General features: G+C 49.0%; 1 protein-coding gene across 1 annotated transcript; it reads right to left on the minus strand.

Annotated features, from left to right (window-relative positions):
- Positions 1 to 1,770: 1,770 nt before the first annotated feature.
- Positions 1,771 to 53,064, minus strand: KCNK12 (potassium two pore domain channel subfamily K member 12; the record flags this gene model as incomplete). The annotated part of the gene is made up of 2 exons (XM_082671930.1): positions 1,771 to 2,672; positions 52,674 to 53,064. 2 exons carry the CDS (start codon positions 53,062 to 53,064, stop codon positions 1,771 to 1,773), a joined length of 1,293 nt encoding a protein of 430 aa, XP_082528056.1.
- Positions 53,065 to 71,918: the final 18,854 nt, after the last annotated feature.

Genomic DNA, 71,918 nt, shown 5'->3' on the forward strand with positions numbered 1-71,918 from the left:
TTACCCAAAGTAGCTGGAGAGTTACTCAGATCTTAACTTGTTTTTTCCTTCCTGCCATGAACTGGAAGGGGCGAGGGAAGGCTGACATTCAAGTGTGACTCTTAATGCTGCGTGTGTGTGTGTGTGCGTGTGCGTGTGTGTGTGTTTGAGTGTTCCAGGCACATATGCTTCCTTCACTGCCAGGGAGGGAGATTTTATGGCTTTTTGATGCCTCTCGGGCAGACGGTGTGAGATGTCCTGGTGCTTTCCTAAGACTTCCTGTCAGAAGCTGTATATATATTGGTGGGTCACACTGTGTCTGACTAGACTCTGGTATTTGTCCTTGGGATCGTCATCTTTTTGGATGAGAAAAAATGGGCCAAAAGAGTACTGTTCCTTTACAGTCCAAGACCCCCATCTCTTCAATGAAGGCTGGGTATCTGGCCTTCCTCCAGGTCAGTGACCTCCTAGGAGGTAGAGGGTGAGTCTGGGAGAAACTGTCCTTCACCTTGAGGATCATCCAGGGCAAAACTTTAATCCTAAAATTGCTTCCATCCACCAGCTCTCTCCCTCCTGCCTTCCTCCACCTCCAGGACAGACTGTGTGTGTGGAAAAAACACATTCACTTGAATATTAGTGGGGGCCAACCAGGGTGTAGAATGGGATGTGTCCCAAACACATGGCTCTGGAGTCAAATTCTCTGACACTGGCAGGATGACTGCTTTGGTTCCTGGTGCTGCAGGCCCTGGTGCCCACCAGTGTGGCTGGCAGAGCCCTGATGCAGAGGAGGGGCAGCTGGAGGGGGTACTGCGCTCTGCACCCCCGGGCTCTCTAAAAGGGAAAAAAAGATAAGAAAAAATCCACACCAACAAAGAAAAATCTTGTCTGAGAAGACTCAGACATTCCTGGTTAATAACGAAAAGCATTCCCGTGGACGATGCTGGTGAAAGGAAGGAGCGTTGAGGGGATTCAGAGATGTGCCCTGAGCCTCAGAGATCAGCCAGCTGAAGCAGAGCTGGGCTCCTGCAGCCTGAGTGCTCCCGGCCCTGCAGGCCACTCCAGGCTTTCCCTCTTTAAAAGGAGTTGCCCTGTGTGCTGTGCTGAGTGGACTAACTCCAGGCTGAGAAAGGCCTGCTAAGCCCCTTACCACTGCAATTCCCACATCTCTGGGAAATGCCACAGTCCGCAAGTTGGTGCTGTGTTTCATCCCATTGCATAATACTACGCCATTCTCTGTGTGTAGCGGCTGTACTATATATATACATCAGGAGGCAACATATGGCTCTCCCCATCCCCACCTGTCATAACTGTGACTATATCACTTCTGACGACCAGAAGGAAGCTGCTGGGCTGGGCCAGGATTCTAAATGCTGCGGAGGTAATTCAGAGCCATGAAAAGTTGCACCATATGCTTTGGGGTTGCCAGCTGCTTACGTGCATCGAGACGGGGTTTAGTGCCAGTCTGCAGAACCCAGGGGTGGCACTCTTCTCACTGCCGTGTGCACCGGGCGAGGGTCTGGGGTGCCACTTTTTCTCTCCCTGGAGGAGAATCTGCTGGGGACCACAGTTCTCCAAGAGGGAGCCCATAAGGAAAACAGGCTCCCCCAAAACCTGCCCTTGATAACATCAGGCCTGGCCAAATAGTATTTCTTTAAAAAAAAAAATTTTTTTTTTTGGTTTCATTTTATTGGATAAAGGTTAAGAAAGCGCCAGCGTCTGAGAGAAGGAAAGCAAACGCCGCCCGGCTGCACCCCAGCCTGGTGAGGGTCCGTGGCGCGGCGAGGCACGCGTCTACCTGGAGGCGCTCGTCTCGGCCAGGCGGTTGTTCATGATGCCCAGCGCGCCCACGCCGCCTGAGAAGCCGTTCTGGCGCGTGTTGACGCACACGCTGCGCGGGTAGCCGTTGGCCGTTTCGGACAGCTGCTTCTGCAGCAGCGCCAGCGACACCTTGTTGGAGGCCGTGAGGTCGCGCATGGAGATGAGCTCGCCCGACAGGCGACGGCCCTCTGCGTCGCTGTCGCGGGCCGCGGGGTCGGCGCCGAGCGCGGCCAGGCGGCGGCGCAGCCGGGAACCCGGGGTGATGGCGTTGCGCCGGGCCAGGGGCGCGCCGGGCGCCGGGCAGCAGCGCGTGCAGCAGCGGCAGCTCAGCTTGCGCAGCATCCAGTTGAGCACCTGCTTGATGAGGATGGAGATGACGTTGAAGAGCGAGTAGATGCAGCACACGCCGAGCAGGATGAAGAGGAAGTTGCCCAGGCGGTAGAGCCCCTGGTTCCGGTAGGCGGCGTGCTGGCTGCTCACCAGGTCCCCGAAGCCGATGGTGCTGAAGGTGACGAAGCAGAAGTAGAGCGAGTCCACGTAGTCCCAGCCCTCCACGCTGGTGTACATGGCCGAGGCGCAGCAAGACAGCAGCACGGCGAACAGACCCAGGATCAGCAGCACGTGGTACACCGAGGGCTTCCAGCCCGCCAGGCAGTCGGCTTCCGAGAGCGCCGAGCCGCGGCGGAAGGTGGCGGGCAGCAGGCCGCTGCGGCGCAGCTGGCGCTCCCGACAGGCGCGCATGATGAAGGCCAGCAGCGAGATGATGCGCTCCAGGAAGAGGTTGAAGAACAGGATGGTGCCGGCACAGCCGAACAGCCCGTAGGCGATGAGGAAGGCCTTCCCGCCCACCGTTGCGGGGGTGGTCATGCCGAAACCTGTGGAGACCAGAGCGGGGATCAGCGAGGTCCCGGCTGAGCGGGTGGTCCCCACCCTGTGCGGGGCAGGCATGTGCAGGTGCTGACATGGCTCCTATGCTGAGTGGCATCGCTCAAGTGGTATTTAGACATTTCTCTGCCTTGGTGGCACTAGATATGGTTCCTAATCTGGGCAACCCCTAAACTGATGGAGGAGACATGGCCCCTCGTCTGGGGTGGGGGATCTATAAATCAATACGGGTGAGGCAAGATGGTCACTAGGAGGGACCCATCAGGAAACACAAAACAGAAGCCACTGCACAGATGTGATGCCCACAAACTGAACAAGTGTCACCTGGTCTCCCATCCCTCAAATTGTTTTTTAATGTACCAGTGGCACACCTGGGCCTTGTTAGGACAGACTTCCATAAAGGCTTCATTTTATGGGATTGCTGGGGACCAGGTAGGGTGTGTTCAGTCCAGGTAGCTCTATTTGATGGTCTCTGAAAAGGGAGAGTTTTGTCAGTTCATGAAACCGACAAATGGATTGTTTGAGAATGAGTCCACAACCTTCAGAGAGTGAGCGTGGCTCTGCCATTGGACATCAGCTCCTTCTCACCCAAGGACCACCATCACCCTTGCTCACACTTGTAGCCAAGGGAAAGGTTTTGGCCCCGCTGGGTCCTGTGCTGCCGGGTGTCTGGAGTGGCTTTTATCCTGAGAGGTCTGCTCTGTGCCAGGGCAGCTGCTCAGTGCTCTGACTCTTGTAATTAAGTCTTAATTTACCCATTCGTTCAAAGCACCGTCTTTAAGGGAGCTTCTTTATCAACTGATCTCTGCAGAAGGCTTGGCTTCCCGCCAGGATGCTCGGCCCCTGTCATCCAGGGCAGTGCAGAGTGGCAGCTCTGCTCCTCCAGCCTGAGCTCTCAGCCAGCTGCCGGCTGTGATGTCCTTGTGGGACCCATGCTGCCTGCCTCTGGTTATGGGAGGGGATGTAATCCCTTAGCATGAAGATCCACTGCTGCCTGGAGTCTGAGCAGAAAATGCATCATCTGTCTGAGTGGCACAGTAGCACCTGTCAACACCTCTGTAGCAGAAGTTCAGGGGCATCCCTGTTTAATGCATGCCCGACGTCAGGAGATCTACCTGTGCACTGTTAAGTGGGGGTGGTGCCAGCTCTGGGAAAGGTGTGGCTTACCATTTCCCTAAAAAGGCCAGAGAAAGTTTTTTTCAGAATGATCCCTTAAACTTGTATGCTAATCATTTTCTGGATTCCTTGGAGGAAATGCCCAATTGCCTGACATTGTCTCCATCTTATGCTTAATGACTCAAGTTAGGAGAAAACCTTATCATGATACCTCTGTTGAGGAAGATGGATTATGTCCTTAGATTCAGAATTTGGCCGTAAGAGTGTGAAAAAAGCCAAACTAGCAGTATAACCAGGGACTCAATAGAGGGATTTTGCTACACTTTAAAGCCAAACTCAAGTTCTTGAATTCATGAAGAAATCAGCTCTGAATCGATATGACTATACGTGGAGTGGGAGTGTTTGTGTTTGTGTGTGTGTATTTACAGAAAGTCCTAGGTTGATGACCCAAGTGTCCAACAGCCTAATTCATGGTCTGTTCATACAAGGAAATACTATACAGCAAGGAAAAAGCACAAACCACTGCTACTTGCAACAGCATGAATGAATCTCACAAAAAGAATGTTAAACAAAAGAAACTGGACACAGAAGAAGTATTCCATTTGCATAAAATTCAAAACCAGGCAAACCCAAGCTACAGTGTCTTTTTAGGGATGCATACTTGGCTGGCAAAATTATAAGGGAAATCGAGGAAGTAATTTTGATAAAAGTCAGAATTGGGGTTTCCTCTGGGGATGGCAGGGTGTGGTGACTGGAAGGGGACCCAGGGGGACTCTGGGGTGCTGGAAATCTTCTGTTGACCTGGGTGGTGGTTACATGGGTGTTTATTGTATAATAACTTTCAAATTGTATGTTTTATGATTTTTTTGTACGGTCATGATAAGAAACACTTCAAAATGCCTAGACCGTTAGAACTGTGAACTTAATTCTGGTCTGCCCCTCGCTGTATAGGTGAGGGAGAAGGGGCAGAGGGGACACGACCTACAGCTTGTGGGGGACAGATGCCACACATGTGTCCTGGCTTCTAGCTTCGTGCTTAGACCATCATACACAGCACTGCTGCTACTCATGAAGGGAAAACAACACCTCTCGTAGGGGGATCACTTGGCTAAATTCCTAAAGAAATGAAAAATCCTGAGCCTGGAATATTAATACTATGCCTAAGAGGATATTGAATGGGATTTTCCTATTTTTGAGAATTTTCAGCTAAAGTCTTAAAGCTAAGAGTGACGTGTAATATGTTAGCCCTCATTCTGAAGAGAAGTTTTAGATACCTCTATGTCATATCGATTAAAATAGCAAAATGGGTCTGGTGACTAGTAACCCCTACTACCCACTTCCAGGCTGTACAGAAAGGTTAGAAATTATCCAGGGATAATGGGAGACGGTCCTGAAGTAGGAGGGGTGCTGTGGTACCCGCAGGTCTAGAGATGGCGGTGGTGGTGATGGTGAAGAGAACGTCAGGCTGCAGCAAGGGCAGCCTGGCAGCTCATTTCCCAGTGGATGCTGGCTGAGCTGCAGACACTTGAAAGCTTACCCAGGAGCACTGGAGTGGAGCATGGTGAGGGTTTCGGGAGAGCCAGAGGTGTCTCCTGGAGCCTGACGCTGTGCTCGATAGTTCTCTGGGTCAGAGGCTGACCGGAGCAGCCCACACAGGCAGGGACAGGAAGAGGGCATCAGTGGGAGCAGTCTGTACTCCCAGGGCACCTTGTGCCAAGGATGGGGGAGAGTGACATGGGTCAAGCAGACTCTGCAGACGGCAGCCACATCTGAAGAGACGCTGCCCGGGAGGGCTGCCTGCTGGATCAAGGGTGCCTGAGGGGCGGAGGGCGGGGGACAGCATGCGATGTAGTCACAGGAAGCACCACCCACTTAGGGAAAGGTGCAGGGCAGTGGTCCCTGTATTGGGGGGGAAGGGGGGAATCTCCAAAGACCCAATGGGCTCCATGGAAGGGTATGTCTGTCCTAGCCGTGGGCATTGTGATGCCACCAGCAAAAGCTAAGAAAGGATGATAGTGGCACCAGTGATGGAAGACTAGGAGGAAACAAACAGATGACCCCTCCCACACTGCAGGTCCCTGAGCTGGGGGCCAGGCCAGAGCTGGAGGGAGAGGCTGAGCTTTGATTAGAAGTGAATTTGAAGATGGGATTTAGATTGGGTTGGACATCTGAGAATGGGTCTCAATTTTAAAACTGGTAATACTTAAAAAAATATTATTTGGAAAACTCTAGCATCTATCCAAGACGTTGTTAAGGAATCCAAAGGAGAATTCTTCAAAACCATAGATGAAGACAAAGCCATTTCCCGTGCCAGCCCATTTAATAAACTGGTTCCAAAGGCCCACCACTCACAGTGCCAGCCCCGCAGGTCTCGTTTCGCTCCATCTCTACAACCTGTGAGGGAGGCACACCCCTGTTTAGCAGATGAGGAGACCTCGGGTCAAGGGGCTAAGTAGTTGCCATGGCCGCACAGCCCAGAAATGGTGGGGCTGAGCCTGAAACCCAGGTTGGCTGGTGTCTAACATCCACCTTCTCTCTGCCACCCTAGACTGTCTTCTGAGGGCACCGCAGGGCCTCCATGCCTCTTAGAAAACCAAGAGGGCTGGCAGCTGGGAGAGCACTTTCATGTGGGCAGGGTGGCTGACCCTCAGTCACAGCTCCTGTCCCCAAGAGTCCACTCTCCTCTTGTGGCTCTCTCTCCACTGACTGTTGCTGGGGAGGGGGGCCACTGCTCCCCCCTTAATGTCTTCACCAAGGTGGACTCATCCCCCTTCCCGTGGCACAGTTAAGACAGCGAGGCAATTCAGACCAGACTCAACCCAGGGCTTGGGGACAGCAGGAGGACTGAGGCACAGGAGGGACCGCTGCTTCTGGCCCGCAGTCCAGCCGGTTGCCCCCAGGCAGGGCACTCATCTGCCCGCTGGGCTCCTGACAGGACTGCCCCTGCCTGACCTACCCCCGAGTCAAAAGCCATCTCCACTCTCGAGGAGCATCTTCAGATTCCCCCAAACTCCTCCATGACTGGACTCCTGGCTCCTGCCCCAGCACCCCCTTTAGAGTCTGGGTTTCTTGCTGAGGATCTGCCTCTCCCCTGGATGACAGAACCCTGAATGAGACTTATTTTTCCACCCACGCTTCTCCTTCCCCGCAGGGCTGTGGCCTTTGCCAGGGCCTCTACACAACAGCACCACCAGATATGCACCTGCAGCACCGTCATCCACCCGCTCATTCCTTTTTCCAGCAAACACTTACTGAAGACCTGGTTTGGCAGGCCTCGGGCTGCGCTCAGGGCTGTGGTGGAAAACCAGGCAGACACCCGCACAGAGGATCCGGGCTGCCTTCTTAGAGGTTTTGCACAGCTCCCCACCCCTCTGCTGCCCCCATGCAGGGGCTGGGCCAGACCTGTCCTGAGGTGTCCTCATGGCTGTGACTCCAGGCCCAAAATGATGCCAAGTGCTTGGCTGGCTGTGGCACTCTCTGCCCAGAATGAAGGGGACAGGCAGGTCAGGAGGTTCTCTGTCCAGCACAGAGGGCACCCAACACAAGTGTCCCTCTCACTGCCCCGATTCCTGAGGTCCGGCTCCTGTGCCCACTTCACTTCCCTTTGCTTTCCTACAGACCCACGTCGGCTCAGCTCCAGAGGCAGGGCGGAGGGGGCACAGTCTACCCTCCTGCCGCACCAACGCCGAGAGGCTCAGAGCTCTGGGCTGCTGAGACCCCGGGGCCGGACCTCTTGCCGAGGGCAGTAGGGTCCGTGCCCGGTGCTGCTGCCTAGCCAGATGCTTCCCAGGATGGAAGAACAGTCCCCTAAGCTCTGGGAGCCAGGCTGGCTCTGGAGAGGGGCCTTGAAGCTTCAGCCAGAGAAAAGGCAAACCCTGCCACCCCGAAAATCCCCCTTTCCCCCACTCACACCCTGCGGGGGCGGGCGTGATCTGTCCCCGGGTTCGCACCAAGCCTCAATTTTGTTTGTGCCACAATTGATCTGCCATCCCAGTTTGCAAAGAGCAGACACTTGGGGGCTTTATTATGCCACTTTGACAAAAGCTGTGAAGCTCATTCCCACAGCCTGTCTGGTGCCGCCTTCGCAAGTGGGGCCCTGGTGACAGGGCCTCTGGAGTTCAGCTCCGAGAGCCTGGAAGTGAGATGGAGAGACCAGCACTGGTCTGAATCGGGCCCTGGGTGGCAGCCTCTGTGCTGGACACTGGACGCATGTCCCCTCATCCAGTCCCTCCAGCCACCCTGAGAGGGACGCATCATCAACCCCAACAATGCAGGCAAGGACGTGGGCCAAAGGAACCGAAGATACTCGGCTGAGTTTCCGTTTGTGAGTGGCTGAGCTGACCCTGAAGCCCTTTCCACTGCGCCAGATGGGAAGCCTGAGCTCATCACCTTGGGGACTTTTTCCCACTGGCTCTGCAGTATCAACTTGGTGGAGGGGAAATATAATTTATAATCCAACCTGGGATACTTTTGAGAGCAAATCATTAGCCCAGGACAGCAGGTGTAAACCAGAGTTGATCCAAGCAACTGGGATGCATGATTAAAATGCAGATTCCAAGGCAGGTCCCACTCCAGAGGCTTATTTAGAGGGACCCAGGAATCTGCATTTTAACAAATGTCCCCTGATGATTCTAATGTGAATGGGCTAAAGCCCTTCCTTTAAGAAACAATATTACGCTGTATCCCTGATGACCCTACTGGTTGGAATCTGCCCAATTTCAAATCTTTTGATTTAAATTTCTTTTAAAAAATTTTTTCAGCTTTATTGAGTTACAGTTGACATATAAAACTGTAAGATATTTAAAATATACATCATGATGATTTGTTGGTTTAAATTTCAAGCGACCTAACACCCTTGTTGTGGACATTGCAGCTATCTCCTTAACAACCATCGCCCCACCCCCCCAACCTAAAGTGTAGCAGCCAGGCCCCTTGGAGAACTGACCCAACTGCCAGGGGTGGGCTCCATTAGTCTAGGCCAATCAGGAAAATCCAGTCCCTTACCACGACTGGCTCAAGGATGGATAGGCCTAAGCCAATCAGTGCAGGCCATTTTCACGGCTACAGAGACTTGCTCAGGAATGGGCATGTGACCCCATTCAGGCCAATCAGATGAGAGGAGAGTTTCTCTGATAGTTTCTGGGTAAAATGCATCTCACTTTTTTAAAAAATACTTATTTATTTTATTTATTCATTTTATTTATTTTTGGCTGCATTGGGTCTTAGTTGCAGCGCGTGGGATGTTCATTGAGGCACGAGGGATCTTTCGTTGCGGCGCACGGGCTTCTCCCTCTCTAGTTGTGGCATGCAGGGTTTTCTTCTCTCTGTCTCTCTAGTTCAGGCCCATGGGCTTAGTTGCCCTGTGGTGTGTGGGATCTTGGTTCCCCGACCAGGGATCGAACCCATGTCCCCTGCATTGGAAGGCAGATTCTTTACCACTGGACCACCAGGGAAGTCCCTAAATGCTTCTCACCTTTAAGAGCTGCCCTGGGTGTGGAGGGAGCAGGAGGTGGCCCCAGGAGTGGTTGGCGGCCACCTGTGGCCATGAGGAGCGAGCCTTAGACGAAGCTGACACTGCAGAAAGCTGTCCGAGTATCCTGAAAACCTAATGAGCTGTCCAAACTGCAGGCTGCCTGACCTACCCTTGGACTTCCAGTTACATGAGCCCATAAATCTCTTTTCCTGCCTAAGCCTTCTGTGACAGGCGACCAAACACACTCCAGCTGGTGCCGATGGTTAAGGGCCTGGTTAGACATCCCAGGGTCAAGGAAATGGTATCAGACTTGAACTCAAAGCTTTGCCTGCTGTTGTAGCCTCTTATGAGCCAAGTGATCGAAGCAAGTCACTCTAACTCCTCTGAGCCTCTATTTCTTCACCTGTAGAACGTCGACCTCCCGATGCGAGCCCTCTCTGTGAACTGTAATACAACCTGCCAGTGGGTGTTCCTCAAGATGAGACAATAGACTTAATGCGAGGTGGAGAGAATGCCCATGATTAAGAAAAAGAAATTTTAAGTAAAGTGAAACGCGTTTATTTACTGCGGGACTTTTTAGAGCACTCACCGTGTTAATGTGATTTATGAAGCCACCAGGGCTATGCTAACACTATCCAGTGTTCCCCAAACAAAGTTGACCATCGAATGTATTTAGTCACCTCAGGTGACTCGAGTATTTCAAAGAGTAATATTTGGGAAATGCCATACTCTATCCTCATGAAGAATTAAGGATGAGGCATTTAAAAATATTCTCGAGGATTTCCCACGTTTTAAAAAGTCACTGCAACACTGCAATGCCTTTTCAGTGACTGGCATGTAGAAGGTGTTGGGCCACGTCAGCTGAGTGAATGAACAGACTGTCACTCTACTTGTCTGGAGCAGTGATTCTCAAACTCGATTATCTAGGACCCAGCTGGGGATCTTGTTAGCTTCTGGGGTGGGGCTCACAATTCAAAATTTCTAACCTGGTCCCGGGTGAGGCCCCTGCAGCTGGTCGGTGAACCTTATTTTGAGTACCAAGCACAGATGACTTATAGTATTAATTACCTTCAGGGGCCTGTCTCCTGAAGAGAGATTGGGAACCCCTTGGGAGTAGGGACCAAATTATATTGGCTATTTGGAACTATAGGTTATATGGGCTGCTCAGGTTTGAATCCTAGCTCCACTACTCCCTAGCTGCGTGTCTTTGAGCAAATTACTTGACCTTTCTGTGCCTCATTTTATCTGTAAAGTGGAGATGATAATATTTGTATTTTTGTACTCAACTGGGTCAATATGTGCAAAACACTTGGAATAGTGCCTAGCACATTAATAAGCCCTTAATAAAGTCGTCTTCATCTTTCTGTTCTCCACAGTGAGCAAGGGAATCATGTATAAATTAGGCACTGATAGTTATTTGTTGACTGAAAATAAAAGTTTCAAGAACATCTCAAGGGTGAGAGTTAAATGTCAGGGAGAGTGAGAAAGCTGAGGTGTGGGGTTGGTGGGCAGAGGAGGGGAAAGGACCCATTAGGACTCATCAGATAAAATACAGGACTCCCAAATAAATATGAATTTCAGATAAACAAATCACTTTTTAATGTAAGTACATCGCAAACATTGCACGGGCCATATTTACACTAAAAAATGCTGCGCTGTTTTTCTGAAATTCGTATTTGACTGGGAGTCCTGTATTTTTATCTGCTAAACCTGGCAGCCCTACCCATGGCCCTACTTGTCTGCTGGGCACACTACTTTGGGGAGCGTCTCCTAACATCCCCCTCTCCCGGCATCCTTCCTGACTGGCTGGAGGAGGGATAACAGGCTCACTTTAACAGTCAAGGAGCCTAAAGGTCACACAGAACCGGGCCTTGCCCACCCGAGGCCAGGCCAGCAGCCTGGTCTTCCAGCGCCTCTCCCTCTCCAAACAGGGAAGAGTGGGAGATGTGGAGTGGGCTGTGGTCAGAGGGTGGGACTGCCATCGGGCTGCTCTGTGGTTGGAGCTGAGACACAGACTCTTGGGGAGAAGGAGGGAAGCTCCTGGCCACGTTCCGTGGAGGAGGGCTGGATGCTTGAGAGGAGACACTTCCCTGGGACTGGAGCCCCAGGCCTGGAACCTCAAGGCTGCCCGTGTCATCCTTCTCCAAGTCCCTCCCCTGAGGAGGACAACTGAGTAGCCTGGCCAAACCTTTTGGGAGGGCTGGGAATGAAAGGAAGACTGGAAGAACTCTAGTGACGAATGGAAACGCGGAGGGGATAATAATAGCTGAAACGTGTTGCGCCCTCACTATTTCCGGGCACTGTGCCAAAGCTTCATGCGTATCAATGCACACAGCTCTGTGAGGCACTGGGTAGCGTTCATTCTAAGTCACGGCCTTTTTCCTGAAATTTTAACAGCCCTGAAATCAGGATGCATCTTACGGTCAATGACTCGACATCGTTTATTTGGCAGCATCCTAAATTCTCAATGGTACACGTTATTGGTACATTTATAATTGATGGTGTCTTAGATTTAATGAACTACAGTGGGAACTATTATCATTCCCATTTGTGAGATTAGTAAACTGAGTCACACTTAATAAAGACACTTAGGTTAAGTAACTTGCCCAGATCACAGAGCAAGCAAGTGGCAGAGCCCAGGTGTGAAACTAGAGGAGGGAGCTTGCGACGTGATAAGGGAGAAAGTTAAATGCACAAGAGTTCGGAGGAAAGAGACATAGGTTGCTTTTGGTTGGAGCAGCAGTTCTTAACTCTGGCTCCATAATGGAATCGCCTGGGAAATTTAAATTAGTCCCCAGACCAGCTTAGGTCAGAAGCAGGGCTGATGCTCTCCTGGTGCAGTGGCTGGGAGAGTCTTATGGAGGAAGAGGTATCTGTGTTCAGTCTTGTAGGGTGGATGGGATTTCGAGAGGGAGGAAGTAGAGGCCTGGGCTTGAGAAAGGTGTGCCCTGCTGGGAGAGCGCCGTGCACAGGGCCAGGGGAAGGGGCTGGGTTCAGCCTGGCTGGTTCCCACGTGCAGCTTGGCGTCTAGCCCACAGACGTTTAGTAACTCTTGCCGATGGAGTGGATGAACCTGTGGCAGAAGGAGAAGGACAAGGCTGGGAGACCCTCCTATCCACGTTGTACTCAGGCTGAACTTGCAGGAGCACTGCGGCTGTGAGAGTGTCACCTGACACCGCAAGAAGCTTCTTCATCATCTGGGCCTGGCATCCAGCAACCTGTCTGGCCTTGCAGAGACTTACAGACCCTGGAAGCATCAAGCTGCAGAAGATAAACTCAGGGAGTCTCCCCTCCTGCAGGCTCGGGAAGGGCCGGCAGCAGCTTTCTTGGAGAGTTGAGAGCAGAGGCTGTGGCGTCAGGCTCTGGCGCCTCCACTTGCTGATGGGCCAATGGGGACACGTTATTTCTCCCCCTAAAAGTGGCCTGATGACTGCCTACTTCGTAAGGTTGCTGCGAGGAGTAAACGAGGAGGTGGCTCCCTGGTGCGCTCAAGAAGCAGCAAGTGTAGCTGGGAAACGCCCCGGCGAGGCCCCAGCCCTCACAGTGCAGCTGAAGAGCCGAAGGTGGAGCAAGGAACGGGCGAACCACGGACTAGGAGTTTCGGCGGAAAGGACAACCCCCCTGTACACACACCTAAGACGACTCTACCGCTAACTTGCTGTCCCTGCGTCTCGCCGGGCCTCTGTGTCCTCGGCGGTCCCCGGTGAGTGGCAGCGTCCCCTCTGGGATGGCTTCAGGCTCTGGTCCCTGCACCGAGGGGGTGGGGTGGGGAGGCCCCACCTTTTCCAATCCTGAAATCAAAGGTGGCAATGGGGGAGGGGGACGCCGGAGAGTGGGCCTGTGGTGGGAAAGCTGAGACTGGACTGCGACGTTTGCTGCCGCTGGAGGGTTTGTCTAAATTGTAACCGAGATGGGCAGCTCCCTGAGGGCGCAGCGCTGGGTTCCTTCCCACCACGGCTAGGTGGGGGCTGGGCTCGTGCTGGATGCTCCCTGACTCAGGACAAAGAGGCAACAGAAAAACACAAGTCACGTGGAGGAAGCGGACCCTTCCATTCTCCTGTTCAATTTTGCTTGTTCTCTGGGGGCCTTTGGGATGATCTTTGTTTGCTGAGAGCAGGGGGTGTGTGGGGATGGCTGAGAGGGCAGAGGGGCTAGGAAAAGAAGGCTGAACCCCGCAGGCTGCAGGTCAGGGATTTTTAACATTAGGAAAGTTTCGGTAATTTAGGAGTGATGGGCAAGTGACCCCAAGAATCAACTTCGAACCTCGGCACTGTTTTCCTCGCCAGTGGGGCTGATTGAACCTGCCCCGCCGCGCGCTTCATCTGTGGGATTAAGGTTTTCTCTCCTCACCAGAAATCATTCAGCAAAATGAGTTATTAAAAGCCAGCTAACTACTCCTGCCTCCAGGAAGCTCCCGCTTACCAATCTCTCCCGGGGCCCGAGCTGGAGCAGCTGTCAAGCTCGGGCCCTCGGAGCTGGAGGGAAGATGACTCATTTACATAGAGCCTGTCCTCCGTCCTGCCCCCCAGATCTGTCCCTGTCTCTCTGATGACTAATCCTTTCCAGGGATGAGCTCACCGCCCCTCCTGCCCACCACGACAGGAGCAGAGCCGTAGCCTCAGCCCAGAATTTGGGGAGAAGACTGGCTCCAAGGCCAGGGGAGGCAGGGACGGTCCCTGATGGGACAAAAGTCTGGCCATCGAGAGCCCGCACTGGGGCAGTGAGATGAGGAAAGCCCTGAAGCCCGCCCAGCCCTGGCCTTTGCTCCCTCCACCTTAGGGTCCCACACGCACACAGGGCTGTGGTGAGGCACAGGCCATCTCTCAGAAGGGCAGACACACCTGCTGTGGGGAGAAAGCAGGTCCACCAACCCGGAGGTGTCAATATGATGTCAACTGAATCACATTTCATCTCAAATCCTAGATCAGAGAGGAGCAGATTTTGAAGAGGGAATCTGCGGTGGTTCCCGTCAAGCAAAGGCCCCTGCTCTCACGTGCTCAGTTCCAATTCCTCTCAGTTAATTCAGTTTGTATCCACCTGGCGAAGCACTGGCTCATCGCTGCCCATGCAGCTGTGAACCACGTTTGAAGGAGGGCCTCTGCGCCCAGGCTGAGGGGAGACGCGACGAAAGGGGCCAGTGCCCTGGAGGCTCGTGCCTCGGGGCCGCTCCTCAGGGCTCCGAGTCCATCCCGCTGACTCGGCCTTGGTGCCCGGCCGCCTCGCCATACCTCTTCTCACAGAGCCGGTTTGGCTGGCTGCTCAGAGGGGCAAGCAAGCCGAGAAGGCACGATGAAAACAAGCTGCACTTTAAGCTGCAGCCAGGGGAGCGCTGTGGAGGGTCCCGGGGAACCCTGGGCGTGGCCTGCTGACGGGGCCCCTAGCCCGAGAGGCTGGTAAGCCAGCACAAAGGGCTCCGTTAGGGCCTGGCTGGGTCAGCACGGCCTAGACTTGTGCCCCTGGACTGAGGCTAAGGGCTGAGGGCGCCTCCTTCTGCAAAGGGGGCGGCGGCTCTTCCTACCACACGGTCTGCTCCCAGCCCCCCTGCGGGGAAGGGAGGTTGGTCACTGGCTTACACGGAGGGAGGGGCGGAGGGGCTGGACGGCTAGAGCCTTCGGCTATGCGCCGCCCTCTGCTGGTGTGTTCACAGAGGGATCCCCGGAGCTGCTCCCGGAGGCTGCGGCAGTGTGTGGCTCCTGGTCACTATTGAGGAATGGAAACCGAGGCTCAGAGAAGTGAAATGACCAGTGAGAGAACACCACCAGCATTCAGGTCCCAAGCCCCACATTCATGGCTCTTTCCATTCCACGTCTTAAGGCCTGACTCAGCCTTTGGTTCAGAGATCGTGGCTGTGATTTTCTGGGTTTTGCTGTTTTTTTAAATTAATTATTTATGGTGGCGTTGGGTCTTCGTTGCTGCGCGCGGGCTTTCTCTAGTTGTGGCCAGCGGGGGCTACGCTTTTTTGTGGTGCGTGGGCTTCTCATTGCAGTGGCTTCTCTTGTTGCGGAGCACGGGCTCTAGGCGTGTGGGCTTCAGTAGTTGTGGCACACAGGCTCAGTAGTTGTGGTTCGCGGGCTCTAGAGCACAGGCTCAGTAGTTGTGGCGCACGGGCTTAGTCGCTCCACGGCATGTGGGATCCTCCCAGACCAGGGCTTGAAGCCGTGTCCCCTGCATTGGCAGGTGGATTCTCAACCACTGCGCCACCAGGGAAGACCCTGTGATTCTGTTTTGAAACATGCAAACAACTGTACCTTGCAGGAGGACTTGCTGTGGCCAAAATGCCTGCCCTGGGCCTATGGCATGAGTCTGTACCAGATCCCAAGCAACAGGAGGTGGAGGCTAGGGCTCAGAGGTGTTAAGGACCTTGTCCAAGGTCCCAGAAATTCCAACTCAGGTCTGCTGACTCCAAATCCCACATTCCTTCCACCTCATGGTGGTGACCTTGCCTTTAATCCCCTCCCCCCATTTGCACAGAAGCCCTGATGACTTGGGACCCAGATTCCTCGTTTTCTGAAAACATTCTTTCTCCTTCTGCACATTGTCCCAGATCGATTGCATTGAAGCACGGCTCTGCCCAGATCTCTCTCCTGCTCCCTCCACAATGAGCTCCCAAGTGACAGGAAGATCCAGAATTTCTTAGACTGGGATTCAAGGCCCCAACTTTTCTAGCATCATCTCCTCTCTTTGAACCTTCTTATTCAGGGCCACGAGTCCCCTCACTGATCCATACACACACATATTCATCCTCCACGTAGTTACTGAAAGCCTGTTCTGTGTCAGGCACTGTGGGGATATGAGGTGAGCAGGACGGGCAGAATCCCAGCCTGAAAGAACCTAGTGCCCTGCAAGCATACCACGAATATTCCCTCCTCCGTGCCTTTGCACCCGCCGTTCCCCATCTCTCAAAGTCTGCGACAACTTCTTTCCTTTTCTGTTCACATACCTGAATTGCATTTGTCACCTGACAGCACTTAGAGTTCATCAGGCATTTAATTATGTGCTGCTCACAATGGCCCCTGTACTACTGACTGTGGTCCCACAGGATTATTTAACCTTGTGTGTTTCTGTGTGCCTTGCCAATGAGGACATGACTCGTGTCTTAGGTTTCCTGTCACACTTTATAATGCAGGAGTTCAAGGAACAGCTGCTAACTTCCTGGCAGAACCAGCGGTTTGTCTAGTGACCACCAGCATGTTCCGTACCAGAAATGTGGTTTCCATCTTAGTTTTAGTTAATTTATCTAACATGTTTTTGAGAACTGCTGTGTGCCAGGCATGGGGGGGGAGGGAATACTCAGATGTACAATATTGTCCATACCCTGCTGCCAGAGGCCACCAGGTACACACCTGCAGGTGAAAAAAATTGAGTCTACTGACTCACTTTAACAAGGGAGACTGTCCACCATGGGGGGCATTGCCATCAGCAGGTATCAGAAAGGACTCATTCAGGATTTGGGCTTGAGTTAGGTGACTTGGGGGAGGGCTCAAGAAAGCAGGGCTTTGCTCTGAATTGGACGCTACCAAAGCAGGGAGCAGAGGTAATTCTAGGATTGGGTGTTTCAATAACTCTTACCTAGAAGGGGGAATGATGGGGCAAGGCCAAAGCTGGGATTGGTAAAGAAGCAGCAGTCGCTCATGTTAACCACATGGGGGTGTTTGGTCATTTTTGTGGTTTGGATGATGTTATTATTTGGTCTCCGTTCAGACATGATTACCGGTGAGTGGTTTGGTTTTTACTCTCACTCCACCCTGGTCCCAAGGTGGCCTCATGTGATGTAGATGTCCTGGGAAATTGCTTATGTTCAAGGTCAGAACCCCACCCCCACACTTCCTGTTGCCTAGCTGTGAGTGCTGGGCCAGCTCCTGGCTCTCAGAGGTTGCTTTTGTCTTTCTGAAGACAGTTCTGCACTTAGCGTTCCATAAGATGCTATTCACTATTTCTTTTTAAAGAAATTCCCTCCAAGTCTTCCAGTTTATTTGGCTATATATATGGGAGACATCATGGAATGCCAGGAAACAAGAGAAGAGGTCTGGGTGGACTTCCTAGAGGAGGTGCCGCTGGCTGAATAGTAAAGATGCCTTGCCCAAGCAGGTGCAGGCAGTGGGAGAGAGTCTTGGAGGTCTGGGCTGGAACTTGGGTTCAAGGGTCATGTGGATAAGACATCCCAGGAAGCATGTACAGTATGAGAATGGGGGTCCCTGGGGAACCCCAGCATTTAAAGAGCAGAAGAGGAGCCTGTGAAGGAGGCTTTCATTCACTCAACAAATAGTTACTGAGGGCCCACTATCTACCAGGCCCTTGGGAGTCATGAGTGATCAAGACAAAGCTCTCTCACGAGGCTTACATTTCAGCATGGGAGATGGATAATAAACTACAAACATAATGTGCAAGTAAACTACATGGCATATTGGAAAGTGGCAAGTGTTATGGAAGAAGAAGAAGGAAAAGAAGGGGAAGAAGGAGAGGAAGAGGAAGGAGAAGGAGAACAATAAGAGGAAGAGGAGGAAGAGGAAGAAGGAGAAGGAAGAGGAAGGAGGGGGTGGGGGGAGGAGGAGGAGGAGGAGGCTTCCCTGGTGGCTCAGTGGTTAAGAATCCGCCTGCCAATGCAGGGGACACGGGTTTGAGCCCTGGTCCAGGAAGATCCCACATGCTGCGGAGCAGCTAAGCCCTTGTGCCACAACTACTGAGCTTGCACTCTAGAACCCACGAGCCACAACTACTGAGCCTGTGAGCCACAACTTCTGAAGCCCAGGCGCCTAGAGCCCATGCTTCGCAACAAGAGAAGCCACTGCAATGAGAAGGCTGTGCACAGCAACAAAGAGTAGCCCCTGCTCGCCGCAACTAGAGAAAGCCCGCGCACAACAAAAAAGACCCAATGCAGTCAAAAATAAATAAACAAATAAAAATTTTTAAAGAAGAAGAAGAAGTAAAAAGAGTTGGCTGAGGGGGTGGGGAGAGCCTGGGGAAGGGAGGGGGCAAGTTGCAGTATTAAGTGGGTGGGTCAGGGCAGGCCTCATTGAGGAAGTAACATCTGATGAAGGACTGGAAGGAGGTGACATCTAGGGGAAGGGTATTCCAGGCCAATCAACAGCCAGAGCAAAGGCCCTGAGGCAGGGAGATGTAGGTGTGGGAGAAGAGAAGAGGGAAAAATAGAGGAAACACTGGACAAAGAGTTGGTCAGCAGATCTCTTATGGACACTCTCAGGGCAAAGTTTAAGTTACACAAATGCCCCAGAATATGAATAAAACCGAGGAAACTTCCACAAGCCTCTTAGATAGCCTCATCATGAGAGGGCAGACAGCAGAAGCAAGAAGAACTACAGTCCTGCAGCCTGTGGAACAAAAACCACATTCACAGAAAGATAGACAAGATGAAAAGGCAGAGGGCTATGTACCAGATGAAGGAACAAGATAAAACCCCAGAAAAACAACTAAATGAAATGGATAGGCAATTTTCCAGAAAAAGAATTCAGAATAATGATAGTGAACATGATCCAGGACCTCGGAAAAAGAATGGAGACAAAGATCAAGAAGATGCAAGAAATGTTTAACAAAGATCTAGAAGAATTAAAGAACAAACAAACAGAGATGAACAATACAATAACTGAAATGACAAATACACTAGAAGGAATCAATAGCAGAATAACTGAGGCAGAAGAACGGATAAGTGACCTGGAAGACAGAATGGTGGAATTCACTGCTGCGGAACAGAATAAAGAAAAAAGAATGAAAAGAAATGAAGACAGCCTAAGAGACCTCTGGGACAACATTAAACGCAACAACATTCGCATTAGAGGGGTCCCAGAAGGAGAAGAGAGAGAGAAAGGACCCAAGAAAATATTTGAAGAGATTATAGTCAAAAACTTCCCTAACATGGGCAAGGAAATAGCCACCCAAGTCCAGGAAGGCAGAGAGTCCCATACAGGATAAACCCAAGGAGAAACACGCCAAGACACATAGTAATCAAGTTGGCAAAAATTAAAGACAAAGAAAAATTATTGAAAGTAGCAAGAAAAACAACAAATAACATACAAGGGAACTCCCATAAGGTTAACAGCTGATTTCTCAGCAGAAACTCTACAAGCCAGAAGGGGGTGGCATGATATACTTAAAGTGATGAAAGGGAAGAAGCTACAACCAAGATTACTCTACCTGGCAAGAATCTCATTCAGATTCTATGGAGAAATCAAAAGCTTTACAGACAAGCAAAAGTGAAGAGAATTCAGCACCACCAAACCAGCTCTACAACAAATGCTAAAGGAACTTCTCTAAGTGGGAAACACAAGAGAAGAAAAGGACCTACAAAAACAAACCCATAACAATTAAGGAAATGGTAATAGGAACACCCATATAGATAATTACCTTAAATGTGAATGGATTAAATGCTCCAACCAAAAGACACAGGCTTGCTGAATGGATACAAAAACAAGACCCATATATATGCTGTCTACAAGAGACTTCAGACCTAGGGACACATACAGACTGAAAGTGAGGGGATGGAAAAAGATATTCCATGGAAATGGAAATCAAAAGAAAGCTGGAGTAGCAATACTCATATCAGATAAACTAGACTTTAAAATAAAGAATGTTACAAGAGACAAGGAAGAACACTACATAATGATCAAGGGATCAATTCAAGAAGAAGATATAACAATTATAAATATATATGGACCCAACATAGGAGCACCTCAATACATAAGGCAACTGCTAACAGCTCTAAAAGAGGAAATCGATAGTAACACAATAATAGTGGGGGACTTTAACACCTCACTTACACCAATGGACAGATCATCCAAACAGAAAATTAATAAGGAAACACAAGTTTTAAATGAAACAACAGACCAGATAGATTTAATTGATATTTATAGGACATTCCATCCAAAAACAGCAGATTACAGTTTCTTCTCAAGTGCGCATGGGACATTCTCCAGGATAGATCACATCTTGGGTCACAAATCAAGCCTCAGTAAATTTAAGAAAATTGAAATCATATCAAGCATCTTTTCTGACCACAATGCTATGAGATTAGAAATCAATTACAGAGAAAAAAACGTAAAAAATACAAACACGTGGAGGCTAAACAATACGTTACTAAATAACCAAGAGATCACTGAAGAAATCAAAGAGGAAATCAAAAAATACCTAGAGACAAGACAATGAAAACATGATGATCCAAAACCTACGGGATGCAGCAAAAGCAGATCTCAGAGGGAAGTTTATAGCCATACAAGCCTACCTCAAGAAACAAGAAAAATCTCAAATAAACAATCTAATGTTACACCTAAAGGAACTAGAGAAAGAAGAACAAACAAAACCCAAAATTAGCAGAAGGAAAGAAATCATGAAGATCAGAGCACAAATAAATGAACTAGAAACAAAGAAAACAATAGCAAAGATCAATAAAACTAAAAGCTGGTTCTTGGAGAAGATAAACCAAATTGATAAACCATTAACCAGACTCAACAAGAAAAAGAGGGCTAGGACTCAAATCAATAAAATTAGAAATGAAAAAGGAGAAGTTACAGCAGACACCACAGAAATACAAAGCATCCTAAGAGACTATGACAAGCAACTCTATGCCAATAAAATGGACAACCTGGAAGAAATGGACAAATTCTTAGAAAGGTATAACCTTCCAAGACTGAACCAGGAAGAAATAGAAAGTATGAACTCATCAATCGCAAGTAAAGAAATTGAAACTGTGATTAAAAATCTTCCAACAAACAAAAGTCCAGGACCAGATGGCTTCACAGGTGAATTCTATCAAACATTTAGAGAAGAGCTAACACCCATCCTTCTCAAACTCTTCCAAAAAATTGCAGAGGAAGGAACACTCCCAAACTCATTCTATGAGGCCACCATCACCCTGATACCAAAACCAGACAAAGATACTACAAAAAAAGAAAATTACAGACCAATATCACTGATGAATATAGATGCAAAAATCCTCAACAAAATACTAGCAAACAGAATCCAACAACACATTAAAAGGATCATACCCCATGATGCAAGGATTCTTCAATATATACAAATCAATCAATGTAATACACCATATTAACAAATTGAAGAATAAAAACCATATGATCATCTTAATAGATGCAGAAAAAGCTTTTGACAAAATTCAACACCCATTTATGATAAACCCACAGCAAACATCATTCTCAATGGTGAAAAACTGAAAGCATTTCCTCTAAGATCAGGAACAAGACAAGGGTGTCCACTCTTGCCACTATTATTCAACATAGTGTTGGAAGTCCTAGCCGTGGCAATCAGAGAAGAAAAAGAAATAAAAGGAATACAAATTGGAAAAGAAGAAGTAAAACTGTTACTGTTTGCAGATGACATGATACTATACATAGAGAATCTTAAAGATGCCATCAGAAAACTACTAGAGCTAATCAATGAATTTGGTAAAGTTGCAGGATACAAAATTAATTCACAGAAATCTCTTGCATTCATATACACTAGTGATTAAAAATCTGAAAGAGAAATTAAGGAAACATTCCATTTACCACTGCAACAAAAAGAATAAAATACCTAGGAATAAACCTACCTAGGGAGACAAAAGACCTGTATGCAGAAAACTATAAGACACTGATGAAAGAAATTAAAGATGATACCAACAGATGGAGAGCCATACCATGTTCTTGGATTGGAAGAATCAATATTGTGAAAATGACTATACTACCCAAAGCAATCTACAGATTCAATACAATCCCTATCAAATTACCAATGGCATTTTTTACAGAACTAGAACAAAAAATCTTAAAATATTTATGGAGACAAAAAAGACCCTGAATAGCCAAAGCAGTCTTGAGGGGAAAAAACGGAGCTGGAGGAATCAGACTGCCTGACTTCAGACTATACTACAAAGGTACAGTAATCAAGACAATATGGTACTGGCACAAAAACAGAAATATAGATCAATGTGACAGGTTAGAAAACCCAGAGATAAACCCACGCACCTATGGTCAACTAATCTATGACAAAGAAGGCAAGGATATACAATTGAGAAAAGACAGTCTCTTCACTAAGTGGTGCTGGGAAAACTGGACAGCTACATGTAAAAGAATGAAATTAGAACAGTCCCTAACACCGTACACAAAAATAAACTCAAAATGTATTAGAGACCTAAATGTAAGACCAGACACTATAAAACTCTTAGAGGAAAACATAGGAAGAACACTCTTTGACATAAATCACAGCAAGATTTTTTTTTTTTTTTAGCAAGATCTTTTTTGATCCACCTCCTAGAGTAACGGAAATAAAAACAAAAATAAACAAATGGGACCTAATGAAACTTCAAAGCTTTTGCACAGCAAAGGAAACCATGAACAAGATGAAAAGACAACCCTCAGAATGAGAGAAAACATTTGCAAATGAATCATCAGACAAAGGATTAATCTCCAAAATATATAAACAGCTCATGCAGCTCAATATTAAAAAAACAAACAACCCAATCCAAAAATGGGCAGAAGACCTAAATAGACATTTCTCCACAGAAGTCATACAGATGGCTAAGAAGCACATGAAAAGCTTCTCAACATCACTAATTATTAGAGAAATGCAAATCAAAACTACAATGAGGTATCACCTCACACCAGTTAGAATGGGCATCATCAGAAAATCTACAAACAACAAATGCTGGAGAGGGTGTGGAGAAAAGGGAACCCTCTTGCACTGCTGGTGGTTATGTAAATTGATACAGCCACTATGGAGAACAATATGGAGGTTCCTTAAAAAACTAAAAATAGCATTACCATATGACCCAGCAATCCCACTACTGGGCATATACCCAGAGGAAACTGTAATTCAAAAAGACACATGCACCCCAATGTTCACTGCAGCACTGTTTACAATAGCCAGGTCATGGACGCAACCTAAATGCCCATCAACCGACGAATGGGTAAAGATGTGGTACATATATACAATGGAATATTACTCAGCCATAAAAAGGAACGAAATTGGGTCATTTGTAGAGATGTGGATGCGTCTAGAGACTGCCATATAGAGTGAAGTCAGAAAGAGAAAAACAAATATTGTATATTAACGCATATATGTGGAACCTAGAAAATGGTACAGATGAACCGGTTTGCAGAGCAGAAATTGAGACACAGAAGTAGAGAAAAAAAGTATGAACACCAAGGGGGGAAAGTGGCGGGGGGTGGTGGTGGTGGTGGGATGAATTGGGAGATTGGGATTGATATGTGTACACTGATGTGTATAAAATGGATGACTAATAAGAAAAAAAATAATAATTAAAAAAAAAAAGAAAAGAAGAAAACCTAACACTCTCTTTTGATTTTAACATGAGGGACAAACAGATAAACAAGTGGTTTTATAAAAAGAGGAAGAAATATAATAAATATTCAAGTGGATTTCAAAGGACAGCTGAGATACTGAATATAGCTGTTTTTTTCCTCTATGAGCAGAATCTCCTGCCAGTTTAGAAGGTATTAAGATGATAAGAATAACCATCAACAGTTTTTAATATCTCTGGACAATGAATAGAGCAAACTTTTACATCTTATCTCATTTGATCATCACCATAACCCAGGAAAAAGAATGTCATCATTGTCCCATTTTATAGATGAAAATATTGAATCCATGGGAGATAATGTGACGTAAGTGGCATCTGACTTCCTCGAGTCTGAGCCCCTCTCCTCTCTCTCAACCTCATCTCTCAAGCCTATAATCTTTTTTTTTTTTTTTTTGCGGTACGTCGGCCTCTCACCGTTGTGGCCTCTCCCGTTGCGGAGCACAGGCTCCGGACGCGCAGGCTCAGCGGCCATGGCTCACGGGCCCAGCCGCTCCGCGGCATGTGGAATCTTCCCGGACCGGGGCACGGACTTGTGTCCCCTGCATCGGCAGGCGGATTCTCAACCACTGCGCCACCAGGGAAGCCCAAGCCTATAATATTTCAGTGATAACAAGGGAAATGTTTGAGGGCATATCAGTTTGTATTTTGTATACAGTGTTAATATACACTCAATCAATGTGTATCTACTAAAAATTTTACATGACAGTAATAAAAAAAAAAAAAGGCCAGTCTCTCTGGTTGCTGTGCTGAGGACACCTGAAGGGGTGGGTCAGGGAGTCTAATTCAGAGGCTGCGGCATCGAAGAGGTGGGGTTGCCCAGAGCAGGGCGTTAGCTGGAAGGGGACTGAGGAAGGGACACCAAAGGGAGGGCACAGACATAGGAGAGAATGAAGTCACTGACGCTAGAGGAGGAAGCAGGAACGAGGGGGGGATCAGAAACTTCTAGAAGGGTCTAGTAAGTTGGGACCCTAACTGTTCCCCTGGGATTTGTGGAGGAAGCTGGCTGTAGACGTAAGGGGAGGGAGCACAGCCTCATGGATGCCAGACTGCAGGAGGCTGCAGAGGTGCCGAAAGGGGAAGAAATGAATGGGTGTGGGGGACTGCCTTTGAAGCAGCTTATGGGGAAAGCTGGGACACCCCCACCTGGGAAGGCCAGAGCCAAGACAGGCACTTCACTTACTTTACCTCAGGGAGTATTATGGACTGAATGTGTCCCCCCAAAATTCAGAGCTCAAAATTCTAACCTCCAATGTGATGGTACTAGGAGGTACTAGTGAGAGGTGATTAGATGAGGGTGGAGCCCTCATGCATGGGATTAGTGCCCTCGTAAAAGCGGCCCAGAGAGCTCCCTTTCTCTCTTTCCACTATGTGAGGACACAGCGAGAAGGTGGCCATCTGGAAACCAGGAAGCGGGCCCTCACCAGACACCATATCTGCTAGCACCTTTATCTTGGACTTTCCAGCTTCCAGAACTGTGAGAAAGAAATAATGTTTAAACCACTTAGTCTGTGGCATATTTGTCATAGCAGCCTGAACAGACTAACACAGGAAGGTTGAGTCAATTGCTGGAGTATCAGAGTACAGTGGTTAAAATCCCTGGCCCTGGAGTCAGAGATTTGGGTTGCATTCAGCCCCCAGCACTCACTCAGAGCTACTGGCCAAGGCTTCATGTCCTCATCTATCAAATGGAGACAGTATTACCTCCCAGGATGGCTGCAAGGGTTACATGGGGCGGCTCCTGTGCTTGGCACAGAGTGGACACTCAGTAAACATGCTCCTCACTCAGGTTACACACCTTGCAGAGGTCAGAGAAGGGAGAATGCCTAGCTGGGCAGACCTCTGTCTTGGAGAAAATACCTAACGTTTCATAACTGCATGTCAAGTGTCAGATCTTGCTTTGAAGGCATTCACTTCCTGTCTTAGTCCATTTGGGCTGCTATAACACAATTCCACAGACTAGATAGCTTATAAACACAGAAATTTATATCTGACAGTTCTGGAGGCTGAATCCTGGAGGAAGGGGTAGGGGAGCTCTCTCAGGTTTCTCTTTTTTAAATTTTTTTTATTTGAATTTTTGAATTGTATTTTATTTATTTTTTATACAGCAGTTCTTATTAGTTATCTGTTTTATACATATTGGTGTATATATGTCAATCCCAATCTCCCTATTCATCCCACCACCACCTCTACCCACCGCCACTTTCCCCCTTGGTGTCCATATGTTTGTTCTCTACATCTGTGTCTCTATTTCTGCCCTGCAAACCAGTTCATCTGTACCATTTTTCTAGGTTCCACATATATGCGTTAATATACAATATTTGTTTTTCTCTTTCTGACTTACTTCACTCTGTATGACAGTCGCTAGGTCCATTCACGTCTCTAAAAATGACCCAATTTCGTTCCTTTTTATGGCTGAGTAATATTCCATTGTATATATGTACCAACTTGGGTTTCTTTTATAAAGGCACTAATCCGAGTCATAAGGGCCCTGCCCTCATGACCTACTCGCTTACCAAAGTCCCCACCTCCTAATAACAACACCGTGGGGGTTAGGTTTCAACATATGAATTTTGGGGGGACACAAATATTTAGACCATAGCATTCCCTCACATGTGCACTCACCTGTTCACTCACTTCTGTAGCATCATGAAGTGCCTACCGTGTGCCAGCCATGAGGTGTGTCTGCTGTACCAAGGGGCTTAGTGTCTGGCCTGGGAAGTGGGAGGGCACAGGCTCACCCCATAAGGGGCTTGAATGAGCCCAGAGACCCTAAGCAGTAAGTCCCCTCTTGTGGGAACTCCAAGTGCCATCTCTGCATTAGGTCAGGTCATCAGAAAATAGCAACCGTGGACCATATTACCTGCTCCCCACAGAAATGCCTTCACTGTGATTTAATGTTTTACCTCATGTCTTTAGGAAGGGGTGGTAGAAACATCCATCTGAGGGCCACGTCTGTATCTTTTGCAAAACCAAAGAAAAAAATATCATTGCCCAGGCCCCTTATTTAAGACTTGTGAGATGTGTTTCTCCTTGAATTCAGGATCCAAAGTGCTGGTTTCCTAGGGGCACTCGTTCACTAGCTCCCTTTTAGTGAACGCTGAGCACCCATCTGCCGGCTCAGTAGAAGCTCAGAGCCAGTGCAGTGAGCAGTTGCTGTAGGATGGTGTCTAGCACGTGGCACATCTCTCATCAATTCTTAATTATTTTCAGCTCCCTTCCTCCCTCCCTCGTCCTCTTCCTCCTGTCCACAAGATCTGTTGAGCGCCTGCTAGGGGCAAGCACTGTGCTAGGATACAGTCCTGCCCTCTTAGAACGTACAGTTCAGCTTATTTTTGTTTTTTCACCTCAATTTGTTCAAATCCTTTGTGGAAGTAAGCTGGCTTTTAGTCGTGTATAATAAGCAACAGAAATCTCCAAGTCATAGTAGTCCCACCAAATACATGGACCCTCTAAGGTGGTCTTTAAAATGCAGACCGACTTTCCGTCACCCAGGGGAGTCCTGACATGTTTCAGTTTGAAGGCAGGGGAATGGCCTCGATGACCTCTTGTTGCCCCAAAATTCATATATTGAAGCGTCTGGTATCTCGGGATGTGACTGTATTTGTAGATAGGGTCTTTAGAGAGGTAATTAAGGTAAAATGAGGTCATATAAGTAGGCCCTAATCCAATATGCCTGATGTCCTTATAAGAGATTAGGACCCAGACACACACCAAGGGAAGACCATTTGAGGACACAGTGAAAAGGCAGCCATCTACATGCCAAGGAGAGAGGTCTCAAAAGAAACCAGCCCTTCTGATGACCTTGATCTTGGACCTCTGGCCTCCAGAATTGTGAGAAAAGTAATTTCTGCTGGTTAAGACACCCAGCCTGTGATACTTTGTTTCCGCACCCCAAGCCCCTGTTTGCTGGGCTGCAGAAGCCCTGCATTGCTGCACCCTTGCTCGTTCTGTTTCTGCAGCAGCCGAGGCTGCAGGGAGCTCAGATGCAAAGCTCAGTTTCTAAGCCCAGATCGGGAAGGAGGCTGTGTTTATATTTATCCTGCTAACTGCAGGGGACTGTTTCTACCCAGAGCAATAACCTCCCCGGGGAGATGGGGGCATCCAAGGAAACAGCTGCCTCTGTCGACCGGCTGGGTTCCTCTAGCAGGGCCCACACGCTCAGGCCCCACGCTTCCCAGCTTCCTCCTCCCTTCAAGCTCTCTTTGATGCCTGACTCTCCTAACCCCTCCATGGGGCTCGGGGTCCCAGGCCAGAGTCTAGTCTACCTGGCACACACAGATTGTGAGGAGGAGGACTGCTCTCACAGCCTCTCCAGAACGTGCCCAGACCGAGGACTGGTGCTTTTGCAAACAAGTCCTGATGCTAATCTCACTTAACCCATTTGACTACAGATCAGAAGGTTCTATCCGTTGCACCACTGGCCCCTCCGAAGATGCTAATCTCACTTAGATTCACCACAATACCAGGTACTTAGTAGGTGCTCAAAAACCAGAATAAAAAGTGGGGTTTTGTTTTGTTTAAAAAATTTAGTCTAGATTCATACCTTCATAAACTGTAAAGCGCTTCTGCCACCTGTCCTCCTGGGAGCTCTGAGGGGATGGTCTCCTGGGAGTGGGTCCCAGCAACCCTGGGCTGTTTTGGGCTCCTGCGGCCAGCCAGGAGCCTACAGGAGGTTTCAGCTGGACCCTGGCCACATTGTATACGTTCTTGTTTTATCAGAGAAATCGCTGCTGCACTGGGACCCTTGAGGTCCTCAGGGATAGCGTGAGGTGAGAGTACCAAAGCCAGGGGGAGGCGCCCAGGCTGCTGCTGCTGTGGAGAGCTCAAGCCTTCAGGAAGCCAGGACGCCGCAGGGACAGGCAAGAAAAGGCAGGGAGAAGCTTACGGGTTTTCAGTGCTGGCTATGGAAACACTTTCTACTCCTGGTGGATAAATACACGGGTCAGTCTATGTGGCGGCATGTGAATGCGTGCTCTTTAAAGGAATTATCTGAGGTGGGAACTTTAGTTTCCTTGAGCAGGGGTGTCCATGGAACTATGAAAGAAAGATCCGCCAGGGCCTTACGCAGCAGACCCCGTCACCACCACAAATAGCTACAACCCCACTACAACAGCATGCGTGACAACCGCTTTTTTTTTAGCTCTTATCACTGCACTGCATCACTTTCCTTACGAGGCTTCTGCGGGGTTTATGGTTTTAGAGGTCATTTCCCCACAGTTTATGTACCTTTCCCTCAAGCATCTATGATGTGGCATATACATCTATACATGAAATATACAAGCACCTGTAAATCTTCTGTTTTCAGACGCACAATCTGAGGCTCAGAAAGGCATGGTCTAAGGCAAGTAAGTGGTGGAGGTGGTGTCAGAAATCGGGTCAGTGACCCCACGGTGGCTGGCCCTCCCCTTGCGGGTCTGTGACAACACTGTCTGGGGCTTTCAGAGCAGAAACCCGTGGGAAGCTCAGCTGTTCCTCTGGGTACTCCTGCCACCTGGCTGGACAGATACCCCGGAAGGCAATAGGGTGCATTCCCCCAGGCGTGTGCTCTGTTGGCTCTTTGACAGAAAGGATGGTCAGGAGGTCCTGGATGCTGCTCCCGGACTGGTCTTCTGGGAGCTGGGCCAGCAAGCTGGGGTGGGGAATGGCTCATCCCTCCTCTCCCCCTGCCGCTGTGATTCTGTTGATCTAGAGAAGGATGTTCCACATTTTTAAAGTCTCTGTTTCCCATCCCTCTGCCAAGGAGTGAGGCATGGTACACCGGCTTCAGTTCTCATAGCTATTCTGCCACTGATGGGAGGAGGGCAGAGATTCTTTCCAGCAAGGAGCCAGGAGGATGCCCCATCACTGCTCCTGGGAGCAGGCTCCCCCAGATGTGGTGCTGAGTCCCCAGGGCCTGCCCTCCCTCGGCTCTTGGTGGCAGCAAAAGGCCAAGTAACATTCTTGAAACCCCCAATTTCACCTCTTCTTTTCAGACTGACTCCACTATCTCAGAGGAAACTGACCTTGACCCTGACGCTGGAGGCACAGACATGCCCGAACCCCCCCTTTGCTGCCCCATCCCCTGCCTCCCCCTTGACATATACATGGTGTCTCAGGGATAAAACAGACCAAAGGAGTTCTCATTGTATCAGTTCTTAGTGCAGTCTCAGCCTGTCTCTCAAGGCCTCATAGCTCAGGGGAGCCCCGCATCTCTCAGTGTGGAGTGCTCGCCACGTCCGCTCCAAAGGACAGGGCTTGCTTACGGACAGCAGCACCTAGGAAAGCCTCTGTCTTTCAAACCCTACCTTCCCAGGCCTTCAGGATGGCTAGCACCATTGTTCTCCATGTTCTTACTAAAATGCATCACCCCTGTGTGCTTTCCTGTCTGAGTAACTCATAGGTTGCAAAAACTGTAATTTCCTGGGATCTGTTTTAAATGCCCTTTGCTGGCAGATGTGGGCTCAGCAGGAGTTCTCTGTAATTTTCCAGCCTCCTAAATGGCCCCCCTGTAGCTAACATGTACCACGCATCGAACATAACTCACCCGCTTTCCACCCCGCCCCAGACGACCCAATTACTCACTCACAGTGTCTTCAGCAGGGCCCTCCTGGGGGTCCCTGGCTAGGTCCTGGGCGGGGGTGGGTGGATGCAGTCATGCTTCTGACAAACTACAGTACATCCTCTCCAAGCAACCCTACGTATCCAACAACAGGGACGCTTGAAAAGTTTATTTCTACATCCTATATCAGTACATAAAAAGCAGGACCCCAAATTTTTGTCTAGAAAAAGGCTTGTAGTGATTCTATTTTAGTGGTGAAAATGTGGGGATTTTTTTTCCCCTTTCACTTCTTTTTCAAGAATTCTAATGAACATGTATTATCTTAATGAATTACAGACAGCTCATTTTGGTGTGTGTGTGTGTGTGTGTGTGTGTGTGTGTGTGTGTACATGCAGAGGTGGCTTTTATTTCCTTCAATGAGTTGTTCATTGTTTTCAAAAATTTGCTCAATGAACATATATATATATATATATTTTTACATCTTTATTGGAGTATAATTGCTTTACATGTCATTATTTTTTAAAGTCAGGGTTGGACAGCATGGTGGGGCGGGAAGTCACACAGCTGTGAGAGGATAAGGCAGTGAGGGGTCGGGCGGGTGGTCAGATGATCATAGGCAGAAGTGAAGTGAAGAAAGAGGGTTGGTGAAGCCTGCATTACTAGGGTGGCCTCTGCAGAGGAGGTGGCCCTCGGATAGCATGTGGACTTGGGGGAAGTGCAGTGGGATGGATGGGAGAGGGTATTCTGGGCAGAGGTAACGTTGTAATGAGGACCCGGAGGTATGCGGTACCACTAGCTTGGCTACAGCTAGTGCAGCAAGGGGAACATTAACTCCCTTGGGCTTGGAGGGGTTGGGCCAGTTTGTAGAACCCTGAACTGTCAAGGAGGTTTCCCTGGAGGAAACCAGGGAGGCTGCTGCCAGAGGAGGGACCCTTTGGGAGGTCTGGATACAGACCAATGTCTTTCCCCAATTCAGTCCTTTTTTTTTTTTTTTGCCATGCCACACAGCTTGCAGGATCTTAGTTCCCCCACCAGGGATTGAACCCGGGTTCCACTGGACCATCAGGGAAGTCCCTCAGTCATTTATTAAGTACCTTCATGTCTCTTAATTCCTCATCATTCAAGCAGCACCAACTTTGCCGCGCAGGGCAGGGTGGGATGGCAGAGGCGGTAGGGCCACCTGGGTTAGGATCTCAGTTTGGTCACTTGTTAGCTCTTTGATCTGAGAAAGCCATTTGACTTCTCTTGGCCTCGGTTTCTTCTGTAAAGTGTGGGCATGAATGGTACCTACTTCCACAGGAGGTGATGAGGATTGCAGGAGATAAAGTGTGAAAAGCACTTAGCATGGGCCTTAGAAATGTTGACCATTTGCGCTGTTAGAGAACAAGGAACAGAGTTTCTAAAGATAGGGTGTCAGGAAGAATAGAGAAGAGGAAGGTGGGGAAATGAGTACAACCCCAGACTGAATTTCACTAAGCTCCTTTTGTTCTCTTTGGGGAATTAATTTGTTCAGGAGGCCAGCTGGCATTACCTATGTGCTCTTTTGGGGAAGAATCCACCCCCACGTTAATCTCCCAGAGAAAGAGACAACTACAGACCAGACCAGATGGGGAAAAGCTGTAAAACAAGTAGCACTGAAGGGCCCCCGGAACAGCCCCTCCCCCATTCAAAAACTTCCAGTGGCTTCCCAGGGCCTAGAGCCATGGGTCCCAGCCATCTGACTTGGATGCCTATGTCTCTGCAATTATGGCAAAGGCGTCTGGATTGATTTGTTCAAGTGAGTCTTGTTCTCAGCTGTCATAACTTTCTACATCCTCGTGCTGTCCAAACATATGTAAATGGTTTTACGATGACGAAAAGATGCATTTAAAAGTGGTATTGAATTACTTCAGAGGAATTTGTGTGTCAATATTTTCCCTATTAATGAATGGATACTGGAAGTATATGTGACTCCTGTCAGACAGGTTCTGTAAAAATATCTCTAGCTTTCAAAGTGATCCTCACACTTCAAAAGGCTGGGAGACTTCTGATTTAAAATGATCATCTAATCACCTGATCGTATCTACTCTCTCTCCCAAGAATCTGTGCAAATGATGGTAAAGGGATGTAAAGGCTCAAACACTGAGAAGGGGGAGGGAGATTTCCAGTGGATGAGGAATTTAAACAGACTTTGTTCGGGAAGGTGCACGGCAGGTGAGAATGGTGACCAGTGAAGGTGACTGCAGCTCAGAGAGGACGATAGCCAAGGAGGGGAGGGAGATGAACTGTCCCAAAGAGCCCTGGGGAGACTTGGGTCTGGGCAACACCACACCGATAATGGCTGGCTGCTCACCCTCTGACCTATAGAGAGGCTGGAGTCCACAAGCCCCACCTGTGCACAGTGAGTTTCCAGTCAGAGTTTCGATTCTAATTCTTAAATGTGGGTGGACAGCCACAGTTCCGACATCTGAGGAAATCCTGGGACCTCTCCCTCTAGCTCAGTCCTTCCTTCACCTTCAAGACCAGTAAGCCTCCATCTTCTCTTCTGGGTCCCACGAGCATGCCCTAGGACTTCGTGGTTCCAACCCTGGCTGTATATTGGAGTTACCTGAGGAGTTTAACAAACTATGAATTCCTAAGCCCCACCCCTGGAGAGTATGATGCAGTTGAATTGGCGGGGTGTGTGTGGCGCGTGATCGAGCCTTTTAAAAGCTCCCCAGGTAATTTTAATATGCAGCCAGGGTTGCGAACACTGTCCTAGTTGATATTTGGTAGGGCTTTAAATAACACTTAGAAGAGTGGTTCTCATCCCCGCCTGTACATTAGAATCACTTGAAGAACTTTTAAAAATATCAATTCCCAGGCCTGACCCCAGAGATTCTGATTGAATTGGCCTAAGGTCAGGTCTGAACATTGATTTTTTTTTTTTTAAAGTTTCTTAAGTGACTTTAATATTGCTGCAGGCAGCGTTAAGAACCGGTGGTCCATAGACTCACAAATCCTAAATCTGCATCAGTCCCAACTGCCTAACTGACATCCAATTTGAAGTCTGAGAGACATCTCAAATATTTTTAAAACTGAGCTCTTCTCATCTCCCTTCCAACCACCCCCTCCTTAGTTCTATTAAAGCTTCCCTTATCTCAGTAAATGACAAGTCCATCCTTCCAGTTGTTAAGGTCAAAAATCTTAGAGTCCTTTTTGATTCTTTTCTTTATCTCATACTGTACATCTGATCCATTAGCAAATCCTACTGCTCTACCTTCAGAATATATCCAGAATCACTGGTTTTTGCTTCAGGCCATGAGGGAATAACCGGATCCAGATTTCTTTCCCAACATAAACAACTAGGAAACTAAATTTATGACATAATTATTTTCAGACACTGGAAAAGAGGTAGTACAAGGTTGTGGTTCCTGAGAGAGGGAAACAAACAAGGTGAGACCTTTGATTGCCCTGGTTTTCTGCCTAGAGGCAATTTTCAGACAACAGTAGAGGGAGGGGAGACCCAGAACCCAGCAGTCTCCTGCAATTGAGGAAACAGAGATTTGAGTTCAAGGAGGACAAGGCAGCTTCAAAAAAAAGGCAGACTTGCAGGGTAGCATACGGGAGCGGAAGGAACTACCAAGAGAAAGAGCTCCAGAAATCTGTGCAGGGATTCCCCTGAGTATTCGGCTGAATAACAGTCCGTGCACGTATAGGGTGAAACCAAGGGAGAAAAAAAAACCCCACAACTTCCAGGAAAGAACAATTGCCAAAGAGCTGTGAGCCAAATAATTCCCAGAATTCTCACAGAGCCAGGAATCACCTGAGTTCCCATCAGCCAGGGTGGAGAGGTTTCAGTGAACACACAAGGCATTCCAGAGAGCCCCAGAAAGGTCATGCTGTGGCTAAATTAGTCCCAGAGAAAAGGCTCTTTTAGATCTGACTTTAAAAAGCTTAAAAACAAGTCTGGAAAAGATCATACTTATCTATAAGAAGCTTAACTGTCTGCCATAACAGAGTCCAGCCCTGTTTAAAGGAAGACAACATAATCGAGCATCAAAAACTCACAATGTTCTGGTCTCTAATAAAAGAGTATCAGACATGCAAAGAAGAAGGAACATGTAATCCACAAACAAGAGAAAAATCTGTCAACAGAACCAGGAATGGCAGAGATTAGGGAATGAGCAAAGATATTTAAACAGCTGTTATAAATATATTAACTATGCTCAAAGATTTGAAGAAAAAGATGAACATAGCGAGGAGAGAAATGGAAAAAAAGTTTAAAAGAACTAAGTGCAACTTCTAGAGATAAAGAATATAATATGTGAAATAAAAATTTCACTGGATAGGATTTACAGTAGATTAGACATTGCAGAAAAAAAAGATTGAACTTGAAGACCTAGCAATAAAAACTATTCAAAATGAAGCACAGTGAGGGGGAAAAAGACTGAAAAACAAAAAAGAAATCAAAGATAAGAGCCTCAGTTACCTGTGAAACAATATCGGTGGTCTAACATATGTGTAACTGGAGTCCGAACAAGAGATGGTGAGGGGTAAAAAAAAAAAAGACTATTTGAAGAAATAATGGTCAAAATTTTTTCAAAGTTAATAAAATTTATAAACACACAGCTCCAAGAAGTTCAATAAGCCCCAAGTAGGATAAACACATGCACAAAAACTGTACTGAGGCACATCAAAATCAAATTGCCGAGGGAACTACCTGGAGGTCCAGTGGTTAGGACTCCACTCTTCTACCGCAAGGGGGTGCAGGTTTGATCCCTGGTTGGGGAACTAAGATCCCACAAGCCATGCTGCATGGCTAAATAAATAAATAAATATTTTTAAAAGAAAAAAAAACAAACAAAAAAACCCCAAACCAAATTGCTGAAAATCAGTGAATGAAGAGAAAATCTTAAAAGCAGCCAGAGGAAAAAAGGCATGTTACTTAACGTAAACAAAGATAAAAATCACAGACTTCTTGTCAGAAACTGTGCAAGCCAGGAAACAACCTTCTAAATGCTGTAATTAAAACAAAAAAACAAGGGACATCCCTGGCAGTCCAGTGGTTAAGACTCCGTGCTTTCACTGCAGGGGGCATGGTTTGATCCCTGGTCGGGGAACTAAGATCCTGCATGCCATGCAGCACGGCCAAAAAAACCCCAAAACAAAACAAAAAAAAACAAAACAGCCATTGCACCTAGATTTCTATACCCAGTGAATATATGTTTTCTGAAAGATATTCTGAAAGATCTAATCACTTTTCTCTGACACTGCTCATCACACTCTTGTCCAAGTCACCATGATGTCTCACCTGAAATATTTCAAGCCTCCTAACTTGTTTACATGCTTCTACACTTGCTCCCCTACACATAAGGTCATCTTACTCCTCTTCTCACAACCTTCTGATGGCTCCCGTTTTACTCAGAGTAGTAAAATCTGAAGGCCTGGCCATGGACCACAGACCCTACGTGATGTAGTCCTTGACTATTGTTCTGACTTCGCATTCTAACACTCTCCCACTTGACCTTCCTTCAAACACTACTCCAGCCACACTGGACTCCTTGCTGCTCCTCCAGTAAACCATGCAAGCTCCTACTTAAGGACCTTGCACTTGCTGGAATACTCTTCCTCCAAGGAGCCACATGGCTTGCTCCCTTGCTTCACTCCATGTCTTTGCTCAAGAGTCATGTCATCAGAGACCCTTTTAGATTACCCTATCAAAAAAAGCACCCCGTCTTCCATCACTCTTCATTCTGTTACCTTTTTCTTTCAGTAGCATTTATCACTGTCTGACACTTATTTGTTGACTGACTGCCTTCCCCAACTACAATGTTAGCTCCATATAGCAGGGACTTTGTCTACTTATTCACTGTTGTACACAAAATGTGAAATCAGTGACACACACATATACACACACGCACTGCAGCCATACCTCAAGTTTGTTCTAGACTCCTTGATGCATAAAAACATTTTGGTGCCAGTTCAGGGGAAGGCAAGCCACGGGTTGAAAGTTCAACTCTAACCACAGGCTGCCCTGCACATAGCTCAAAGGGGCTGGGAGGAGCTCTAAATGACATGTGTGTCACTTCAGTAGCACCACTCTGTGGCTGGAAACCCTGGAAAAATTACAAGGGAGAACAGCCAGGGCCTTGCAGATGCTGGCTCATTCATTCACACAGAGAATTGGGCCGCTCTCTGCTGGGTCTGCATCAGCTCTTTCCTCTCTGCTCAGCCCTGGGGCGAGGGGAGGGTCAGGAGCTGGGATAGATTTAATCAGAGTACTCAGCACCAAGTTGAAGCTAGAGTGCCCTTCGGCCATAAACAGCTATAAAAGAAGAAACAGTTTTATGGAAAACATTAAAAAAGATATAAACCAGGGATTTAGAAGAAGGTGAAGGTGATTTCTAGGGACAAAGACGACATGAATTAAGGTCATTGCTACACCCCAACCTCCACTGCATTCAGGCCATCCTCCCCCAGTGTCTTTCTCACCTGCGGAGCACAGGGGGCTGCCCTCAGCAACCTCTGAGCAGGGAGGGGAGGGCTTCCCTGCTGAACCCAGCTTTAGAGGAGGGGCTTTCTCCCCAGCCTCAGCCTGACTTCACTTCCCACCTCCTGTGCACCTGCAGCATCCTCATCCCCCTTCCTCCCATCATTAGACGTGCACACAAATCTCTGGACGCATCATAGAGATGCCCAGGCCCATGGTCAGCCCCTTTCCCTGTATCTTCGTGTGTGATCTTGATGTCAGGAAATGGGGGAGGAACAGAGAGTGAGAACCAAGATTAGTGGGGGTCATATTGAGTCATGTTGAGCGCTGGTCACTAGATCCTGCCGTTCGGCTCCTGAGAACATCTCTCGTACCTTCTCTTCTCCTTTCCAAAGGCCACAGGATCCCCGGCCCCTATCCCTAGCCCTCTCCACCCAAATCACTCTGCACACAAATATTCAGCATAAACACACGTAAACAAAACAACAAACATTCACTGACCCTTGGCCTATTATGTGGGGTCCTCCCCACAGCCCCATGAGGCAGACATCATTGCGAGAAAGATGTGTACACGGCAGCTAAGTCAAGTGTGCCAAATTCTGCTCTTTGTTCAAAGTGTGTACACCACTGGCTGTAAACTTAGAGCTGTCAAATACCATGAGCCGCTCAGAGCTCATGAAGAAACAGTGTGCATTGGCAATCCTTTGAATGAGTTTGGAATCACACAGCGGTTCAGAGATGCTGTTACAAACTCAAGGATTTGCCACCTATAGAGATACATAAGCTCCCCATAAAATGAAAGGGGACAGCTCGTAGTGGGTTGATTTAAATGTTCAAAGTGAACAGCCAAAACAGGGGACTTCAAATTAGCTGGTTGTTTCCAGGCAGTCTAGAGGCCGGCAATTTACGCTAACTAGATTGCCTGATTTAATGGCATAACTGTATAGTGACTAATCAGCCAGAATCCTCTTCTCAGACACTTAGCATCGTCAAGAACATGTAATGGCTCCTTATTGCTCCCCAGGCTAAGCCTAAGACGTTTCTGCCCAGCTTTCAAGACCCTCTGATATGACCTAAACCTATTAAAGCAGTTTTACCTGTTGTTGGTCCTAAGGCAGGCTGGTCCTGACCTCACTCACACTGCTCCCCCAGGCCTACCCTGCAACCTGAGAGGTGGCCTCAGACACGCTGGAATGAGCAAAGGATTTGGGGTCCAGCTTTACCGCTCACTGTGTGACCTCAGCCAAATTATTAATAAAAACACTAGCTCATATTAGAGTGCTTATTAAATGCCATGGCCAGATGAGGCACCTACATCCATGGTCTCGTACAATTCTCCCAACAACCGTGTGAGATAGGCACAGCTTTATTCCCACTTTATAGATGTTAAAACAGAAGGTTTGGAAGTTTGTTCATTTGTTCAACAAACACCAAGTGCTGTGCTGTGCGCTGGGAATATAACAGTGGGTGAGGAGACGAGACCCCTGTTCTCGTGGAGCAGGGAGTGGCTAGAGGTCAGGCAACAAACAAGTAAATACAGGAACTGGATGATTTAGGAATGTGGTACATGCTCTAATAAGACCGTAGTGTGATGGACAGAGGCTGGAGGTGAGTGGGGGACACTATTATAGTCAGGTAGTTAAAGAAGGCTCCTCAAGGGGTGACATTTTAGTTTTAGATATTGAGGCTTGAATGTGGTTGAGAAGTCAGCCATACCAAGACCCAGGGAGCTGGACTCCCAGGAGCAGGAACAGCAAATGCAAATGCCCTGAGGTCTAATAAGTCCAGTCTGGACACCATAATGAGTTGAGCAAAGGGGAGAGCAGTACCAGTGAGGCTGAGAGGAGGCAGGGCCAGGTCACACAGGGCCTTGCATGTCATGGTGAGGAGTCAGATTTCCTGCAATGGGGAATCACTGGTGGGTTTCAAATAAGGGAAGAGCTTGACTGATGTATACTTTTAACGGCCTCTTTGGCTGCTGTGTGGAGAAGAGGTTGTCAAGAAGCAGAAAGGAAGCTGGAGGATTGGTTAGAGACTGATTTAGTTGCCCCAGCAACATACAGTGGTTGTGACCAGAGTAGACCAGTAGTGATGGGCACAGAGACAGGGGATGAAATTGGAATGTATTTTACAGCTTGAGCTGACAGGATTTGATGATGAATATGGAAAATTAGAGAGAAAGAGGCGTCAGGACAGCTCTTCCTGATGGTACCATTTATTGAGGTGAGGAAGACCGGAACAAAGCAGAAATCAACAGTTCTAGTTCGGTCTTTTTTAAGTTTTAATACATATTAGACTTCCACGTGGAAATGTCAAGCTGGCCCTTGGACCTGTGGTCTTGAAGCATAGTGTGGAAGATTGGGGTTATTCTTCTGGAAGTCATCAGCAGATAGGTGGGCTTTAAAGCCATGGGGTGTGAAGGGGATCAGAGGATGTGACCCCAAAATATGCAACTTTGGCATAAGGATTATTTTAAGCTGGAGGCCATAGAGAAACAGCAGACTCAGGAAAAGCTTTCTAACCTTCCCCTATCTGCCCAAAGGTAGGGTATAAATTTTCCTTTGTGAAGGTGTCCCCCCGCCTCCTCAACTATACCAGGAAAGAAGAACAACTCTTAATAACCAGAGACACGTCTCACCCCAAGACTGCACAAATTGGAGTCTGCACAACAAACCTTACTAAAATAACCCTTACCTTCCTTTCCCCCATATATTTACCTTCTCACAAGTTACCACTCCTAGAAGCCCAGACCCTTTTGCCTTTGCCTTATCACTTCTCCACAATTTACTGCTCTTTGTTAAAATGGTATATAAGCCTCAGGCTTAACTGCTTCTTTGGATCTCAGTTCTTTTCTATGAAGCCCTCCATATGCATACATCATAAGACTTTTCTCATGTTAATCTGTCTTTTGTCAGTTTAATTTGCAGTACTCCAGGTATAAAACCTAAGGGCATAGAGGAAAAAAGGTTGCTTCCCCTACAGGTTAAGTGACATTGTCTGGAGAGAGAATCCAGGGAGAAAGGTCTAAGGACTGAATGTGGGGTCCTCTAACAATGAGAGATCACACAAAGGAGGGGATTCAGTGAAGGAGACAGGATAGCAGCCAGTGAGGGTCAAGGAGAGCACGATGTCTCAGAAGCCGAGAGAAAAGAGGATTTCAAGGAGGAATGGCCAGTGGTGTCAACTATTGCCGAGTGGCTGAGTAAGATGAAGACAGGGAAGTCATCACTGGATTAGCAGAAAGGAGGCCATGGGGGATCTTATAAGAGCAGACTCAGTGGAAATATGGGGTAGATTCTGGATCGATGTGGATCCAGGGAGGAAGGGAGATGTTGACTACTCTTTGGAGAAGCTTTCCCGTAAAGAGGAGCAGAGAAATGGGGAGGTAGCTGGAAGGTGATGCAGGGGTCAAGGAAGGGTCTATTAAGAAGGAAGAAAAGACAGCATTTTTGCATGCCAATGGAGGACACACTGACCATGTATGGGGCGGGTCATGGCAGAAACAAGTCTCTGAGAAGGTTGGAGGGGATGAGACCCAGTGAAGCAGGCATTTGAAAGTGGACAATCTGTCTGCTATCATAAGGAAGCAGCAGCTCCCCATGATGAATGGATCAGCGGTTGTAAAGATGAGAGTCCCTGTCTGATGACTTGTATTTTCTCAGGGAAGTGTGAGCAGAGTGAGGGCTATGGGAGGCTGGAGGTGGGAAGAAGAGGGATAAGTGGTGAACGGACACAATAGGAAGGTAGTAGGAGGGTCTGCCAGCATGGAGTGTCCGGCTGGTCCCCAGGGTCACTAATTTAAAGTTGGACCAGTCAGCATGTTTGCATGGTTTTCTCCAGCCACGTGTAGCGGCTTGGGTACAGGTAAGGAATAGGTGGAAAGCTGGCATTTTGATGGTACCAAGTTGGGGACAGGGACACAATGCAGGGAGAGAGAGAGGCAAGGAAGTTAAGGGTGCTTGCAGAGGGAAGCACCTCTGAATCTAAGTTGGGTTAGAAAAGAAATGAGGGCCCAGAAAAGATGATGGAAACATAGTAGGGGACTGCCCGTTTGGGGTCCAAGGAATACTATATTGGGGCAACAGTGGATGAGAGCTGGAAGGATGGGAGGTGGTGATCAGAAGGTGAGCTTTGAAGGCAGTGCAGTTCACTGGTCATAGCAAGGACATGGGTAGAACAGAGTACCTGCCAGAGTGGGACAGAGAAAAACATTGCTGTGGGTGAGATGGTCAAGGAATGTGAGGCCCAGGTCTTGGATGGATCATGCCTGGGAGACTGGAGGGGAAGGCAGTGAGCCAGACTTGTTCAGTGAACGAGCAGGAGATGTTTCCTGGCAACCCCACCAGTGAATGACAGAGCTGAAATCCTAACCCAGGCCAGGGCCCTCAGCACTTGCACCTAGCCACTACACTGCACTGCAAACCGTCTCTTGGTGTTGCAGACTTCTTCATTCTTAACATGGAGACACGTACAATGCCCACCTGCCTGACTGAACAATGCACATCGAGGAGCCTTATGAGGCACTTTGCGTACGTTGGGCATATGCTCCGTCGGCTGGACGGCTCCAGTGGACCTGGGCAGCTCATCAGTACAAGACACACCACCCGCATTAGCTCTTGAAACACACACTTCTGAATTGCCCACTGGGTCATGTGTATTGCTCACTAATTCGACCAGAAGCCCTTGACTTTAGGCACTGGGCTGCCTCAGGGATTTGGGGTTTGTGTGAAGGTGGCAATGGCAGTAAAGGGGACTTGGTGTGGCTCTGGGTTCCTGACATACTGGCTGCACGTTGCGTCTCACTGTAAATGCACTGGTGTGCCTGGAGAAGCCCCGGAGTGAAGACCTTTGCAAATTGAAGCTTTCTTTTACAAAGTGAATCATCGTCTGATTTGTAAGTGGAGACTTTCGTATTTTACTTTTCCTTCAACTGGTGCCTAGGTAGAGTTGAGAATCTTGGAAATGGCCAATTATTCAAATTTATGTTCTTTCCACAAATATTCGTGGAGCCCCTCCCATGTGCCAAGCCTGGTGCTAGGCACTGGGTGATGGAGCAGAGAACAGGAGAGACAGGCTCCTGGGTGCTGGGGGGATCAAGCCCCGCAGTTTCACTCAACGTGGGCAGAGTTTTGTGTTTTCCTTTCCCTCTCCGGCCTGGGCCGTCCCTGAAGCTTCTCTGGCAGGTCCTGGTGTGAGCAGCTCACCACGAGGTGCTCAGAATTCCGCACACTTGGCAGCAAGGGAATGAGGTCGGGGCCATTTGGAAAGCATTAGGGAAGAGTCACGCGGAGTGCGATTCGGGGCTTGTGTTTATCTCAACTGTAACTTTCCAGAAAGCTGGGACACCCCATTCCAATAAAAGCTTCCCCAAGTATTTTTAGAGGCATTGTGATGGTGCTGGGCTGTGTGGATAGGGGTGGTTTTCTGGATTTGTGGAATTGCATTTAGTTACTGATAAAACTTCTGTCCAATTTGTGAGCCAACATCTGGTTTCTAAGGGGTGTGCCATGGGCTGGTGATGGAAAAGGTAGAACTATTGAGCCGAGAGGCAGAACTCAGCAGGGCTTCCTTGTGGCTGGAAGCTGCGGCCAAGGCCAGGGCCAGATGGGGCATCTGGGTTGGTGGGAGAGCTGGGGCCAAGGAGCCTGGCCTCCTTGTTCAGAATTGAACTTTTCCCACCACTCCTGGGGCTCTGGGGGCTGAGGCTCAGAACTGTCTGGTTTGGTATCAATCCAGTGATTCTGCCGGGCCCCAGGCAGGGTAGGACAAGGACCCAGCTGACTCAGAGAGCCACGGAGACAGCACTGTCCGCCAGGGGAGCCCCAGCCAGAATGAGCTAGCTGTCTCCTGCACACCTGCCAGGCGGGGAGGGAGACGGGGGTGCTGGGAGGTTCCTGGAGCCCAGCCTGGGCCCAGGTTTTTCTACTCTCTTTTTATTATTTCCAGCAGTCCAAGGTTTTCAGTTACTCACACTCATTTATTCATTCCATCCATTCAACATTGATTAATCACCTACTTTGTGCCAAGCACTCTGCTCCATGATTTGCAGAAACTACCTCTTTGCTTTTCAATTATCCCCATCTCCAGACACGGTGCCCACTTTACAGTAGTCATTCAATGCATGGCTGCTGCCATATGGCTATTACTGTCATTAACTGTAGCAGTGACAAGCACTACTAAGACAGAGCTCCTGACCTGGAGGAAGGAGAAAGGATACCTACGATGTTCTGGGTCCGGTACCAGCCTTTACCATACCTTACCCCACCGAACAGAGGCTGGTATTATTGCCAGGGAAACTGGCATAGAAACAGGTAATGACCACGTGTCTGGGGGCAGTGAGAGGGGCTCCAAGAAGGTCTCGCTTTAGTGGCCTCGTTTGAGCTGCGCCTTGAAGTCCAAGTTCACTTGGTGGAAAATGGAGAGAAAGGGGAAAACATTCCAGGTGGAGAAAACAGCCTGAGCGATGGCCTGGAGGCGGAATGTGCCTGGGGTTCAGGGTGGGGTGCAGGAGGGATGGCCAGAAGTTAAGAGTGGCTAGAGCTGGGGATGCACCAGCAGGTGCTTGGTTTCACGCCTTCCCTCAATGTCTGGGTGGGTTTGCCTCCAGGACATGACCTTGGACAGTCCTGAGCTGGCCGAGTGCCCAGATGTTCCTGGCTGATGTGCTCAAGTGCGGACCTTCCGGTTATTTGCTTTTCTGGTCCCGCCGCTCTGTGGCCACTGCTGCTATCCCAGGTGCAAGGCTGAGGGCCCTCAGCTCATGAGGTCCTTTCTCTGGGCAAGAGCTTGGTGTAGTTGGCCCCCAAAGTTCCCATCAACGGCTCCCAGAGTTGTAGTGAGCTCTGCGTGAAGCACCATGCTTTGCCTGCCTGCAGCCTCCCTCAAAAGGGGCGCGGCGTTGTGTAGGATGGAAAGCTCAGTGTAGCCATGGGGGCTACAAGGAGCATAGCACAGCCAAATCCAAACCCCTAAACTGTGCTTGAGCCCTTGCTGACACCACCTCATATTCACCTCTTCTGCCCCCACCGCCCCCAGACCCCAGACTGGGCTGTGACTCTTCTCCCTCTGTGGTCGTGCATGGCTCAGGGGCAACAGAAAGGATGCCATACAGTCAGGAGGCCTGAATCCTCTATCCTGCCATTGACTCCCTGCTGTGTGAACCCAGGCAAATCGCTTAACCTCTCTGAGCCTGTCTCTTCGTCTGTGAAATGGGATAATAGCATCCTCTTTGCTGTCCTAGGCTTTGGGGGAGGTTCCTGAATAAACATGGGTAAAAACACAGTAAACGGGCAAGCACGACGTGTGTGTGTGTGTGTGTGTGTGCGTGTGTGTGTGTGGGGGGGTGACAATCAGTGAGACCAGCGATGTTGCGGTTACCCTCTTTCTCCCCGGAACAAAGGCCCTGGCTGCTGGCATGGTGGAGTCTGGAGAGGGAAGATGCTGGCAGGCCCTGCAGCCTCCCCTGTCCTGCCCTAGGACAGGGAATGCTTTTTCTACCCAGCAGGGGAGCTGAGTAGCCCCAGGGTGAAGGGTACAGAGTAAGGTTTGGGCCTGGGGACCTGAAGCAGCACCCTGGTTCCCACCCAAAGTGGGGCTGTTCACCTCAGTGCCGTCCTGCAGCCTCCTCCACCCGCAGTCCCAACACCAGAGTCGCCTCAGAGAAGCGTAGCGAGGCCTGGCCTCAGCCCCATCTGGCCTCTCTGCTGGTCTCAGCTCCACGACCTCCCCCTAAGCCCAAGCACTGCCAGGAGGCCTCAGCCCACTAAACCAGGATGGTGGGCAGGGGTGTGGCTCCCCAGGGCTCTGCTCTGGGGGTGAGAAGCAGAGACGTACCGGGGGACAATGGTCTAAACCACCGCTCAGTCACTTGTTCAGTTATTCACCAAACAGCTTCTTTAAAAAGATCAAAGAGCACACACGTGAGGAATTATTAAGACATTCTCGTTGAGGAACCAAAGAAAATGCATTTTAAAAAGCACCCTCCCAGGCCAGTTATGTAACGGCGCAGGACAGCAACATGCCCCAGAGACAGCGGCCGATGAGAGGGCGGCAGATGCCACAGTGCCGGGGCGGCTGAGACCCAGAGGACTGTACGCAGAGTGGTGGGTCGGCCATGAACTGGGCCTCGGTTTCCCCCCGTGCAGGGTGGCAGCCCAGGGCTCACCCAGGAGGCTTGCCCAGTTCTGAGGAGCTGATGCTTTCCAAGGGTTTGCCAGGCACTGCACACGTGGATGAGCTCATTCAACCCTTGGAGGTGCCCGTGGGGTAGGGAACATTGTTATCCTCACTTTACAGAGGAGGGAACTGAGGTAAGAAGAGGCACATCCTCTCACTGGGAGCACATGGCTTGTCAGTGGCAGAACTGGGACTGGGACCCAGTCTGCAGAGTTGGTGCATTTAGTCTGCACTAAACTGCACCAGAAGATGTGAGCAAATAGCCTTCCCAGATATCAGAACATCAGAGCTGGAAGGGACCCACGTGACCCCGGCACTCCCTGCTTTTAGGAATGAAGCCACTGAGGCCCTGCGTGGTGTCGTGTCCTGCCCACGGCCGTGCAGCCAGTGAGGGGCAGAGTGGGTCCAAGCTGCCAGTTCCTGACTCACTGCTGCTTCTCTCTTCCCATGCTATGCCCAGTGCAGTCTGGGAACCAAGAATATGGGCGTCACTGGGAGCTAATGAGGAATGCAGTCTCAGGTCCCACCCAGACCTACTGAACAGAAAGTGCTCTTGCCCTTTGACGAGAGCCTGGTGATTTGCATGCACTTTACTGATTGAGAGGCACTGCTCTGTGCTACCCTGCCTTCCTGGTCGGCAATATCTGTTACTGTGAGAATAATGACATTGTATCCAGACACTGTAAAACTTCAAATTGCAAGATACCGGAAGCTCCATCCTGGAGTCACCTGGGATCTGGGGGAAGTGACAGAGTGGGTCCCCCAGAGCTTAATCCTTCACAGGGCCCTGCACACCCATCCTGCTAGTGAGCTTGGGAGCTTAGTCCTGAGCTGGGCTTGCCCAAGCCCAGGGAGGAGGTGACACTCAGAGCATCCTCACCGGAGCTACTGGCTGCTACGGTCCCCCAAGAATTAGAGCTGGCGGTTGGCTAGGGAATGGCCTGGTTTAGGACAGAACTTCCTGGGGCCAGAGCCTGACAGCCATGGTGGCAGCTGCCTAGAGCTGGCTTGGGGTGAGCCAGGGGGCCTCGGTTCTCTCTCACTCTCTACCAGCACCTCTCCTGTACCGTCTCAGTCCCATGGAAAGTCCTTTGTCCTCAGAGCCTCAAGACCCTATGCCTCCCCAAACTTCACCTCGTAGAAACCCTGCCACTGACCCCAGGTGAGATCAGAGCCTGAGACTGCCCAGCACGCCCACCTCAGCCCCACATTCTGGTTCGCTGGCTGGCAGCCCCTGGCCAAGCCCTGGATCCTGGGAAGGTCAGTGGAGCTGGGCAGAAGCAAGGGGAGGGCTAGGAGACTAGGGCAGACCCTGGGCTGGGGCTGTGAACAGAAACACAGTGGCTTTTTGCTCCGTCTCACCTCCTCTGAATCTGAGGCCACCACGCAAGGGCACAGAGAGTCCCACTGTAGCTGACGGGGGTGGGAGCCCTGAGCTCCACCTTCGAACACAGACCTAAGGCTCCCCCACAGCCTTCAGATGCAGCAGGAGCTTCTCCCTGGAGGACCCTCCAAGGCACTCGACTTACTTTGCTGCTCCTCAGATGCCCTACCCGCCTCCCTCCAAGCTCTTCCCCTTTGTCTTTGATGTACTGTTCAACTTTCACCCCTTCTGGGAAGACTGGTATCTGCTCAGAAGAGCCATGGCGGGATCTGGTTCATTTGCAGGGTGTGTGTGTGTGTGTGTGTGTGTGAGAGAGAGAGAGAGAGAGAGAGAGAGAGAGAGAGAGAGAGAGAGGGAGAGGGAGAGAGACAGACAGAGAGACAGACAGAGAGATCTTCAGCAGTATTCAGGAAACTTTTCCAAGGCGGCATGAGAGCTCAAGGACCTCAGAGTCCACATAGGCAGGTCCTGGGTCAGCACCAGCTCTCAGCAAATGCCCCTCTGACTTGCTGTGCAACCTTGAACACCCTCTCTCCTTCTCTGAACCTACGTAAAATGAGGAACAAGGCTAACTTAACCCTCTTCGGGTTGGTCTTGGAGGAGCACCAGGGCTCCTCAGAGAAGCTTTCAGGGAGTACCTGGCATCTAAGGGGAGGCCTGATGGGTGGGGCTCCAACTCCCCTGTTTTCTGTAATAGGCTGCTTGTTGGCCTTTGTTGACAAAATGGTATAAATGCCTGGGGAAAGTTCTGGAGGATTTCTATGGTGCTTCCCAGCTGGAATACTCTAGAGCTAGGTGTCTGCTCCATGTGGCACAATTCTGGGCCAGTCCAGGCTGGGGTCCTTGGGCACAGTCAGGACCAAAGGGAAGAACCCTCTCCCTCAACTGGCTTGGCCCAGGAGTGGTGGCAGACATCCCGGGAATGCAGGGGACAGGAAGGAAGAAGGTCCAGGTACCCCGTCTCTGTCTTTGATGGCCGGGCAGCTGCTCCTGTTCTCCTTCCTGCCCTTCTCCACCCACCCAGAATTTCCCAGAGGAAGTGGCTCTCATTCAAGCAAGGGAGGCTGAAGATGCTTTAGTCACTGACTTGTTCAGGGGTCAGCTCAGCCCCTGGGAGTGAGTGCAATCCTGGAGTAAACCAAGTGAATCTGTGGCCTGTTTCCATGGGGCAATTTGCTGGGTAACTGTCCAGTCTCTTCTAGGCTTTGAAGAGGTTGTAGGCTCAGCTCAGGAGAGATGAGACAGTCCTTCACTCCAGAGGGACTGGCCCCAAGAGCCATGAAGATGGTAGTGTGCCCTGACTATCAATTTCACTGCTGGGAATTCAACTGAAGGAGATATTGCGTAAAGAAAAGGCCATCTTCATAAAGATGATGACTGTGGCATTACTCACAACAGCCCCCAAATTGGGAACCACACCCAGCTACACAGCAATAGGGGTAGTAAATTACAGAACGTCAGTTACATAGAATATTATGCACCCATTAAAATTAGTATGTAGAAACATGGAAACAACACTGATAAAAAAATGTTACCAAAAGCAGCTCAGCACTTGTCAAGGAGTTCCCTTTCTTTTTCCTACAAAAGGTGACAAAGAACTGCAGGGGAACTTGCAAAAATGAAAACAGTTATGTTAGGGCAGAGTATTAGGAGTTATTATAATTACTGACTATTTACAATGTGCTGGGTTCAGTGCCGGGTGCTGAGGACAGAGCAGTGAATTAGAATGTATTTCCTTGCTCTCCATCTACAGCTTCAAATCTAATGATGGATTTTTTCCCCCTAAATGTCCTTCAGAGTTGTCATAGCATCATCTTCCAATAAAAAATAGCTGATGAGAGAAATAAGCGAGGAAAGGTACTCCTCTCCTTCTGGGTAATGTATTTCATTCCCGGCATCAGAGCCGCCTCCAGCTGGATTACATACATGTCAGAAGAAAACCGAATGTAAATGTGGTAGTGACATTTCGGACTCATAATGTCTTAGTTTCCTTTGAAGCAAAAACATTTTTAAAACTCCATGTTAAAAAAGAAGTAAAAAGTTAGGACTTGAAAATTAAGTATGCCTAATTCTGAAAGTAGCAAGCTAAATTATGCAGTGCCAAAAGTGACATCTCTTATACCTACACCATCCCGGCTACAGCGGCATGGTTTTAGCTTTATAGCTAAAATATGCTGCCAGAAAACCTAATAAAAGGAAGCAAAAATATTTCTGTTTATATCAAGCTGCCATTTGAGAGAGACTTTGAAATATGTTCTTCTCTATGTGTAAATCTGACAGCAGTTGCATAATTAAAACCCCAGTGGAGAGTTTCCTTTTAATCTTTTCAAAGTAAACCAATAAAACATCCTTTAGGATGTGAAATGATGGATTAATACTCTTTGGATTGCTTGAATATCTCTGAGCTAGGGCCTGACTCCAAGAATACTATTTAGTACTAAAAGAACACCAGCCAGTGTCTTTCTCTTTAGGAGTTCATGTAATCACGGGAGATGCAGATGACATGCCAAAGGCGACACATGCATGGTTATGAGTTCTGCTTGTCTTGGATTTTGTTAAATGGAGGGATGAATAAATGGATGTATTTACATGAAAACAAACTTGATTTCAATCCCCTGGGACTATGTCATAGAGCATAAATGGCAGAAATAGCAACTGCCCAGGATTTCAGTTCAGCGTAAGCAATCAATATGAATAATTTAGACCACGAAGTGGATTTTCATTTTGCTTAAGCTATTCAGACTGACTTTCTATTCAGCCTCAACTACCACTGAACAGCCACTGGCAAATCTTCCCACTGGGTCTATGTTGTACGGACAGTTGCACATTACCTAACTCCGGATATGGGCCTTGTTCAAGCCAAATGTCAGGACAAGTATTCTACCTCATCATGGTGTTTCATCTAACATGAGTACACACAACCACACCTGAATTTTTCTTCTGTGTCTCCCTCTAGCTGAAGGCCCATTCCTGCCCCTTCTTCCCCTCCCCTACACACACACACACACACACACACACACACACGTGCAAAAGAAGGCAGAGAGAAAGTGGCTGCTGTCCTTGGACCAGAATTTACCCGAATGTCTCCTACTTGCTAGCATTTCTGTCTCTAACCTTCTTGGTACTGGCTCTTGCCTTCCCAGCTGTCTAAGACTTACCAGATGCTTCTAGTCTATCTGACCTCTAAGATGTGTCTGATCCTTCAAGTTTTCTCTGGACTTAATCAACTGTTGGCCTGACCAACAGACCAGTCCTTTTGCTCAGCCCTGCTGTAGTGTCTGTCAGACACACACACACACACACACACACACACACACACGTTATTAAATACTTCAGCCTCAAACAGGAATGTGCCCACCAATTGTATCAATGAAACTGGGAGAATAAACACTGCATAACTTGGATTCTGGACCCAGCTGAATACGTAATTAACTGTGACCTGAGACACGTCCCTTAACACTCTGAGCCACACGGGATTGGACCAAAGGACCCCTCCTTGTTCCAATCATCATTAGTGAGGCTAGCCAAGATGTGGCGCCCATGAACACTGCAATCCAACTGCCCATGTTGGAATATGCTTCCACCTTTGTCTTGTAGAATAAGCTTTAACCTTTCAACATATTAGCACTTGGGGCCTGATATACACAATATATCATATTTATGGGATGAATGAAGAAAGGGTTTTCTACACTAAAGTCTAGATGAATCATTTAGTTGGGTCTATACAATACAAGAAAATGTCCACACTGCTGCATGGACCATACACACTGTGATATTCAAATAAAACCGAGTGCATGCTAATTTTCCTCTTCGCTGGATGAGGTGTCAGATAGAGAATACTGACTGCCCATTTTGGATTCGGCTTTGGTTCCCTGAGCTGCAGAATCCATAAAAGCACCAGTAATAATAATTGTCTCTGAAGACTCAGGGCATTTAAGGGAAAGGAACTACATAAACAGAAGTGAAACTGACGTAGGTAGGTCTTTACTTAAATCTCATCCAAGTACATTTTGCAAGAGAAGCCTGAAATAAAAATCATGCTACTTCAGGATTCAGCAGAACTTATGTGACAGAAGTGACCAATTTGAACCACTGCCCCAGACCACGTCAGCAGGTGGATAACTGATAGAGACCCTGCTACTTGTGTGGCTTTCTTGGCACCTCTGCAAAGGGGCTAGTTCAATGCCGAGCTGTCCACTGGCTGGTTCTGGTCCTGAGTGCAGCTCTTCTCAGAGGTAAATATCTCCCTGCAGCAGATTTTGGAAACAATGTGCTGGGTCATTTGTAACATAGCCACCAGCTTCAGCATAGCCTCCTACAATGCTTGCCTGCATCCCCAAACACAAATCAAGAAAGAGAACATAGTTTCTTTCTGCTTGACTAAAGAACAGCCAATCCTGCTCGTAGATTAAGGGCTCAGGCTTGGAACAATTTACCAACACGCTGACTTGATTTTGTGCAAAGAACTGACAGAAGCTGTAGAAGCCATGGCTGGGCGGTGAATGAAGGCATTGATGGGAGCTCATCAGAAAGGCACAGAGACCACAGGTCACTGGAATGAGGCCCCATTTGGATAGACTCATGGCCTGTAGGGGAAGGGGACACTGCTCCCACCTTTCCCTTAACCTGTGGGCTCCATTAGGAAGCCAAGGTCAGAGCACACCGCTGGGAAAGAAAGGCTGTGGCTGCCCAACTTGTGCACAGGTTGCCTCTAGGTGAAAGCAAAAGGGTGTGTTTACAAGAGGAAGAGCATAAATCAATAATGAGCTATGAACACATGATGTCATCTTCCAGGACTAAGCATCTTTAGTACTTTTAAAGCACTTTAAAAAAAAAAAAGAAAAAAAACCTCTAGTTGCTATAGCAACTTGATGCAGCTCTTAAAAGGGGATTTTTTTTAAGGGGGTCATTTTATATCTTCAATCACCATAACAACATGATATAGCTTTTAAATGGTATTTTTATCCAATTTGTGTGTACTTTGGACTTGGGCCACATTTGCCTTTTCTATTTAAAGTCATCAGATCAAACATGACACATGAAAATTCATTGAAAGGAAGCCCTTTCGTAGACTATACATATACACTCAGAGAGCCATCTCTAGCTGCTCATATCCTGCACATGGACGCAGTCTTTCTCTCTGCCTCCCAGCAGCCACCCACAATGGCTTACACTGGTCAGTTAGTCCATTCCCCCATCTCTAAGCTGGCATACCAATCCAGCCCAGAACCCACCCACAGAAGGCGGGCCGGTGCAATCCCTCACCTCTCAGCCCAGTGAATCCAGTCCCCTCCTCCAAAACTACCACCGGGGGATAGTGCTTTGGGGTGACTAGAGGCATGACCAACCAAGGGCCTTCTTCCACCCTGGGACTGGAAGCAGGAGGAGATGAGACACAAAGTCTTGCCAAAGTGAAAATCTTGTATTTATTCTGCACTCTATACAGCAACGGGAAGAGGTCTGTTTCACGTGACACCCAGGGTCCAGGGAAAGTGGGGGAGGGATGGGGAAAGTGGGTGAGAGGAGAATAAAGAGAGGGACAGGGTGGAGTGGGGAGCAGTGATGGCTCCACAATCTCTACAAGAGAGGCTCAGAGGAGGGGCGAAAGAAACAGGGGGGCTTCGAGGAATAGTTACACAGCATTTTTTGTACAATTGCAAAATCATGAACTATTTTACCAAAAATAAGAGGAAGGGATGATGGAAAGTATAGAGAAACTACCCCCTGCACCCAAGCTACCCCCTTGGTGCCACTATTGGTTGGACAAGATAGCAAGGTAACAAAGAAGAGAGGTCAAGAAATTGGAGGGGAAGCTGGAAGAGGGGAGGGGGGAAGTAAGAGGAGAAAACCAGAACCAGAGCGGCTGCAGTCCTATTCTCCAAGTCTAATGGGGTGGTGTAGACTGTAAAAAAAAAAAAAAAAAAAAAGCGAAGGAGATCTAGGGATTCGTCTGGGGAAATGGTCGCCTTCCCCAGGGTAAAAGGGCTGGAGGACTCTGAGGGAAAACGCGTGTAAAAGAAGAAAGGAGAAGAGAAGGGAGGTAACAACGCTGTGAGTGGAGAGAGGAAGGGTTTTCCAAATCACCTGGATGAGGAAACCGAGGACTAGGCGGCGTGAGAAATAAGAAGGAAGCAGCAGGCCCCTGATACATGTTCTCCCAAGTCCTTTTTTAGAAGCCGAAACTGAGGCACAAGCGGTTAGGTCACGCAGTTGGCAAGTGCTGGAGCGCGGGCGGCCCCCCGTCTGCCCAGCGCCCGGGTGAGGGTTCTCCCCGTTTGGCCTTTTTGCCAGGCAGTCACCGCTGGGTGCGCGCCAGAGATGGGCCTCTCAGGCCACCTCCCGCGCCGAAAGCCAGTAAAGAGGGAGACCGAGCAGGAGGAGGGGGACGGGTGGGGAGGAGAGGGCGAAATGAAAGTAGGCAGCGGGGCCTCAGAAGGGAAGAGGGAGCCGAGGGACGCAGCTCGAGCCCCGAGCAGTGGAAAGGGCGGCACGTGAAAGACGCGGAGAGGAAAGTCGCCCGCTGGGCGCGCCGCTCACCTATGGTCGACACCACGGTGCCCACGAAGTAGAAGGCGCCGGGGAAGTCCCAGCGCGGGCGCAGCGCGTCGGCTCGGACGCCGGCTGCCAGCGCGGCCTCGTAGTGCCGGAGGAAGGCGCGCAGCTCCGGCTCGGCCACTCCGTGCGCCGCGCTGAAGTTGCGCAGCGTGGCGCCCCAGCGCGCCCGCGCCTCCGCCTCGCCCGGGCTCTCGAGCGCCGAGAAGACTGTGGCGCCAGCCACCAGGTAGAGGCCGATGAGCGCTGCCAGCAGCACGAAGCGACCCGTGTCCTCGTTGAGGTGCGAGCGGCGGCAGCAGCAGCAGCAGCAGGAGGGGCGCGGCAGGCGGCGGCGGCAGCGGCGGGGCGGGGGCCGGGGGCTGCGGGAGGACATGGTCCGGAGCTCAGCCCCGGGGCCGGGGCGGCGCTCGGGGCCCGGGCCGCGACATCCCCCCCGCGGGAGCAGAAACGTGAGGATGGTGACCAGGGGTCGGGGGCCGCCGCGGAGCCCCTCGCCGCCTCCTCCAGAGCCCGGACGGCGGGGCGCCTCCGCCTCCTCCTCGGCGCTCAGGCCGCACACGGGTCCCGCGGCCCTTCGGGCGCCGGAGCTGGGGCGCTCCTTTCTGCGCCCCGACGCCTGGCCGGCTGCCGCGGCTCCTCACCCACCGCCCTCGGGCGCGGGGGTCTCAAGGTAGGCCCCTGCCGCCTTGTGGCCGGCGTCCACGGGGCCCCGGGCCTCATACTCCTCTCCAGACAGGCCGCGGGCTGCGGGCGGGGCGGGCTGTAGAGCCCGGGCGCCTAGGACAGGGACGGGAGAGCAGGGCACGAAGAGAGACCCCGGGCGCGTCCCATGAGACGTTCCCGGCTCAGCGGCTCCCCAGCGCAGGCTCCGTGGGCAGTCCAGCTCCCGCCCCCGGGCTTGAGCTGGCGGCGTCGGCTTCGGAGCCTCGGAACCGAGCTGAGTCCGGGGAAGCGCTCCCTTTCCAGCTCCAGCCGGAGAGCCGCCCGGCACGGAGAGGCGGAGTCACCGGCGCCCGGGGCGGGGTGTTGGGGGGTGGGGAGTAAGGAAGGGAGAGAAGGGGTGGGGAGTTGGGCTGCTGCGACGCCTCCCTGTCGTTCTGGCTGCACTAATGCGGGGCACCGAAGCAGGTGTCCGGACTGCGGTGCTGGCTACCACGCCGCCAGGGAATACCGTCCAGCCCCTCCCTGCGCTTCGGCTCCGGAATCCCTCCCTTCTGTCCAAGCCGTCGTCAAACTTTGCTCAACTTGATGTTGTCCTGTGGTCTCAGGTGCTGGAGGCCGAAAGACGGTAATGCCCTGACACTGGGCTCTCCAGCTCCAGTCCGAAGTTTAAGTTCCCTGTCGCTCGCGTCTTCTTCCTGCATCCATCCACAGCGCCAGGTCTCGGAGGGTTCCTTTGGGGAAAAGATTCCGCTTAGGAGCGGAGAAAGGGCCACTCGACTCGGGGCGACCGGAGAATGAGGGCGTCTCCTCCCCCTCCCGACCGAGCGGGTGGCCGGCGTCAGCACCGCGGACAGCGCATCGGTGCCGCAGCCGCCGGGCGGGCGGCTCTGGGGCTGTGGGGACCCGCGGCGCGGGACGAGCCGGTCACCCTGCTGCGCTGTGCTTCCCCAAACCCCCGGTTTCCCTTTCTACCTCCCTTGTGTCCCCTCAACCCCTAAGGCAGGTGCGGTCGCGGAAGCGGAGAGCTGACAGGGAGGGGACGCTGCGGAATAGAGACGGGGGAGGAGTCAAGAGCGAGTAGAGGACCAAGGTGCCACGGGAGGAGGAGGCCTTCGGGCCCACCGGCTGCTGGATCTCCCTTCGTCACCCCAACCCTCTGACCCTCCGGTCCAGGGCGGGGAACGCTGGATAAGAACCTGGCTGCGGCAGGGTGGGTAGAGGAGGTGCAGGGAGAGCCCACTAGCCGGCTGCCCCGAGGCCGGCGGCGGGAAGGCTGGGTTCTTGAGCGCTGAGGAGGGTGTGTGTGTGGGGGTACATCGTCGCCCCCTCCGCCGCGTGGCAACAGGGAAACACGGCGGGGGGCTCGGCCCCAGCGTGGGAGCTTCTCCGCCCTCCGCGGGCCGCCTTTGCCGGGATCTCTAAGTTCTGTGTCGAGGAACGTCCTTGGTACGGATAGAAAACCGTCCTCTTCTGGCAGCCAGCCCCTTCTCCGTCCGTCCCGCTTCCACGGGAGAGGGGGACCCTGATGATGATGAGACGATACAGATAACAGAAAATGAAGATAATTATGGAGGCTGTGCTTAGCTACCCTAGGTGGGTGAACCGTGACTAAATACAGAACTAGCCCCCCACCCCAAGTCTCGGGCGGTCTGGTCTCCACAGCAGAAAACACTCAAGCTAAGGCCGACCCAAAGTAGTGGCATTTTCAGTCCCCTAAGCGTCAAGGGACTCAAAGTCGTCCACAGGCAGGGGGTAGGGGTGGGGTTTGGGCAAGAGAGCTGTCCAGAAGCTGAAAGGCATCTGACTTCAGATGTTGCTTTACCCAAACCAGGGCACATCGGAGGCTTGGATCTTCCTAGAAGTTCTCCTCCAGTTTATGGGTGGAGCCAACTATACTCCCCTTTGTGTTAGGGGAGGGGCCAATGGGAGAGGATCCACCACTAGCATAGTCAGAACCAGCCTTACTGGTACTGGATGGCATGTGGTTAACTTCGCAGTGGTCTTCTGAGAAAGGGGCAAGGGGAACCTTTGTGTGAGGGGGAGAACATCTCATCCACTGAGAATATAGAGCCCTCTCCTCCTTTTTCTGGAGCACAGTGGGAGCCTTATGTAAACACACATTTTTGCCATTGCAGACTATTTTTACTATTGGCAAAATGCACTTCAACTACTCTCTTCAAGCCTTTGCCTCCCGTGGGCTCACCACTGGTGTCACCCCAGCCTGTTCCCCCATCCCTACCATACCCCCATCTCTACAAGCTTCTGCAGGCAGGGAGGACAGCCTAGCTGTGGGCCTCCAGGGCTGGATTCCACTTGACTGGTCAGCTCTGACAGAAGTGTCACTCCTGGAGTTGGCCCTGGAGTCTCCAGATGCAGCTGAAGGGCATTGCCAGATCTCTCAGTGGTTTCCTTTGCCCAGACTCCCAGGTCAGGGACAGAGTGCTTTGCTGCAGTGTTCCGTGCCTCTGGACCTGCTCCTTGCCCAGCTGGCAAAGGGCCTGCCTTGTCCTCCCGCTTGTTATTCTAGCTTGATTAGTAGCAAACCCCTGGCATCAATCTCAACTGTGAATGACCTAATCAATTTATATAATAGGGAAATGATCAGTTCCCTGAACATAGGCTCGGGTTCTTTGGGGAACCAGTGCCATGATGAATGCTGTTTTTTTGCCCACTGAATCCATATAAGTCACTGGCTTCCAGCTGGCTACCCTCAAAGCTTTTACCTCAGCCCTGAATTGCTGCAACAGCCTCCAAAGAATGGGGGCTTGCTATCACAGATGCGTCCGTGCTTCGGTCTATCCTGCCTGCACCTGCCCATCATTGCCCTGACCGTGTCCATTTGATCTGATCATGTGACTGATGTCCATAGACGACAGTCTCCAATGGTTCCTTCAAAACTATAAAAATTTAGTCTCAAACACTTGTGGCTGCTATTCAAAGTCCTTGATGATGTGATTCCCAACAAATCATTCTAACCTCACCTTCTACTACTTGCTGCTTATCCCCCAAGTACTCTGTACTCAGCCCAATCACCAGCACTTTGCTTATGCTATGGCCCTGCTGGAGTGTCTTCTTCCTTCTCTTCTTCTCCAACTCTTCATACATGCAGCTCAACTCAGGTTAGACCTTTTTCTTCCAGAAAACTTTTTCTTTGTAGGATATTTTGACCCAATCACTTTGACTGCCATCATTTCAGCTGTAGAACATTTGATTCTGAATGTCCTCAAGAACTTCAGACAAGACACCAGAGCAGGTACAGCCTCTCTGTGTCTCTGCCTGTCTCTGTCTCTCTCTCTGTCTTTCTGTATTTTGTAAAAGAAAACACAATGGCAGGAGTGTTAATCAGGAAAATTAGGTAAGGTCAAGTGTGATCAATTGACGATTCCACTCCTAGGTATATGTCCAAGATAAATGAAAACATACATTCATGCAAAAGCTTGTGTGTGTACGTTCACAGCAGCATTAATCGTAAAAGCCAAAAAGTGGAAACAACCCCTATGTCCATCAACTGATGAACAGTTCAGTACAGTGTGGTATAACCATACAATGAAATATTCAGCAATAAAAAGGAATGAAGTACTGATTCATGCTACAACATGAATGAATCTTGAAAGCATTATCCGAAGTGAAAGAGGCCAGTCACGAAAGATGACATAGTGTATGACTTCATTTGTATGAAATGTCCAGCATAGGAAAATCCATAAAGACATAGTAATTTAGTGGTTGCTTAGGGCTGGGGGATTAAAGAGGAATGGGAGTGACTGCTAATGAGTGTGAGATTTCTTTTGAGAGTGATAAAAAATATTCTAAAATGATTGTGATGATTGCACAGCTCTGTGAATATAGTAAAAAGCTTCAAGTTATACATATTAAATGTGTGACTTGTAAAAAAACAAATACAACTAATCAAGCAAATCTTTATTGAAAAAAATGGAAACAGAACTTATCCCAAGAAAAATAATTTCTTTAAAATAAAAAATAAGAAAAATGGGAAACAGTTTAGCACTATGTAATGTCTTTTTGTTTTTGTCTCTTGTACCAACTGCTTATTTAAAGTCTATTTTATCTGATATTAGAATAGCCACTCCGTCTTTCGTTTGGTTACGGTTTGCATGGAATATCTTTTCCCATCCCTTCACTTTCAATGTATTTGTGTCTTTGGATGTTAAGTGAGTCTTTGGTAGACAAAACATAGTTGGATCATGAGACTCTCTGTCTTGCAACTGAACTTAAGAATGCCTATGATTGTACGTCTGCCTCTTGATATATCTCCAAATAATCAATGAATAGATATATTTATTGAGGACCTACCAGCTACAAAACAGTGTGCTATGAACTGTGTGTGTGTGTGTGTGTGTGTGTGTGTGTGTGTGTGATGAGCTCTGCTGTTCCTGCAGAGCTTAATGCCTGGCTGGGGAGACAAGATATGCATATGGGAAGCAGTAAGGACTGTGCTACCGCAGATAGAGTTAGGAGCTGACTGCGTGGTACTGATCATGGGAGGTCAGAGAAAGGGGTCTGTGATGAGGGCTGCAAGAGTCCAAAGTTTGGGGTAGCAGGCAGTATGTGGGCGGGTTCTGAGGATGGGTAAGGTTCACATGTACTGGAAGAAAGGGAACATCCCAGCCAGGAGAACTGAGCTGGGTGCAAGAAAGTGAAGCAGGAAAGAGCATATTTTGTTCAAGGAACGGTGGCAAGCAGAGAGTAGATGTGGGTGAGAAGAAAGGGAAGAGTCTCTGTCTTTTATATTCCATGACCTCATTCTCTGGCCTCTCAGCCTCCCAATATGACGTCAATGCATGTAATAACTGCCACTGTGAAACTCAAAGATGAATGCTTTCCTTCTAGAGTGAGAATCAGGTATCTAATATAGATGGACTTGGGCTTAATGAAGACAATTTTATGGCAAACTTTTAGTTTCCCCATATATACCACCACATGGGGTTAGCTGTGGCTGCAGAGGAAAAGAGGGACAGATGTGGAACATATTGGGTATACAGTCAAGGGCTCTAGTGTTAAAACCTCCTTGGGCTTCAGTTTCCACAACTGTCTTTGCAAAGAATGCACTGTGTCATTTTTGTAGCAACATGATTCTTGAGGCTTAATGAAGTCGCTGACGCCTGTCTGTTCATAAGGAGCTTGGAAATGAAGCCCAGAATCTTAGGGTGGGGAGTTGTTATGAGGTCGCTGGAGACCACTCCTTGCCTCCTAATTTTCTTGTCCAGAAAGCTGTGGGTTTCTTGTCTAAATGTCTCCATGAGTTCTCTCTCACAATGCCAAATCACTTTTTATTAAGAAGTGATTTTTAAATGTCGATTTCAATTCTTTCTTATTTTAACATCTGATTTTTTGTTCTGTAGGTAAGGCCATACATGTATTGATTTTGTCCCAAATAAATTTTGATATAGCTTTTTAAAGACTATGTAATTAATGTGTAAATAACTTAGAATAATTGGAAGATTCAAAAAAGGAAAAAACAAAAATGACTCCAAATTCCATTCCATTATCCAGAGAGAATTACTATTATCAGTCATTTAATGACTCTCCTGCCTGCTTGGCTGGCTCTATCTATCTATCTACACATACATATTTAATTTTATTAAAATTATGGGATATGTTACATACCACTTGAAACTTACTCTTTAATTTAACATTATAGGTCATTCAAAAAACATTTCAATTCAAACATATCTGTGGAGCACCTACTATTACAGGTACCTGGATTGATTAATGATCATGGAGCTTACATTACTTTCATGTTTTTTAAAAATGTATATATATATATATATATAGAGAGAGAGAGAGAGAGAGAGAGGGAGTCAATTGTTGGCATAGTGCCCTTCCAAATGAAGATGTAGCTAAATTTCACATTGGCAGGTATTCCTGGATTTTTAAGGTTCCCCCCTCATCCCTTTCCCCTATCTTTTTGCATCATTCTTTAGTTTCCTATTAAAATATCAATAGATGTTTGGATTTGGCTTCTCAGTGAGACTGCTAGTTCCCACTCAAATCCATTCTCCACCTCTTTTTCTGCAACAGAACACCCATTTTATTTGTGGTGTCAATGTGCCCACTTAAAAGACTATATTTTCAAGCCTTCTCTGTAGTTAGGGGAGACTGTGTTTCTAGCAAATATTCTAGTTCTAGCAAAATATTATATGGGACTTTCAGGAAGGCTGAATAAATGAAGATAATTCCATAGGAAAGGGTGCCCTTTTAGCCTCCCACTATTTCTCCTTCCTCAGTCATGCATCCTACAATGTGGATGTGATAGCTGGGACTCCAGCTGCCATCTTGTATCACGAGGTGACCTTGAGGAAGGAAGACACATTGTTGTAGAGCAAGATGATGAAATGAGCTTGCATAACAGAGAAATGCCTATCTCTAGTCTTACATGGGAGAGAATTAGCCTTTAGGTATTTAACCCACTTCACTAATTAAATATTCTGAATATTCAAAAGTTCCTGACTGAAATCAGTCTGAGATGAGACTTTAGACCTTCAAATACCGTGAGACAATCAACAGGCCTGACTCCTTCTTCTGCTTCAAATTTTCCCTCTCATCCCCCAATTTCCCCTCTCTCAGGTATCTTATACCTTATGGTCTCATGATGGTTGACTTACCTCTATGTGTGTGTGCGTGTGTGTGTGTTTCCACTTTATTCCTACATATTCTTGCAATTGGGGGAGCTGAAATATCAGCAGCTTTTCTAATTCAAAAACACTAGGTTACCAGACCCAAAAGCAAAGACAAAGCAGAGGAAGAGGGAACAAGGAGAAAGATGCTTTGGAGTTACCATAGCTAATATCCCATTGTTTGAATGAGTCATAGGTCTAAGAATATTGAACTGATCTTTAGAGATTCGAGCATTTGTTTTAGCTGGGCAACTCTTAAAAAAGAGCGTCGAGCCCAAGAAGAGAGAGGAATGGAAGGCAGCGCTGGAGAGCGGGCAGTTTTTGGAAGCAGTTGTTCTTATAACAAAACCATTGTTCAGATTGTCAACTGGGCTGTGGTTGTGAAACATGTGCAAAGATGAGATTTGTTCATTAGACATCAGTTAAAACTCTTGTGCTGAAGACGGATCAAAGCACAGAGCATCATGCTCACCTTAAACAATTGAGAGGGAAATATGCTGTTTCCCTTGCTAATAGCTCAGTAATGAGCCTTGGTGGGTAGAGATATTGGAGGACGGTGTGGGAGTGGGGGTGATGTCTGGAGGATTGATGGAGGTAGCTGTGTGGATGGGGTGGGAAGAAGAATCTTGGGGACCCCTTTCCAGTATTACATAAGTCAATAGGGCTTCTAGGGGCAGCAGTGCTCCTTGTGGATAGAAGATCTTCTCTACAGATAAACATATGAATGTGATCAGCCTGCCTTCATTCCTCCCTACCCCCTCTTTCCCTCCCTTCTTTCCTTCATTCCTTCCACCTATACAACAAATATTTCTGAACCTCTACTCTGTGCCAGGCACTGTGCTACTAAGGATTCTGACTCATTACAGATTATTTTAGGATGGAGTAGGAAGGAGGGTGGAGTGCCACTGAGGGTAGTTGGAATCATAGATAAGAAAACTAAGGCCCAGGGGGACAGTCAGAGGCATTCACATCCCACAGTATGTCTGCAATCTCTGTCCACCCAAAACCCCACTGGACTGGCTGGGTGTGAAGTGGAGTGTATTCTATCTCTGTGTGGTCCTGGAGCCTCCAGCATCGAAGTTCCCTGAAGCTCTTACTGTATATGCAGTGCCCAGGGTCCAACCCAGACCTGCAGAATCCCAAGATCTAGGAATTGGGCCTGGGAACTTGTGTGGGCCACAGACTTCCCAGGTGAGCCTCCTGGACCTTCGAGTTTGTGCAAGTTGGGCTTGGGCCATCGGATCAACTGAAATGGGCCTTACAGGGTCAGAGTCTGGAAATATACTTGGCCACAATTCCTGTGTCATGAGGAAAGGGAAAAGAAATGCAAAGCCTGCTCTAGGGCCAGCTTTGCCACTCACTGGCCAGGTGACCTTGGCTAGTCGCCCTCAGCCTGCGGGTAATTATTTGAGCCAGACCCAGCAACAAACATCCCATTCCTTGACGCAGAATCATGACTGTGTCCAGGTATCCTGGATGCTCAGCTCAGGCACAAAGAGGTGATGTCATTAAAAACCTTTCTTATGAGCAATTCTTGCGAGATACCTCTTCGGAGTTGGAAGACATTCCATTTCTATCCCAGACTTTCCTGCCTTGTTGTCAGGGAGGTTTCTGGAAGCCTAGGAACCCAGAGTCGGTCTTTCCCAGGAGCAGGGTCATGAAAATGTGTCTGTATCATCTCCAGGGCCCCCGAGGATGTCGGCCTGAAGCCCCAGGTTTGCAGACCCTTGTGTTCAGCCTATTGAGCAGCTCACGCCCTTGTAGTAGCACAGTTGAGAATTGTCAGGAAGAGAGATGAGGGAGAATGAAAAGGGAGACAAAAGGGACCAGCTCTGGAAAAGTTTGCCAGAAAAGTTCCAGTCTCCCCAGTTTGCTGAGCAGGGAGGAGAGCGCTGAGTGAAAGCACTGTGGTAGATGGATTACAATCTGGGAGGGGCTTTCTCATTATACGAGCCCTCATTATGTGACATGTAAAAAGCATAATACACTGTAACCTGGGGTAAAAAGCCAGCGATTCACCGGATTCACTCTGGGAGCTATGGCTGCCCTCAGCATTCCTCATAAGCAGATTTTATGAGGAGAAAAGCCCAGGTTGGGGTGCGGGAAGGCCTACGTGAAAATGCTGGGATTCCAGGGACTCCCTCCTCTCTTCCCAATTCCCCAAAGCAAAACTACATCTCAAAGGGCCTCAGGTTCATGGGAAAGATCCCAGGCTCATTTGCTCGTTTCTTTTCCATTTTCCAGTAAGTATTATGGGGCATCAACTACACGTCAGGTGTGCTGCCACATGCCAGCTACAAGAGCCAAAACTGACGTTGTTCCGGCCTTCGCACAGCTTCAGGCCACCGGGGAGTCACACATCACAGAGGTAAATGAGAAATTAACAACGTAACAATACTGTGAGTGAAAGCTGCGTGGTTCTGCGAAAATGCGCACGGGGAGATTTGACCAAACAGGGCAGAGATGTGCAGGCCTTGACCAAGAGGAGGGCGTGCGAGTGCCAGGGAGCAGCCACTCAGAGGGAACGGCATGTGCAGAGGCCTCTGGGCAGCTGGGAGGAACTGAGGAAGGGCGCTGCGGGGGTGGGGGTGGGGGCGGGCCGGCAGGGGCCCCGCCCCTGCAGGGCTCTGGAAGCCCTAGGAGAATGCCTCAGAGGAAGGGGAAGCCGATGTCCCGTTCTGAGCAGAGGGTGCTGGATTCTTAGTTGGCCTCTGATTCTCCCAGGGTCTCATTGTGGGCCAGGGGAGCCTGGTCTGGAGCCCTTCCTCCCTCCCTCTCACCTGCCACATCTAGGCAGACACCCAACTCCTGTCCATTCCACCTTAGAAATTGCTCCCAAGTGGACCATCCTTCCTGAGTCTGCTGCCACTGCTGTGGTGGGAGTTCTAGCGTTCCTTCGCATGAACTGTTGCTGTCCTCCCAAGTCCTCCACTTGAGAGTCGTCCCTCTGCAATCCACTCTCCCCAGCAGCTTCCTTCCTAAAACACACACTCGGCCTCTCCCTGGCTTGTGTGCTTCCCAGAGCCTAGAGGAGCAATCCCAGTCTCTTCAGAGCAGCCCTCAAGTCTCTGCTCTTTCTGACCTTACCGACCTGCTACCTTGTCTCCTTACTCTCCGGCGTCCCCCTCCCCTCCCTGTACCCCTGATGCTAGAACTGCAGTTCAAGGAACTTCTCAGCCTTCCGCAAGCACCCACGTACCATCTCTACACTGTTGCCTCTTCCTGGAATGCCCTTCCTTCTTCTTTACTGGAAACTCCATTTCCTTTGTCAACACAGCAGTAGACATGTCACCTCCTCTGCCAGGACACCATCAACCGCCACCCCCAACCCCAGCGGGAAAATTCTACTGCTACAGGTCTTCCTCCCTGGCTAGGGAGGGCACACCTCTCTTGAGGGCAAACACTCATACAGTACTGGCCCACAGTGGATGCCCAAGAAATGATGAAAGGAAGGACCATATATTATATGATTCCATTTATATGAAATGTCCAGAACAGACAAACCATAGGAGATAGAGAATAGATTACTGATTGCCAGGGGATGGGGGGAGGAGGGAATTGGGAGATATGAGGTTTTTTTTTGGGGTAATGGAAATGTTCTGGAATTAGATAATGGTGATGATTGTACAATATTGTGAATATGCTAAAAAAAACACTGAATTATGCACTTTAAAATGGTTTAAATGGTGAATTTTATGGTCTCTGAATTTTCTTGCAACAAAAAAGTTTGGAAAAGAAATGAAAAGATAAATGAGTAATGAAACACTCTTTCTTATTTTCTAATTTCCTTTTATCTCGTATCCTTTCCCTATTCCTTATTCACTTCCCCAATGGCCAATATTTTAATTGACATGAAGAATTTATCCAATCACCAATCATATCTGAATTATAATAAAATACCGATTGGCAGTGTTGGATCAATGGGGTTTGACTCTTTTGCGATGTGTCTTTTTCTTGTTCATGTAGAAACTTTAAAGGGGGAAAAGCTACCTGGTCTGTGTCATCTTCAATACATCCATTGCCCACTTTGCTAAAGACCAAACTTGGACTGGTATCAGTGAAACAAGTTATCACTAGGACTGTTTGTAGTTAGACTGTAACCAAAATAACTTTTCAAAGCCCTTCATGCCCATGAGCTCATTGGTTCATCATGAAAATCTTCTGGGGAGGAGTGTCCTTTTGATGGAGAGAGAAATCATGTATCCTTCCTAGCTCGGGAGTGGCCAGAGGTGCTGAGCTGAGCTCTTCTGACCTGTTGGTCTTTTCTGCTGCTGAGAGAACGAGAATGTGCTGAACATTTTTCTATGTGTGGGTTGTACTTGTTACTCTCGTACTTGTTATTTAAATTGTACTTGTTACTGTTGAGTAATAGCAGCCTCCCTGGGAACATTAGAAAACACTAGAAGGTATAAGATCAAAGACATCACTGCAGTCACTCCAGCTGAGAAAGACAGCAACAAACCCCAGTTAACGAAGTTGCTTATGTTGACTCCACTGCAAACAATTGAGTCAAATTCCCATCTCCAGCCCCAAGAGACCCGAGACACACCATTAAGTGGAAATTACAGCAAACCTCCTTTACCCCAAGATGTCCCAAACACTCTTGTGATTACAGAATTCTCAGCTGAGAAACTTAAGACCTTACTTAAGATTTACAAAAATGGATTGGGGACCAAGTTAATCTATGAAAACCTTTGTAAATATTTTCCCATGGATTAATAAGGAAATCCTCACTTATATTACAAAAGAGAATTTCAACCATATTGCAGACAAAATATGTGAGTAATTTGTTACAAGCTAACATTTTCTTGGCACATACTATATGCCAAGCACTATTCTAAGTGGTTTAGATGTATTAATGCATTGAGTCCTCACAACGACCCTGTAAGATAGGTGTTCCTGTTGTCCCTGTTTTATAGATGGGGAAATTGAGGCGCAGAGAAGTCAGGTAATTTGCCCACGGTTACACAGATGGCAGAGCTGGAATTTGAACCCAGGCAGCCTGGCTCCAAAGTCTATCCAACAAGTGGAGTCCACAGGGCTCTGTGGTTAGTGGGACAGGCAATAAAAAAACATTTTGGCTGAAACATTCTCAGTGGAGGACACAACACGCAGGAGTAAATCTGCATTTAATAGGATCTCACTGGAGATTAATTTGTGATCGTAAATGCTTTCTGTGGTGCAGTTTGCTTTTTTCCACAAAGAGGGAACAATCCGCCTAGACTATTTTCATGTTTATGAACTGGCAGGTGGGCCAGGTTAAGGGCTTGGGAGCTGATGGGGAACAGAGTGAAGCTAAGTGGGCTGGACAGTGAACGTGGTGAGGTCAGCCTCCTTATCCAGCTCCTAGCCCCTCCATCCTGCTGGGCACTCTCCTGACTGTATTCTTCATGTGCCTCCTGTCCTTGCCTCCAGGACACTGGATTCCCTCCCATTTCAGAAAGACTGAAAATCACCTCCTTTGTCCTCTAGAGAGAAGTGCCCTGTTTCTTAGGCAGAGATGGTTAATTAAATTTTCAAGTAAGTAGACAGTCGCTTCCTTAGTTCCTTGACCTTGGGTCAGCACTAATTCTTTAAAAAGAACACTGTAGAAACAGCAAATTCTGAATATAAGTTGGATGCTTGCCTGACTTGGGCCCAGACAAAGGGCCTGGTACCCACCTTCAGCTTGCCCCCTCCTTGCTTCCTGAAAAGCTCAGCAACTACAGCGTTCCTTCATCCAAGCACAGGACCTGAGGGCGGACAGGAAATGGGGTCCCTGAGGTGGGTTATTCCCTGCTCCAGAGGATGGAAGCTTTCTGGAGTGAATGCCTGTGGCTGGGAATATTCCTTGGTCAATCGTCACCAAGTCTACAATGGGAGGTTCTAACAGTGTGTGCTAAACGAGTGCTGGAAAGGAAGATCCTGGCACGGGCCACAGTGGTTGCAGAAGCAGGTCTGTGAAAGGAGGACTTGGATCCTGTGTGAGAGAAATGGCAGCCCCCGGGGAGGGAAGGGGCAGTAAGAAGATAGAGAATTCCTATTAGCTTGTTCTGGTGTAGCTAAGATTGTTAGGTGGTTGAAGAGATGATTCTGGAAAGGTCCACAGGGTCAGTGTGGCTGGGAGAGATACCAGCCATGTTTTCTAATCTGGAATCAGGACACATGGTCTGATCTAAACGTGGCGTCGGGACAGATGACTGAAAATCAGGGCTGTGCCAGGGGACCTGAGGCCCGTAGTCAGGTCCACTTACACAGCAATTATTCCTCTTGTGCCGTGTCCTCCAAAAATGTCTCAGCAAGAGGAGAGAGGGATCAGGAATGAGAGAGACAGGAGAAGCTGTGCTCTCTGTGGTCCTAGAGTAGACATCAGTGGTTTCACCACCCAGACTCCACCCAGACTGCCTTTGGAGAACACCTCCTCCCCCTTCACAGTTCTCTGGTCGGGGGGTGGGGGGGTGGTGCGTAGGCAGGTCCTGTGAAGCTCACCCCCACCCCTGCCACAGGGACGGGCTGAGACCCAGCCTGGCCAAGCCGCGCACTCCATCCACCTGCTACAACAAGTGAGCAGGCAGATGAGACTTAGACCTGGGACTTTTGGTGGATCCTTCGGGGAAAGCAAAGCTCGCATTCAGTGGGGAACCTTAGCTCTATGGATCACGTCTGAGTGGAGGGTCCGGAAACCAACACGTGGCCAAGCCTGCCAAGGGGGAAGCCGACTGAGAGATGGAGAGAAAGAGAGACTAAGTCCTGATGAGGTTCTATGAGTGCCTGCCTGGATTTTCTGATTACTCAAGCCCACAAATTGCTTTTTTAAACTTCTTTATGTAACCACTTTAAAATGAACAAATCGGCGGTGTTGAGGATGCTCACAATGTGTGCGACCACCGCCTCTGTCTAGTTTCACTTCCAACACCCCCAAATAAAACCCCATACTCATTAAGCAGTTACGCCGCATTCCTCCTCCCCTCAGCCCTAGCAAACACCAATCTACTTTCTGTTTCTGTGGCTATACCTACTCATCTAAATGGAATCATACTGGGAGTTCCCTGGCAGTCCAGTGGTTAGGACACGGCGCTTTCACTGCCATGGCCCCGGGTTCAGTCCCTGGTCAGGGAACTAAGATCCCACGAGCCGCAATCTGTGCAGCATGGCAAAAAAAAAAAAAAAAGGAATCACACTGTGTGGCCTTCTGTGACTGGCTTCTTTCATTTGGAATCGTGTGTTTGAGGTTCAACCACATTATAGCTTGATTCAGTGCTATTCCTTTGTAAGGCTGAGCAGTGTTCTGTTGTTTGGATGGACCACATTTTGTTTATCCATTCACCTGTTGAGGGACAGTTGGGTTGTTTCCACCTTTTGGCTGCTGTGAGTAGCTCCACTACAAACATTCAGGTACAAGTATTTGTTTGAACACCTGTTTCTAATTCTTTTGGGTATATGCCTAGGAGTGGAATTGCTGGGTCATAGGGTATTCTATGTCTAACTTTTTGAGGAACGGCCAGACTCTGTCTCCACAGCAGCTGAGCACAAATTCCTTTTTTTATTGTCCTGCGTGACTCAAGGAGACCAGCTGGATGCCAAGGCTGTGCCCTCACTGTCCCCAGGGCCTCCAGCAGGATGGTCCTCACTGGTTTGGAATTGTTCCTGGGCTGGTGACTGCAATGGTGCAATCCAACACCCAGGAATGATCACAGCTAAGGAGCCGCATCCCATTGCCCCTAAGGTCCCTAAGGAGCCGTGTCTCAGAACAGCCTTCCTCTTCCGCTGCTGGGAGAAGCACATCTGGGCGATGTCCCTCAGTCCATCTGTCCATGCTTTCTGCCTGGGCAGCCTCCCCCAGAGCAGTGCTGAGAGGTGGCAAGCTGGTTTGGGCTGAATTTCAGGTTGGGTCAAGGTTATAGGATGGTCTGTCTCTTCACAGACCCAGACCTTTGGGGCTGAGTTGGGCGAGGTAACAGCTGTCCACCCATCATCATGGTGGGAATGCTGGCCTGGGTGACCGTGGAGAGAGCTGAACCCAGGGTGTCAGAGGAGGTCATTGAGAGGACATGACTGCTAGCTGGACCTGGGCAGTCAGAGTCTCCTCACTCCCTCCTCTGTCCTTAGAATGTACATTCTGCCCACCGTTCCCACAGTGGGAACTTTTCCAAGGATGCAGCCTTGAGAGAACAATGTGCTATTGAGACTAACTGAACCCAGTTAAAGCCTCTATATAAACTTTTAAGATTTTGGTGGGCAAGTGCAGAGATCTACTCGTCTTGTGTCTATTGTAAGACAAGCGTCGTATATAAGTTCCCTTGCTTATTGAACCTGCCACCCACCAATCTGGAGTGGTCCGCCTTTTTCTTTGGTTTCTCCTTGCCCCCAGTTTCGATTTCACCCAGGAAGCTCCCAAGTTCGTGAACCAACACAGAGCCTGGACACTGAGCCTTATCTGCTGCCCGCCCACTATGTGACCTTAAGCGAGTCCTTTTCTCTCTCTGGGTCTCAGCCTCTCAAGTGTCAAATGCGCGGGGTCAATTAAATGATCACGCTGACTGTCTTGGGTCTGGGTGACTCCCATCCCACCTTGCTCCCAAGTTTTCTCTTTCTCTCTGAATCTTCATAGAAGTCTAGGATTATTGCTAGGCAGCTGGCCGAAGTCACAGCAATAATCCAGACCTGCTGTTCTGGTGCCTTGTCCCTGCCCTCCATGTGTGCGTATTGGTTTCCTGGAGGACACTTGTTCTTAGCGCCGGTGTTTGCCTGCGGCTGTTACTCTGCAAGCAGCAGTCCCCCTGCAGGTGGCTGGTGAGCTGTGCTTCATAACTAGCCCCTGGTGAGGTCGGAACTCCCTGGAGCTGCGTGAGAAGGCAGCTCCCTTCTTAAATGCTGAGCCCAGAGTAGCCAAGTCCAACCTCATCAGCAGTGGCTTCTTAAGTGCCCCTTCCCATTCTCTGAGCAGTGTCTAGGGTGTCTCTCTGTCTGTCTCTCTTTCACACATAGACAAACAGCTGTCACAGACCCTGCCCTGCACATACCAAGTCCCCACTTGAGAATGCCTCTCTCTAATATTATTCTAGTTAAATGTTCACTCTGTTTTACAACATGGATAAGTGTACTTGGCACACCAAAAAAACCCAAAAAGCTATAATAGACCTAACTGTTTGTTTCTATTACTATCATAATAGTAATATTATTATTATTGCTTAAATCTTATAAATCCAATAGATACGAATGACAGCTTCCTAATTGTAGTTGCAAGACTATTTTCAACGCCTAAGTATTTTTGAGTTTCCGTATAGGAAATCCAATGCTCTTAAACTGGTCTTTTAAATACGACAAGATAGAGGCCAATGCTTGGGCACCCTCTCTCTCTATGGGAGGGGGGCCAGAGTGTGGTCTGAGGGATGTTCTGTTCATATCATGAACCCCTGTTTTTTTCAAGAGCCAGTAAGTTGTTTTCTTGAAGGATGGGTTTCGTGTGATTCCCGAGGCTTCATTGCCCCATCCCTTGATGTCCTCTCAAGGAGTAGAGGTTACAGAGGCTGTAGATGGGATGAGGGTCCTTGACCACAGGCAGCAGCAAGGGGCCTTGGTAATGAAGGGAGGGGGAAGGTGGGCAAGTCCTTGTAGAGGTGGCCAGCACTGGGGCTTCTGCTCAGTGCTACTGATGCTGGCAATGGGATGCAGGTGATGGGTGAGGGCTGGGGTTGGCCGGGGGGTGGGGGGGTGACTAAGTGACCCTTAGGCTGTTCCCCACCCTGAGATCCCAGGCTCTGTGAGAAAAGCTCTGTAGAACTGCAGCCCTTGAGGATTTGGTGCCACGTGGCTTCCTCCTGCTCTGGGAGGTGCTCTCAGGCTCCTGTCTCTCAAGCCATCTGCATCTCCCCAGGCAGGGCAGGCGATGTACTCTTCCCCACAGCAGGCAGCCCAGGACAGGCACACTGTTTAAAAATGGACTCGCTCTTGATTGGTTCATTGATTGTGGGTAGCAGTGCCAGGAGTGGACACGTGAGCTGGAGACCCCTTATCCTTTTCCCTCTGGTCCATGGCCCTCTGCCACACATCAGAGCAGGATAGAGGCACAGAGAGGGTGAGGCTGTGTGTGTGTGGTGATGGTGGGGGGATGTTTGGGGACATCCGTTCATCCATCAATCCAATCAGATCAGTGCAGGCTCCTCCCTGGGCCCCTCCCTGCTCTCTGTCCCTCAGGCCACGTATAATACGGACTGGCAGGGCCAGTTGGATCTGTACTAAGGGGAAAGGGCTGGCAGAGCCCATCAGCCCCTTTCTTCTCATTTCTCCAGCGAGCCAGGGTCTCTGCCCAGTGGAGAGCCCTCCGATCATGCCAACCAGGAGTCTGTGTCGCCATTTTGCCTGGGTGAAATAGACAGCTTCCTATGTGGTATGAATTAAGACGTGGAAAAGCCTCCAGTGCCACCTGAAATACATTTCTCTTCTGTGCCTGATCTCCTGTCATTAGCAGTTCTCACCTTTGAGTTTTAATGGTTTAACTATTTATGGAAAGGGGAGAATGTTACACTTGAAGACCCCTCTCTTCTGCACTGTATTTCTCCTGTGAGAGAAGGGCCCTGGGGTGACACAAATCCCACTCCCCCACCAGGTCTGGAGCAGGCTGGGGGTGGAGGACCCTCAAGTCGGGTGGGTGTGTAGAAGACCAATGGTCTTAACTTCCCTATTTTACTGTGAGCGTCACAGCAGTGTTCGAAGGAGCGGACAGGCAGGGGCAAGGGGGAGGCTTGATATGAGTGGCTGCTGTGAATTTCAGTTCAACTCTGGCTGGCTGGCTTACTGAATCAATGTTGGGAAAACACAGCGCTCTCCTGGGAGGAGAGGTGTTTGGTATAAATAGAAGGTATTATCATTGTGAGGCAACTGGGGGATGTCATGTCGCTCAGTGCAGCTCAAGGCAGCTGTGAGAACCCCAGCTGTGGGCCACAGGGCTGCCAGCCATCTGCTCTCGTTTGCTTCTCCATAGAGAGAGGGCCCTTCCTCCATTCGGAGCTCACCCTCAGGGTGACCTCAGCAAATCCAGAGCCCTCTCTGAGCCCTTTGCCCCTTCTCTGCTGGGCACATTGAGCCACCTCCATTCTCAGGGGGCGTTTGATGGGGTCCTAACCATGCCCATGAACGGACTATAACAAGGGATTACCACTCTCCACTCAAACTCTGAGCAAGCATCGTGCCCTTCCCCACACACCACCGTGCTCTTTATTTTTCTTATTTTTTTTAATCCTCAGGATTCTCTCTAATTTATTTAATTTTTAAATTTTTATATTTTTGGCCGCACCGCGCAGTACGTGGGATCTTATTTCCCCAACCAGTGCCCACTGCAGCGGAAGCGCGGAGTCCTGACCATTGGACAGCTAGGGAATTCCCGTGCTCTTTTTTTTTTTTTTTAATTAATTTTATTTTTGGCTGCGTTGGGTCTTCATTGCTGCACGTGGGCTTTCTCTAGCTGTGGCGAGCAGGGGCTGCTCTTCATTGCGGAGCACAGGTTCTAGGTGCACAGGCTTCAGTAGTTGTGGCTTGAGGGTTCTAGAGCACAGGCTCAGTAGTTGTGGCGCACGGGCTTAGTTGCTCCGTGGCATGTGGGGTGTTCTTGGGCCAAGGCTTGAACCCGTGTCCCCTGCTTTGGCAGGCGGATTCTTAACCACTGCTCCACCACAGAAGCCCCCCTGCTCTTTATTTTTAAGCAGTTTTATTGAGATATAATCTACACACCATACAACTCACCCATTTAAGTGTATAATTCAGTGATTTTCGTTTATTCACAGATATATACAGCCATCACCACAATTTTAGAACATTTTCATCACCCCAAAAAGAAACTCTGTATCCCTTAACTATCGCCCCCCCCATCACCCTGTCAACACCCCAAGCAGCAACTCTCCTTCCTATGTCTATAGATTTGCCTAATCTGGACATTTCATATAAATGCAGT

This window comes from Grampus griseus, assembly GCF_964374135.1.
Source record: "Grampus griseus genome assembly, chromosome: 15".
NCBI lineage: Eukaryota > Metazoa > Chordata > Mammalia > Artiodactyla > Delphinidae > Grampus > Grampus griseus.